Source organism: Hetaerina americana, unplaced genomic scaffold (genome assembly GCF_022747635.1).
Source record: "Hetaerina americana unplaced genomic scaffold, ioHetAmer1.1.p SCAF_3, whole genome shotgun sequence".
NCBI classification, from domain to species: domain Eukaryota; kingdom Metazoa; phylum Arthropoda; class Insecta; order Odonata; family Calopterygidae; genus Hetaerina; species Hetaerina americana.
Genome location: NW_027286874.1, coordinates 60349211 through 60421299, shown reverse-complemented (window position 1 = coordinate 60421299; position 72089 = coordinate 60349211). Strand labels below are relative to the sequence as shown.

Genomic DNA, 72089 nt, shown 5'->3' with positions numbered 1-72089 from the left:
AAGAGTCAATGAAGTCCACAAATATAAAACCAACTTAATTGGGTACATATTTTATTATTATGAAAATTATTTAGAATAAATGGAGTTAATCAAAGTTATACTTACTCTATTGCAGGGAAATGAAATACAAAAGAATGTCTTTGTAGCATTCTTTCAAGGGGACCAGTTGAAGTCAAGAGTAAAGAAAGTTTGCTCTGGATTCAGGGCATCTATTTATCAGTGCCCAAACACAACTGAGGAGCGCCTTGAAATGGTTAAAGGTGTACGGACAAGACTTGCTGACCTAAGTATGGTATGCTTTCAGTGATTACTCCAATGAATTGAATTTTAATAGATTTCTACTGCTTGTCTCTATTTGCATATTTCTAATTACATTTTGTGCATATTTCATTTTTCGTAGGTGTTAAATCAAACCAAAGATCTGAAGCATAGATTGCTCACTGAAATTGCAAGTAAACATCAGGGCTGGATTGTGCAAGTTAGGAAGATGAAAGCTATTTATCATACTTTAAATATGTTTAACCTGGATGTAACTAATAAATGCTTCATTGGTGAATGCTGGGTACCTAAGAGAGATCTTCAGCAAGTGAAGGACACATTGGCAAATAAAAGTGTGAGTGAAATTTTAAAATATTCATTAAATTCTAATTGATGCAACTCTCTTGGGACCATGGAGGGAGTTTGTATTTTTTAAATTTTGTATCAGTGAATATTCTACAAAATTTAGTAATGCCAAGTTTGTGTTAGTTCTTTGTTTATTATCAACATTCATATATGATACAACCATTTTTGTTTTGCTTTTTCTTTGCAATATGCTACTTTGCTAGTGAAATTAATTTATTTTTTCAAATTTTTTACCTATATTTACTTTCTGGATGCAGAAACCATTTAGTTGGCTCATCATATTAAAATTTTCCAATTATTAGTTGAAAATATTTTTCTGTTGATACATTCCTTAGATATTCAATCTAAATTTCCTGAGTGTTCATTAAAAATATTTGATACTACCACATAATGTTCCAGTGCCCTAAGTGTTGTTATGCATTCTGTATGAGTGAGAGGCCTCATACGGAACAGAAACATGGATTGAAGCAGGATGATAAGGGTAGATTGAAGGCTTTTGAAATGTGATTGTGGAGAAGGTGAAGTAGACAGTAAGGAAAAACAAATGAGGAGCTGTTAGGGATGGTGGGGAAAAGAGTGAATTGTTGGGAGAAATCATGAGGAGGCAGGAAAAATGGATGAAAAGTATATTGATCAGCAGTGGGATGTTGAAGACTGTAATAAAGAGGAGAATGTTGGAAAAATGAGGATGGGGTGGAGGTAGAATAGGGATGTTTGATGGAAATAAGAAAGGAAGGAAGTTTATGGAGATCAAGAAGGACTCTGTTGTACAGTAGGATGTTGTGTGCTGTTTTTGTTGGGAGAGAAAAGAGAAATATTTGGTAGTTCTGTTAATTCAAAACCTATCTTAACCAGTAGATTACGTAAAAAATACACAACATGGGTGCGGCCAAACAAAATTCAATTTGAAAACCCCATTGTTTTATACCATAGGTAGAGGTCATAATTGGTGCACAAATAAGCTTGACATATGTACTGAGCAGCCATAACTTCAAAATGGTTGTAATGCTGTGAACAAGTGCAAAGTATAACCGAAGAGCCAGGATTATTGAAATTGTGCGCACTGGTCACCTGACAACAGAAACTATTCGGGTCCCCGAGATCAATGGAATATCATATCGTCGCCAAGTATAATACGTCGGAAAAGTCCGACAATGGTTTTTCAACTCTGGCGAAGAAAACTAACTCAAAGGAGCGTAATTTCAGGATTCCTGACGTCATCATTGGGAGGTCATCATTGGACTCGGGAGGTCATTTTGAGGATCCAGAGCAGTCAATCCGAAGAATGTCGGCAGTTGTCGGTATGAGTGAAAAGAATATGCGTAGAATTGTCAAGGAGGCCTCCGCTACGAGTCTTATACCATTGAAATAAGATATACTTTTGTATGCTGCCAGGACAAAGCAAGTTGAACATTTCAACCTACTTTTGTGTTTCTCAGAAGAACAATGCTGCTGGACGAATTAAATATTTTTCTGATGGAAAATGTTTAACTGTGGATGCTAAAACCAATCTTAGAAATGACCACTGGCTTGCTCATGACCCTGAAGGCATCCACGTTGTTTCCAGAATGAATTTTCCGGCGAATGTTCATGTGCTTATAATTGTGCCCAGTGAGGGTAAATGTCATGTCACCGCATTTCTTTAACAAAAGAGAAAATATCAACAGAGGAGCTTTCTGAAGAAACTCTCTGAACTGTGTCTTTTTACATGTACTATTGTGCCGTCTAAATGTTATATTGCTCTCGTGAGTGTTTCTACATAATCGATATGTATGTATGCATGCATATATATGTGTGTATTTACATATATATATATATATATATATATATATATATATATACATTCAAACACGAAATCCCGCCAAACGGCGAATAAATACTCATATATACAGAAACAGATATAAGGAAACGGGATAGGAACACATATAAAGGACGAACACAATAGAGGTGGGGAAGGCGGAATCGAACGGATCACAAGAGTAAAAATATTTCCTCAACCAGGACTCGAACACCGGATCTTTCCACTTGCCGGGCGGATGCTCTTAACCACTTGAGCTATCGAGGATAGTCAATTTACCCTGAGATCCGTGGGTCTAATATGTCGCCAAGCGCCCCGATTCTTTCAGCCAAGAGATGGCGTCAGGGGGCTGTTTCACCCACCAAAGGAGAAATAGACAATACACAAGGAAAGGAAAGGACAGTGGGTTAGAATTCATACAACATCATACAGGAAAGGAACAGTGCGTTTCGTGGCACGCATAGCCAGAAGAAAGAGATGAGCCACATTGGCCAAATACACATTCAAACACGAAATCCCGCCAAACGGCGAATAAATACTCATATATACAGAAACAGATATAAGGAAACGGGATAGGAACACATATAAAGGACGAACACAATAGAGGTGGGGAAGGCGGAATCGAACGGATCACAAGAGTAAAAATATTTCCTCAACCGGGACTCGAACACCGGATCTTTCCACTTGCCGGGCGGATGCTCTTAACCACTTGAGCTATCGAGGATAGTCAATTTACCCTGAGATCCGTGGGTCTAATATGTCGCCAAGCGCCCCGATTCTTTCAGCCAAGAGATGGCGTCAGGGGGCTGTTTCACCCACCAAAGGAGAAATAGACAATACACAAGGAAAGGAAAGGACAGTGGGTTAGAATTCATACAACATCATACAGGAAAGGAACAGTGCGTTTCGTGGCACGCATAGCCAGAAGAAAGAGATGAGCCACATTGGCCAAATACACATTCAAACACGAAATCCCGCCAAACGGCGAATAAATACTCATATATACAGAAACAGATATAAGGAAACGGGATAGGAACACATATAAAGGACGAACACAATAGAGGTGGGGAAGGCGGAATCGAACGGATCACAAGAGTAAAAATATTTCCTCAACCGGGACTCGAACACCGGATCTTTCCACTTGCCGGGCGGATGCTCTTAACCACTTGAGCTATCGAGGATATGTAATTTACCCTGAGATCCGTAGAGACCCCCCTGACGCCATCTCTTGGCTGAAAGAATCGGGGCGCTTGGCGACATATTAGACCCACGGATCTCAGGGTAAATTGACTATCCTCGATAGCTCAAGTGGTTAAGAGCATCCGCCCGGCAAGTGGAAAGATCCGGTGTTCGAGTCCCGGTTGAGGAAATATTTTTACTCTTGTGATCCGTTCGATTCCGCCTTCCCCACCTCTATTGTGTTTGTCCTTTATATGTGTTCCTATCCCGTTTCCTTATATCTGTTTCTGTATATATGAGTATTTATTCGCCGTTTGGCGGGATTTCGTGTTTGAATGTGTATTTGGCCAATGTGGCTCATCTCTTTCTTCTGGCTATGCGTGCCACGAAACGCACTGTTCCTTTCCTGTATGATGTTGTATGAATTCTAACCCACTGTCCTTTCCTTTCCTTGTGTATTGTCTATTTCTCCTTTGGTGGGTGAAACAGCCCCCTGACGCCATCTCTTGGCTGAAAGAATCGGGGCGCTTGGCGACATATTAGACCCACGGATCTCAGGGTAAATTGACTATCCTCGATAGCTCAAGTGGTTAAGAGCATCCGCCCGGCAAGTGGAAAGATCCGGTGTTCGAGTCCTGGTTGAGGAAATATTTTTACTCTTGTGATCCGTTCGATTCCGCCTTCCCCACCTCTATTGTGTTCGTCCTTTATATGTGTTCCTATCCCGTTTCCTTATATCTGTTTCTGTATATATGAGTATATATATATATATATATATATATATATATATATATATATATATATATATATATATATATATATATATATATATATATATATATATATATATATATATATATAATCAAATAGAAACACTCATACAAGCAGTGTAATAACTAGGATGCTAAGAGCAAAACACTGGTCGACAGTTTTGACGAAATGTAGTCCACGCAGTGTCTGTTCCTCAGTGAGGTGGCTGCAATGGCATCTGACCCCAGTGGGGCGGCCAGTAAGTGATGGTGTCACGTTAAAAACACTATTGAGGAAGGCAACGGGAAACCACCTCAATTATCATTCCCAAGATTTAAACAATGGACAACACAGAGATTTTGAGTCCTGGCAACTATGGGGCTCGGCCAAATCGGCCTTGTGTCGTGCCCGTCAGCGGGGGAGGCAAGGCTTCCGCGGTCGTCATCCCACAAAACCCTTGCAAGGGAAAACCGGTAGCAGCAGGATAGAAGACACAGGAGAAGAAGACCAAATTATTTAGAATAGGAACGTGGAATGTTAGGACAATGATGAGGACAGGGAAATTGGAGAATGTTAAGCAAGAGATGGAAAGGGGAAAAATAGACATTTTAGGTCTATGCGAGGTGGGATGGAAAGATAGCGGGGATTACTGGAGTGATAAGTATAGAATAATATACAGCGGCGGGGATGAGAGCCAACGAGGGGATGCCATAGTATTAAATGAAGAGGTAGGTAGAAGCGTAGTCGACATAGAGCAGATAACGGATAGATTATTACTAATAGAGATAAAAGCAGAGCCGACAAACTTGGTTATTATTCAGGTATACATGCCACCGAGTAACCATAAGGAAGAAGAGGTCGATAGGATATACGATCAGTTAGAGGACATAATCGCGTGTGTTCCGGTAGGGAAACATTTGATAGTGATGGGGGATTGGAATGTGACGGTAGGCGAGGGAAGAGATGGTGATGAGGTGGGGGAACAACGAAAAAGGGGATAAAGTAACAAGTAGTTTAGACAAAGCTAACTTATTAAACTCATTCTTCCACAGTGTTTTCAACAAATGCTCCCCGAATACACCAGAGAACCTCCTGAAAGCATTTCTACAACCAATGCATGCAATCGACTTTTCCACCCGCGGAATAGAGTTACTCCTTAAAAATATCGACCCCAACAAATCTCCGGGACCTGATGAGATACCGGCTCGCGTGTATAAAGAACTATCATCTGAAATTGCTCCTTATCTTAATATAATATTTAAGAAATCATTAGCAGAAGAAAGCGTGCCAAGTGGCTGGAAGATAGCTTCTGTGACGCCCATATTTAAAAATGGAGACCGGGAGGACCCCAGTAATTATAGGCCAATATCGCTCACCTCCATCTCCTGTAAGATTTTTGAGCACATCATTGTTAGTTCCATAATGAGGTACCTTGATAGCCAAGATTTATTGATAAATAACCAACACGGGTTCCGTAAAGGTAGATCCTGCGAAACTCAACTCGCACTATTTGTTCATGATATAATGCATTCTGGTGAAAGTAATATTCCAGTTGATGCAATATTTCTAGATTTTAAAAAAGCTTTTGATAAAGTCCCTCATTGCAAGTTACTTGCTAAGTTGGAAAGTTATGGAATACATGGGAGTGTTATATGCTGGATAAGACAATTTTTAAAAAATCGTGTTCAAACAGTCGTTCTTGACGGTGTATCATCCGATACTGTTAAGGTCATGTCGGGTGTACCACAGGGAAGTGTAATAGGCCCCCTCTTGTTTCTTATTTACATAAATGACCTCAGCACCGTGGTTAATAGCAGGCTCCATCTTTTTGCTGACGATGCGGTGATTTATGGGGACATTCGAAGTCGCGATTACAGAGTCACGTTAGCTAACGACCTAAATGCAATCCAGACTTGGTGCGATGCATGGCAATTGGAATTAAATTTGAAGAAATGCGTAGTAATACATTTTTGGGAAAAGAGTAACACCCCACCATTTAGTTACAAAGTGAAGCAAACAGAAATAGCAAGGGTAGATTCCTTTAAATACCTGGGTGTAACAATTACTCACGATCTGTCCTGGGGAAAGCACATACGGGAAATATGCGGTCGCGCTAATAAAAAATTGGGATTTGTAAAAAGAGTGCTGGGTAAATGTGACGAAAAAGTGAAGGAACGATGTTTTATTGCCCTAGTCAGGCCCCATCTAGAGTATGCTACCAGTATATGGGATCCGCAAGAGATAAATTTAATTTCGGAATTGGAACGAGTTCAGCGGAGGGGGGCTAGATTTGTCAAAAATTGCTATGACCAACGCAGTAGCGTAACTACTTTGCTAGAGAATTTAGGCTGGGATTCCCTTACACAGCGGCGTTTACAATATAGATTAAACTTATTAAAAACATTTAAAGATGGGTCCTTTTCCCATGACATCAAGAACATAATACGAACCCCAACGTATTACGGGTAGAGGGATCACGAATGTAAGATTAGAGAGATTGACTGCAGGACAGACAGATTTAAATGGTCATTTTTTCCGAGAACAATAAGAGACCAGAATTCTTTTAATCGAAATCGCCCAGGATCCGGCTCGACATAAGTATTATATAATAAGTATTAACCTACAAGGTAGCGACTGCGCAGGGTTATACGCTTATATTTATATTTTTTTATATATATATATTTTTTGCAGGTTCCCCTTACCTTTCCCCATCCATTTGAAAAACCCTAATCCCCTCATCCCTTACCCTTTCCTCCTGGTGCTGCACCCCCTGCCACGCACCTTTTTGGTGGCTTGCAGGGTATTGATGTAGATGTAGATGTACAGTATAGGTACAAGGAATGACCGTGGGGAGAAAGCAGTTGAGTTCTGCAGGAGACAGGGGTTAGTTATCACCAACACCAGACACCACAAAAGACGCAGGTATACATGGAAAATGCCAGGTGACTAAGGAAGATATCAGCTAGATTATATCCTGGTTAGGCACAGGTTTAGGAACAGTGTGATAAATTTGCACAGCTTCCCGGGAGCGGATGCTGACTCTGACCACAATTTAGTTGTTATGAAATGCAGCGTACGTTTCAAAAAGATAAGGCAGGGGCGGCGAGTTGGAAAATGGAATGTAGAAGTATTAAATGGTTTGAAAAGGAAGGAATACAAACAAGTGGTAGAGAAAATCATAGAGGATGGTAAAGATCTAAATACTATCGAAGAAAAATGGGAAAGTATCAAGAAAGGGTTGTCTAAAGCCACAAAAGACACTATTGGAACCGTTATCACTAAAAGGACTAGGAAACCATGGATCACGGATGAGATGATTACAAAGATGGACGAGTGGCAAAAATGGAAGAATATAAATACAGAATTAGGCAAAATGAAGTACAAAGAATTGAACAATAAATTGAGGTGGGCAACAAATAAAGCAAAAGAAGCATGGTGGAAGACGCAGTGCAAGGATATGGAAAGTCTGCAGAGGAAGGGTGAAATCAGTGTCCTCTACAGCAAAGTTAAATCTTTATCGGGAAGTAAGAAAGGAAGAGCTACGCTAACAGTTAGAGATAAGGCGGGTAAGGTAATAGTTGATGCAGGAAAGATCCAAGAGAGATGGAAGGAGTATATAGAAGAACTGTATAGTAAAAAACTCAGACCAACAAAGTTAGACATTGAAAAAGAATATGATGTAAAGCAGGACAGCTTAGGTCCAGGCATACTAGACAATGAGATAGAAAGGGCATTAAGGGAGATGAAACTAAATAAGGCCGTGGGGGTGGATAACATTCCCGTGGAACTATTGAAATGTTTAGGGAAATGTGGGAGGAAGAGGCTATATGGGCTGATTCGTAGTATTTATGAGGAAGGTATCGGGCCGGAAGACTTTGTGAGATCAGTTTTAGTTCCTATTCCGAAAAAGGTAAAGGCCACGTCATGTGAGGACTATAGGACAATTAGTTTGATATCCCACGCAGCTAAAGTTGTTCTCAGGATCATAAACAAAAGGATAGAGAGTAGGGCAAATGATTACTTAGGGGATGATCAGTTTGGGTTTAGGAAGGGGAGAGGTACGCATGATGCCATTGCAGTAATGAGATTATTAATCAAGAGGAATATAGAACACAACCAGGAGGTATTTGCCTGTTTCGTAGATTTCGAAAAAGCATTTGACAGAGTAAATTGGGAAAAGCTAATGAGTATATTGAAGAAAATAGGAATAGATTGAAGGGAAAGGAGGCTAATACGCAACCTGTACATGTCTCAGACTGCTTAGGTGCGGGTGGGAAACGGGGAGTCCGGATGGGCAGTGTTAGGAAGGGGTGTAAGGCAAGGTTGCCCATTATCACCGTTGCTGTTCAACCTGTATGCAGAGGAAATGATCAAAGAGGCATGGGAAGAACTAGAGGTAGGAATGAAAGTGGGCGGGGAATTCGTAAAATCAGTTAGGTTTGCTGATGACCAAGCTTTAGTTTGTCAGTCAGCCAAGGGGCTGCAAGCATTGCTGAGTGAATTGGAAATTCAGTGCGACAGGTATGGGATGAGAATCAACATTAATAAAACAAAGGTTATGCGATTTTCTAGAAAGAAAAAGGGCAAGCTTAACATTAAAATAGGAGGGCAAAAACTAGAGCAGGTAGAACAGTTTACGTATCTCGGTAGTATTTTGGACCAACACGGTCAAAGTAGTAGGGACGTAAGGAGAAGAATTGCGCTAGGCAAAGAGGCTTTCACGAGGAGGAGGGAGTTGATGACGGGGACTTTGAGTAAGGATGTTAAGAAAAGACTCGTAAAAACTTTGATGTGGAGCATAGCTATGTACGGCGCGGAAACGTGGTCATTGAAGCAGGAGGATAGACATAGATTGGAGGCTTTTGAAATGTGGGTCTGGAGAAGAATGGAGAAGGTGAAATGGACAGAGAAGAAAACAAATGAGGAAGTACTTGGTATGGTGGGCGAAGAGAGGGGTTTGTTGGGAGCAATCCTAAGGAGGTAGGAAAAGTGGATGAAGGGGGTGTTGGCCGGCAGTGGTATGTTGAAGACTGTGATAGAGGGGAGAATGTTGGGCAAAAGAGGAAAGGGAAGGAACAGGATAGGGATGTTCGACGGGATGAAGGGAGGAAGAAAGTACTCAGAGATGAAGAGGGACCTGATATAGAGTAGGATGATGGATTTTGTGTAGATTACCTAAAAAAAAATAAATATATAAATAAATAAATAAATAAATAAATAAATATATATATATATATATATATATATATATATATATATATATATATATATATATATATATATATATATATATATATATATGTTGCAGTGCCAATAAAATGACTATGCATAGTATCAATTGTCTACACCAATCAACCAGAAAATATTTTTGATATAATAGGAGTTCACCTTGAGAAAAGCCTTAAGTTAAGTGAATACACATTTTTATGGAAGGTTGGTCAGCTCCTGGCCCTTTTGTATGAATCAATTCCCTGTAACCAGAAAATTAAACTGCTTGGATTTTAAGATGAGTCCTTATCCATTTCCTATGATATGAACCTGGGATTCATGTTCATCAGTCATATGATTTTTATTAGGGATCAATGTCCCGCTCTGTGTTACATTGTGAAAATAAATAATTGTGATTAACTTCCATGCATTACCAATATATGTATCTGTGAAATCTGTTAATAATATCTTGATTTATTACAGAAACAATGCTCATAAATGGACCATTAACTAAAGTAATTGAAAGGTATTAGAATGCATAGGAATTTGAATTGCTGCTGTAGCTAGTGTTGTTTAGAATTGCATGGTATAAGTTTTTTTGGGAATGGTAGTGGCAGAATTATCAGAGGACATCTGTTCAGTACCTAATTGTTTTTTTAAGATCATTTTGAAGTCCCTGCACATACTCAATATACTGATTTTTAATCCTTATGTAACTGTTTCCTGACCTGGGATAGCTGTCATTACTGTTGACATTATTGTTTTGAAGAAAGGTGATCTTTAATTATCCTTTGATTTAGTTGAACACTTCTCTAGTATTTGCTCTCCCAATTAGTTTGAATACTTCTATTTCCTTTTTTTTGTTTGTGACTGGTTATATTTTCCTCTATTAGGCTTCAGGCTATATTATCATTTTAGAATTCATGAAATAATATTCCGGGTAATCTGCACTTTAAAATGGAATCAGAATGCATTACTCAAGGCTTTCTGTATGAATAATTGCCAATTGTATATTTTGCTTTCCAATTTGTGATAATGTTACTTTTCACCACACAGGAAACCAGCGGCAGTTCTATTCCGTCATTCTTAAATGTGGTGGATACTTCTGAAGTACCCCCAACATTTCATCGGACAAATAAATTCACAAATGCTTTCCAAGTGGTGATTGATGCATATGGAATGGCATCATATCGTGAGTTGAATCCTGGTAAGTTATGGAACAGCTTTAAGAGGTACTTACCATATTTCCTGGCTCATAATATGTGTTGTCTCATATGATGTACTGTGGTTTTTCCAATTAGAATTCTAGAAAGTTGCTTGGATCAAACAGGTTAGGGTCAAAGTATTTTAATATCAACTTAATACTATGAAAATGGAATTGTTACATTAATAAATTAGCAGCTATATTAACATTTATTCAACATAGCATTCCAGAAATTCATCATCACTGCTAATAAATCATTTCAGCAGTTATTTTTGCTATGGTTTTCACTTTTCTCATGCTCAAAATCTTCTTCACTTTCACATAGTGCAGTGGTCTGAAAATTTGTTGGTCAACAGAGCCAAATATCAACACTACAATGATTGAAATTTCTTTTGAGAGCCTTTTAAACTTTTACTGTTTAGGTGGGTACATTGTTATTAACTTATTTAGGGTACTCCTAAATGACTTTTGCTAAAAATGTCCTCAATTTGATTGAGGTGCATTCACTGAGGTCAAACTCATCCTAGTCTCGCATCCACACTCATCTTGTATGCTTGTTTTGACTTTCTCCTTTCATTCTTCCTCTCTGTGTGTCCAAACCATAGTAACATACCTTTCTCTATCCCCGACACTACATCTTCTTTCACTCCAAAATTCTCCCTAAAATTAACTTAATAAATTCCAAGAAATTGCAGGAGATGCCGCAGCAGTAACTTTTGACGGAGTCATCTGCTGATATACATTACTTAGCTGCAGAATGCATTACTTATTGCCGGGATCTCAGTCAAGGCAATTGATTTTTACACTCTGAAATTGTTGCATTGTGACATAATAAACTTAACTCAAAGTTTTAAAGGAGATACTTCAGGCGTCACTTTGTGGAAACGATACATATTGCAAAAGAAACACTTGGTTTTTCCACATAAAATATTTATTCACAACCTAGGTTTCGACGCTCAGCGTCATCTTCAGGTACCTGAAGATGACGCTGAGCGTCGAAACCTAGGTCGTGAAAAAATATTTTATTTAAATATAAATTCTTCAGGTACCTGAAGATGACGCTGAGCGTCGAAACCTAGGTCGTGAATAAATATTTTATGTGGAAAAACCAAGTGTTTCTTTTGCAATCAAAGTTTTAACTCTTAATTTAACCATAGGTACATTGAATAAAATTTGATATCATACGTAATTGTGATTTTATTTATTGATGAAATAAATTGTAAGGGATGCATAAAATTAAATCTTGATGAACACTAATGTGAACAATGGTCTTGCATCTCCTTGGAAAACTTGGTTAAGTCTATTTTGTATATTTTTGTTACCTTATGGGCTGGGAAATACTGTATTTTCAGAACTATTTTGATATAAACACTTGTGAAAGTATCTTTAATTATGAAACACAGTTTATATTTTTGTTTTTTTCAGCTTTGTATTCCACAGTAACATTTCCATTTTTATTTGGAGTGATGTTTGGAGACTGTGGTCATGGTCTGATTGTTACTTTATTTGCTGCATGGATGGTTATTTATGAAAAAAAACTTTCTCAATCCAGAGGGGGAGAGGTAAGTCTCAGGAATATGTCCACATGCATTATAGTAGTTTATGGCCTTAGTTATCTAAGTAAATTTGTTTGAAATGGGTATAACCAGTACATTTCAAGTTCAGATGAACAAGCAAAATTTTTCTGTTTGTCATGTATTCTAAAACTTCATCTAAGCCTCTAATAATAAGGTAATTATGGCTCATAGTCTCAAACTAGGTCAATTATTGGTTAAATATTATAATAGAAAGATAAATCTATACACTGTTGGTATTGCTTATCTATTGACATATAATTTATGGGTACATGTTTAAGTGGTTATATTAAGTGTTTGCCATTTCTAAATTGGATTTGTACAGTTTTGGTTTCTGATAACTGCGCTAATTAATGAGTTGTAAAATATTTCTCAGCTACCAGTTGTCTACTGATCTCCTTGATATCACAGCAACTAAAAGAGTTTTCTGTTCCATTGTTTAAATATTTAAAACATCTATTTTTTAAAAGAGTTAATTTTCAATTTCATTTCAGATATGGAACATATTTTTTGGTGGAAGATACCTCATTCTCCTTATGGGAATCTTTTCCATATACACAGGCCTGATATACAATGATGTGTTCTCTAAATCTTTTAATATATTTGGTTCGAGTTGGAAAAATCCTTATAATGAGTCTACTCTCTTGAGTAATGGAGAATTATCATTGGACCCAGCATTTGAAGAAAGTTATACTCAGTATCCTTATCCTTTTGGATTTGATCCTGTTTGGCAGGTATGTTTCTGTGATTCATTCATTTGAAAAGTTTGTTTTGAGTTTATATGCATATGTAAATAAGTCTACTTTCTGGAAATATCTTCAACTTTATTGTAGATGTATTTAATTATGTAATCTTAATATGTTTTTCTTAGTTAGCCCCAGATAATAAAATCATATTTCAAAATTCATTCAAAATGAAACTCTCCATTATAATTGGAGTGGTCCACATGCTTTTTGGAGTTTGCCTCAGTGTTGGAAACCACGTGTAAGTTGATAAAATGGCAGTTATTACTCTTAGCATGAGATTTCTCATTTAGTATTTTATGCTTCATATATATGATGATTGTAAAAAAAGTTAAGCATTACTATAACTTTAAATTTTGCATTGCCTTGTGAGTAATCATATTTTACTTTCCTCTAGTTATTACAAGAAAAAGATCAACATCATCCTTCAGTTCATCCCCCAAATACTTTTCTTGGCTCTTCTTTTCTTGTACATGGTAGTGCTAATGGTCCTGAAATGGGTCCTTTTCAGTGCATCCAACTGTGCGTATTTTTTCAGAATTTTTTGCGATAATTGCTCGTAATGCATACTATATGTAATTTAAATAATCATTTGTTATACAATGGTGTTTTCTAGGTATTAACTAAATACTAAAGTTAAATTCTTTTTGACAGCCCTGAAGTGGGGTACCAGATGTGCACCTTCAGTACTTATCACATTTATAAACATGATGATGTTCAAACCTATGGAGTATGATGAGAAGAATTGCTATCCGACCATTTATCCATATCAGGTATAATCAACTATTCTGCATTTCATACTGTCTTTTTAAAATTTTGGTAAAGAATAAAATGAATGGACTCTTACATAAGTACAATTATAAGGTAATACCCATATTCAAAACTATTTCAAGTTTATTTTCAGGTTTTATATTTCTCCCATAAAGTGATCAAACTTGCTGAGATGTGTAAAAAGTTTCATTGCATATTTTCTTTTAGCCTGAAAGAAATTAAGAAATATCAGTATTCTCTGAAATTTTATTTCTGATTCTAAACTGTACTCATTATAGACGTAAAGTGAGGGATTTTGAAGTTTGCAGGGGTTGGATATATTTTCTCTGTGCCGGACTAGTTAAGTGCAGTTAGTACAAACATTAAGCTAGTGGATTGGCATGAGTTGGTGCCATTCAAAGAATTCTCTGGGTTTGTCACCTCCCTCCCATCCCATTCTCAGCTTTTCAACGCCCATACAATATTCATTTTTACCCTGTTTATGGAAAAAATTTAATTGAAGATTGAAGGATGAAATTTCATGCTAGTGTAGTTAAATTTGAATGCATAAGAAAGACAATGTGGCATATATTTTTAATCATCACTTACTTTGCTGAAGTAGTACCTCTGATGTATTAAATTCCCTATTTTTGCCAACAGGAAGAAGTTCAACTTGGCCTGGTGGTTGTGGCTCTGCTGTGCATTCCATTTCTTCTCCTAGGAAAGCCCTTGTATATCCTCTTCAAGCGTTCATCATCAAAAAAACATGTAAGCAAAAATGTACAGCATCTTATAATAGTCTATAATATTATCCAAATAGTTGATAAGAACATGTAACTAAGTTGTGGTTTTCCATTATACTGCAGATTAATTTTTTGTTCCAAAAGTGTCTTAATGAAACTTTGGAATTCATACTTAAGAAGTCTCTAGAGAAAAAACAGATTCAGTGCCGAGTATAAATATTTCTACAATGCATCATATTGCACATTTTCCATGCTCTCTCACCTAATTGAAATTTATGCATTTTGCTGCATATGGGAGACTGATTAAAAAATGGATTTGAAAGAATTTGAATTCAAAATATTACATCTCCCTTCTCTGTGGAGCTGCCCATACTTAAACATAATAGGTTCTCAAATTGTTTCTTAAACTCTGGTCCAATGCCTAGAAATAACCCGCTGCCTGTAGCACCGTGTAAACTTCATGAAATTCCATATGTACTTGAAAATTAAACTTTCAAGCAAAATTCTTTGGTTTTTTTTCATTTGTAAATTTATATTTTGTTTTTTTATAAAAATTTTTATGCCTATGGAAGTTTGCTTTATGGTAATATTATAATAAATTTACTTTGTAAGAATGATAATTTTAACTAAAAACACTTACAAATAGTGTGTTTACAACTTCTCATTCTCATTCAAATACAATTTACCTTCCAAAATTTTTTAAAATGGTTTTCAGGGTTTGGTGGCATTCTTTCGCCATGAAAAAAATACCTTCATAAGGTTAACTAAGTTGGACATCTTTTGTCTTATCTTCTGATCAATTTTCCTGCGACTAATATCTTACTGAAAAGTTTGAAGAAGTGGGAAAGCTTTACATCAATAAAATGCTGTAACATGTAGTAGCCATTGTAATTCTACAGTTGCTTCCACTTGTAGCATACAGCCCTGACCAGGATGGTTGGAGGCATCACTTTGTGGAAGCGATTCATACCAGAAAAGAAAATACTTGGTTCTTCCACGTACGTTTTTATTAAGCACAACCTAGGTGTTGACTTACCAAGTCATCCTGATGTCTTTGGTGCCATCACCAGTCCTTGATGATGACTTTGTAAGTCAAAACCTAGGTCATGCTTAATAGAAATGTTTTTGGGGAAACCAAGTATTTTCTTTTCCAGCATACAGCACTGCTTTGTGCAAAATCTTTCTCGCCTGATCTGGCCCTTTAAAGTTAAGGCTGTTTCTTCTTCTCATCTTCTTCTCATTTGTGACTAAAATGATCCTAGCATCAAGTTTGATTGCTGCCACAACTTCTTTAGTGATACCATTGGAAAAGAAGCAAAAGCACTTTTGGGAAAAAAAATCATTGTGTAGGGGAGGGTGAAGGGATTCAAATCTTTTTTCATTTACTCCTTGAAAACTATCAAGATATATTGAGAACTTGATCAGGATAGGCAATAATTAATTCTAATAACTGCAAAATGAAGGCTTGTTGCTGGCTGCTTAACATGATACAAACTATTGGGATGTTTTGGAATACTTCTGATTATTGTGTAATGTACTTCTAATTATTGTGTCATGTGCAAAGTAAAGGCCAGCACCAGGAGGTAACAGGAGTTTTTGCAGTATGAGGCCTTGTGATGGCCTCCTAGAGGCAACCAAAATCAGTAACAAGTCACACGGTATCTTGTCAAACCCCCTTTACCTGTCACTATGGCTGCAAAGTCAAAGTGGCCCATTTTAGATAATGGTTTAAATGAGCTTCTAGGTCCTCTTAGATGCCATTTTAAAGTTTGGATTATCTGTATCTCTAAGAAATTTAATGTGAGCATCAAATGATGATCAGATATTAATGTCACCATAGAAGGCAAAGAAAACTCACCAAAATTAAATGAAGAGTACAATGTATTTTTCCACTGTCTTTTGTTCACGTTGAATTAAAGACAGTGGAAAGATACATTGTACTCTTCATTTAATTAAAATGAATTTCCACAAAGTTGAGCCAGGAACAATTGAATTTTTAAAACTCACCAAAGCCCAAATTATATTTTTCCTCAGAAGTTAAGCATGATGAGATAACTCATGATGATTTCATTTAGGTGGGTAAAACCATCTGACTTTAAAATTCTTCCTAATGAATTTTATTCCTACATTTATATAAACTTTAACTTAATTTTTCTTTCACAAGCTCCTCACAAATGGCGAAATTCAGCAGGACAACGGAGTGGAGTTGAATGATATTGAAAATAATGCTGGGAGAAGGCAAAGCCGCACTGAAGAACCTGCTGATCCCCATGAAGAAGGAGCTTTCTCGGATATATTCATCCTCCAAGCAATTCATACCATTGAATATATTCTGAGCACCATCTCACACACTGCCTCATATCTTCGGCTCTGGGCATTGTCTCTTGCTCATGGACGTAAGTTTGCCATAGCTGAGTCCCAAATATTTAGATTACTCTCTGAAGTTATCAGTATGAATACTGATGTAAATAGCTGATGTGGTTAGTTTAATTAGTCATGGATCTTGAATTAAGTATTACTATTAATTTTACATTTGTATCCCCATCTTCATTGTCATTGAAATAAAATTATTAGCAAGTTTAGTTGTCCTCTATCTGAGTGTAGGAAAGGTCAGAAAGAAAAGTTGACTTTCTTCTCATCATAGCCTTTTGATGAAAAAGATTATTTTGCTTACAAAAAATCTCCAAGAAAGCAGTGAATGTTGTTGACATACACATCTATATTTTTAGAGTGTATCCTTGTGGATACCTACCTTAACCGGTAGATTACCTGATAATAATAATATCCTTGTGGATGCAATGACATTATGGTATGACATTTGGGAGTATTCATTGGCATTTCCTTGCTTTTCTTTTCCTGAGATCTAAAATTCAAGTTATGGTAATGGTAACTATATGACCAAAATAGTGCTTGCTTAGGAAACAAGTTTCCCTCTTAGCATGAACAGGCTGTGCATATCTGCCATCATTTTGTGCATCTGGTTAAAAATGAAATAAACTCACTTGATATTTCAAAAAAGAATTTTCATTAGAATTACCTGGGTTTCATTGCTATTCATCATATTCAGATGAGGATCTGAAAATTTATGAGGAACTCACAGTTGCAGAGGTGATTGATATTCTTCTGTCATTGTAGTCTATTCCAAGCAAGTCTGGTATTTTGCACATATGGTTCCATTTGATGTTTTTAAGTGTCCATATGTGCCACATATTATGACTTGTTTCCATTGACCATATTTTTGGCTAGTATTTGCAAGCTGATTATTGCCTCTCTTGTACCTTGGTTTTTCCTGAATTCAAATTTATTTTCTGCAGTTTCACCATAAGAGTTGAGTGCAAAATTTATGGAATCTGCCACTTCTTAATTAACAACTTTAGTGATCCAATGCTTAAACATGAAAGAAAGCAGTAAAATATTTCTACTTCTGGCAAATCAGCACTTGATTTAATTGCCATCCAAGCCACAAAATGTTCATTGAAGAGAGTTAACTCAGTTAGAAAGCAAACACTGATTGCCCCATATTTTCCAGAAACTTTGATTTGGAAAATCCATGGTAGATTAAAATTCATCAATTGTTATCATACATAGTTAGAAATATAAGTAGTGTTAAAACAACTATTTTCAAAAGATATCAAAAACTTATTTGTATTATGTGAAATTCACAATCAGGGTAGGGTGGTCAGTTCCTTTCCCTGTGCTGGTTATTGTTTCCCAAGAAGAGCTGGTACCCACAAAATCACATTGCTTGGGTGCAGCTAAGGGTTCCCAGAGAGGTTTTCCCTGAAATCAAAACCAGGCCCTCCGGTTACTAATACAATGCTCTACTAGTGGACTGCTGATGCCCACAAAAAATATATATGTTTATATACATATGAGATATAATATATTGTAATGTTAGGTAATGTTTCATTATGTTACATTGTTATATTATATTTACAAGTTCTTTGGCCAAAATGTCCACTGAACCAAGGACTGCCAGAGTGCCTATGTTACAAATTCTGATTCTCAAAGTCTTTTGAAATATCTTGAGTCTAATTCTGTTAGTTCCAATCCTCTTCCAGGGCATAGTAATGGTAAATTACTACTTTTCCTTTTTAATGGATTGTGTGGTCAGCACAGTGCCCGATCCCCAATAAGGAAAATCAGCCAATATCCTTTCAGAGTTTTCTTCCCTAAACCTTAGAAAAATCTGCAAAGTCACAGCGCTACTTAGGTATGGGTTTCCCTGGATATTTTATTTCCCTTGTTCATATTATTTCCAATGCAAATTCCTACGACAAGGGATGGTGCCCATTAGGACATTAACCCACTGTATTGGGTATTTAAATCAATAAGGAAAAATTGTAGTTATGATAACTTTGTTTAATAAGTGAGCATTCATTTAAGAGTTCATAGCTATGTAAGTTTACAGGAAAAAAAAGAGAAATTTGCAATTCAGGGGATGACCATACAATAATACAAAATAATGTATGTTGCATAAAGGTATTGGTAAAAATTAAGTGGCAATATATGAGATATATGGTTACGAGAACTAAGTTTTGGTCATTGGAATTAAGTTTCTTAGGAAGCTGCATATATTCTTAAATCACAATTTTTACTCTTTGTTTTCTCAGAGTTATCAGAGGTGCTATGGAATATGGTGCTGAGAAGAGGCTTTATACTATTCCCTGGCTTCATTGGATGCATTGCCATTTATGTCATTTTTGCAATCTGGGCAGTTTTTACGCTTGCCATTTTGGTTTTGATGGAAGGATTATCAGCATTTCTTCATACCTTAAGGCTCCATTGGTGAGTAAAACATTCATATTTATGAGCTAATATTTTTTCTTGGAATTTTTTTCATTTAATGATCAGAGTAATAGAGGGGGATATGTGCTAACAGGAGGAGGAGATGCAGTGGCAATATTTTCATGGCTTTTTTGAAGAAAGAGTAATTTGTCATTCTTAGGAGTTAGGACTTCACTATTGTATTGATCAATGCTCGTCAACCATATTACAATTGATATAAAGGATAGAATGATGGATATGCTTATTAATCAGCAAGTATCTCTTAGAGCTTTTGAGAATCCCTACGTATTGTATTATTCCCAAATCAAAAATATATAGGACTTCTAGATAATCCACATGTAGATTTTCAACCATTATTTTCTGCATCCACTTATACTTCAATATTAACTACCACAAAAGATGTCTGCAGTCATTTTGGAAAATATCCTTTCCTGAAGAAAACTTAGATCATATTCTCTCTCTCATAATTCCTTTGCTAAGTGGATGTTTTTAGAATGGTTTTACTATATCTCGGTCCACCCATTTTCCTTTCTGCATTTTATAAACAATTGTTTTCCATTCTATTTAATTTATTTTGTGCTTCCTTAGTTATAATAGCTTAAGTAATTTCACATATATTAAAATGGGTGATTTGAGTTTCTTGATCTTTAAAATTTTACTACACCATATGGACTTAGTTAAGCTGTCGAAACACTTCTGAGGTAGTAAAGATTTGCATGTTTCCTCCTTATTTGCTTTTCTAATTGAAGCCAGCTCTCAAAGAACAGAAACTTCACCAATTGGCATTTCTTCAACTTCCCAGAAGCTCACAGGAATTGTTTGAATTTTATCAAATGCAGAAGATAAATCTATTTCTTTAATCCCTAGTTTCAAACATAAACCTGCAGTGAAAAATACTATAGCCCTAAAATATTATGCTTGCAGACATTATTTATGCTTTTGGTTATCATAAATTGATATTTTTATATTATTTCTCTGTCAATTTTTTTTCATTTTAAAAATACATATCCGCTCTCGACTTTATCCTAAAACATGAATTAATTTTATTTATAGGGTGGAGTTCATGAGCAAATTTTATATTGGTGAAGGATATGCGTACCAGCCTTTCTCATTCAAAGCCATACTGGATGATGAAGATAAGAAAGATGATGATTAGAAATATTTACAGCCATTAATTTATGTAGATTTCCAGTCCATGTGTTGGTATCATATTGAAAAGTTAATCAATGTTTTTCATCCCACTTTCAATAACTTGTAGCATTTAAAAACCAAAGTTATTAATCATTTGTTTCAGAATAAAACTTAAAAATCTAATGCAAGGTATTCATTGACACATTTAAATAAACTGTTGTGTTAAGTTTCTTGTATCATAAATTTGAAAGTAAGAGAATATATTTTTTCTTTATTATGCCATTTCAGTAAATTAATATATTGGTACCTCTCCGTTCCCAAATTGCAGACCAACTCTAATTGCCCAGTTACATGTGCTTTCAAAAATTCTATAAATCACTTCAGCATAGCCCTTAAAAATAGAATAAATCCTTAGCTCTGATTAGTTGTTAAATTTGTGTGTTTATTTATTGGTCAGGTAGTTTTCAATTCAAAAGTAGTTTGTTAGAGATAACATTAAATGATATCTATAGAATATTAAAGTTTCAGAGAAAGTAATCTTTAAATATTTTAGCTCCAAACAAAATGATATCCATAATCATCAAGTTTATACTATGGTAAAAGAAATATTTTGTGAAAAGTCGATTGAACAATTTATAATTTCCTAAGTGTTAAGTCTTAGATGAACTTCATGATGTACGGATGTAGGAAACCTTAACTTAATTTTTAAATTAAATTGTAATACAAATTTGAAAATTTAACTAAAAATGAGAGGTATTAAAAGTAAATATCCCACAGTAAGGAGTAATTTCTGGTTCATCCAAAATGTAACCAAAAAGTCTACTTTCATGAAAATGTACCATTGAATATTTTTTCTTACCCTAGTGAATAGTTTTTGAGCTGCTAAATTCACAAATTCCTCAATCATATCGTATGCACAATGAAAAAAAATTCCCGGAAAGACTATGTATTACATCTCCTATTTTTATGTTGTCCACATTTTGGAAAAACGTCAAGAGCTCAGTCAGAGATGTGCTCTAATATGCATTTCCATTTAAATGGAGACTTCTTTTTTAAAGTAACTAAGGATACTTTCTTGAATATTATAATTATTGGTATACTACTACCATTTAACGTAGGGTTTTGATAGACACCAACCATAAAACAGAACAGGGATGCATTTATTTACCACTCTAGCATTAAAATGGATATTAAATAAGAATCTGCTTTCCCTATATTTGGGTAGCAATCATCACCCAAGTAGATGTAATGACACGTTGCGATGCAATGTTTAGGAGAAGAGTGGTGAAGTCTCAAAACATGGCTATACACTAACCAATTTTTGTGACTGGGGCAGCTCCTCTGATGGTGGTAAAATTCTTTTGCGGTTATTCTATGGTTATGTATCTACCAACTAGAATAGGACCCTGGATTAGAGTAGTAGTAGTAGTATTTAGGGGAGTAGCACAGAATGAGAGAGTCTTTATTTAACCCTTTTTAAACAATGGGGTTCAGGCACCAGGGAGTAGGGACAAGTGAGTGGAGCAAGGCTGAGCATCTCTGGTGTGGTAATAGACTCAATTGACAGACTCAGAGGTGGCCCAGGATGTCGGGAGAGGTGCAGGGCAAGGCTAGGCAACTCTGGTGTGGTCGTAGGCTCGACCAACAGACTCAGAGGCAGGGCATCGGGGTAGGAATGGGGAATGGAATGGACACTGCTCCAGGATTGTCTCGCTTTATAAAGCATCAGGGTAGTGCGGCCATCGCTCCTTTGGGAGGAGGGATGACTTCATAGTAGCTACATTGTAGCAAAAAGGGGGGAATTCAGTCGCGGACATTGTCTTGTTTGCTGGGGTGTACTCTTCCTTGGGAGAGATAATCATCAGTCGGGGTTTCCGAGAAACCCACACTACATCACCATACAATGCCTTGTTTGCTGGGGGGTACTCTTCCTTGGGAGAGAAGAGCATTAGTGGGCATTTCCGAGAAACCCACACTACATTGGTATAAGCCTATTCTTTATGAAAGGCTCCAAGAGGTTCCATCTGACGGATGGTATACTCACTCAAAGTGCCCTACACAAAGCACCTTATTTAGGGATCGAGATACCACTGAAAAATATTCAACACTGCCAGGATTTGAACTCGGGTGGGAAAACCCTCTGGATGGGAAGCAAGTATGATAGCCACCACACCATCTTGATTAGAACTCCGTTGTTAAATTATGCTTGAAATAATCTGTTTGGAGGATAAAATGAACATTTCAGAGTAATGTTATCGTAGCTGAAACCCACTATCATATACCATTAAAAATTATACGTCATATGAGTTTTTAGCTGATAAAGAAGGCAACCAACTTTGGATTTGTAAATTAGAACTTGGATGAGATAGTTGGCTATGGGCTTCATGGAATTTTCTGAACATTTGTTGTAGTAACTGATGTGTAAATCACATCCATGAGTGTTTTCTTATATAGAGATTTTGGAGGCCTCATTCCTCTTATATACTTGTAGTTAGACAAAGTTTTAAATTTTTAATTTGGAGTGAATTGTTTGTGTAAATAAATAAACATCATGAGATTATCCTTCAAGTTAAGCAAATGTTGAATAAATAATTATGCATGAACATGGGTTTAATGTATCAAAAATGTAAAGTTCTATGTTCCGTAATAATTAGATGAGTACAAGTTGAAAGCTATTGAGATTTTGAAATTAGTAAATTATGGGCAAATTGATATGAAAAGAAAGATGTAAAATCAAACAATCATTAAATGGCTTCTGTGATATAAACAATGACTTTGCTAGGGATGTTGGAGGAAGGATAAAGTGGATGAAGCTAGGTATTGAGAGGGTATTGGAAGAAATTTTAGCAGAAAACTGTTTTATTGTTGGTACAGAAGGTGAAAGAGATTGCAATTTGGATGTCTTAAAGGAGACAGAGTTTGTAAGGATACTGTGCTGCAATGGTTGTATTTTTAATAAGGTAAGAAACACAAAAGCAACAAACATTGCTAGTTAGTTTCCAGATAGCACAAAAAACTTGCCTCCATGCAGAAAATTAAATATTGTAAAAATGGCATCTAATTCAGCAAGAAGAAAATAAAAAGGGTGGAATGGTTGACATATCTTGATTTATAAATTCCATGGGAAGTTAATTATCCCGTAGAACTTATAAGCCAGATTTCATCATCATTTCATCATACTTATGGGTAACAACGTAAAAGGAAAATGACTTTTACATTGTGAAATTGTTGCATTTTAATGTACATGTAGCATATGACTCCATGATGATTCTTGGATCAGTCATTTGATGGACAATTTAAAACCAAAAAGGTGGAATTTATTAGCAGAGAAAAATAGGTTTTGCAAGTCAATGGGTAATTGGAATATCTTAAATAATTTTAGAAAAATTTATAATTTTATTGTTTTTACTATCAATAAAATTTAATAGTATAGTTTTTAATTGCATATTGATTGGTAGTGGGATGTTGAAGATTGTGATGGAGGGGACAATGTCGGGCAAACGAGGAAGGGGCAGGAATAGAATAAGGATGTCGGACGAAATGAAGGGAGGAAGGAATTTTATACAGATTAAGAGTGACTTTGTGATAGAGTAAGATTTTGGTTGTGTTTTGTTAGGAGAGGCTAGATATTTATTTGGTAGTTGTGTCCATCCAAAACCTCTCTTAGCGGGTAGATTGCCCAAAAAAAATTAAAATGGTAATACCCAGGTCTCTCCCATGGACTTAAACCTTGACATGGTAGAAGGGATTTTCCACTCTGATGACCCCTAGAGCTGTGCTGGTGGTAGCAATCGTATTCGGTCCTGGCCATCTATGCCAGATAAGTCGAAGAGAAGAGCCAGATGACAGGCAGTCTGTGCAATATCTGATTCTCAGTGAGGTGCCTACAGATGCATCTAGCCCCTATGGGGGGAAGGGGCATTTGGGTGATAGTGTTACATGAAAAACACTATTGAGGAAGGCAATGGGAACTGAGGCTAGGAAAGTAAAATATTTTTGCTAAATTAAAAGAAGATCAATACGAGGTCGATCCAGAAGGTAACTTACGTTTTGAAATAAAATAGGAACCTTGTTAAAAGACAAAGTTTTATTATATATATCTGAAAGGCACATTTTCCACTATTTTTCGACATAATTACCATTCAAATTGAGGCTTTTGTCATATCGATAGTCAATCTTTACAATTCCGTCTCTGAAGGAATCTGCCGCCTTATATTTTAACTACATGTTGAACTAGCATGCAATTCTGCGTCAATGTCAGAGGGCTGTGTTGCAAGCCACGTCTAGTGAGAGATTTGTAATTTTAAATCGGCGATTTTCACAATTTTTTTGTTGATTTTCACGGTGTTCATCTGTCACAAGGCCAGGCCGACCACTGTGGTCCTCGTTGTGAACATTGGCGCGGCCATTTTTGAACTGAATGCACCACTGCCTCACTCCGTCTTCACTCATTATTCCGTCTCCGTACACTTAGCAAAATTGCAAATATATTTCAATTGGCTTGTGGTTTTTTGCCAGTTAAAACCTAATGAAGATCTAAGTTTACAACTCGCGGGATTTGCTGTTGCAGCGCACACTGTAACAGTTCCCAGAGAGCAAACTAGAAGAACCACAGTCAGGAAACTAACAGAGCAGGATGCGTAATGAGGGTTGGGGCGTTTAGAAACCATGATGGTTGCTCCAGCCATGCCCACCGGCATGCCTGCAGCCATGCACACAGTAGGCCAAAACGTAAGTCACTTTCTGGACAGCCCTCGTAGCAAAGGAATTCAAATTAAAAGGTATTATGTTGATCCCATCATCTACAGAAATTCAAACATCATAATAAATTCCAGAAAAATAGTTTTTATCCCATTTATATGATTTCCAGGCCTTGATAATGCATAAAATTACCTGAGTATTATGATTGTTTTGTATTCTGCTGTTTAAGGTCGGTTTTGAATAGACACAGCCTTACGATGGTAAACCAATACATTCCCTTGCCTCTCCTCTTCAATTCCACATACTTATATCTTCACTTAATTCCGTCCAACATCCCTCTTCAACATCCCTAACATTCGCCCTCTATTACTGCCTTCAACATCCCACTGCTTATCAATATGTTTTTCATCCATTTTTCCTTTCTCATTATGATTTCTCCTGACAATCCTCTCTTCTCACCCACCATACCCAACACCACCTCATTTGTTTTCCTTTCTGTCCACTTCACCTTCTCCTTCCTTCTCAACACCCACATTTCAAAAGCTTCCAATCTACGTCTAGAAGTGTATACGATCTAGGTGTTGACATCCTTACCCAACATCTCTGTCATCAATTCCTTCCTCCTTGTGAAAGCCTCTTTTCCTAGTGTAATTCTTCTTACGTCCCCACTACTTCGACCATTTTGGTGCAAAGCACTTGCGAGATACGCAAACTCTTCCATTGAGTGTAATGTAATAAGTTTACTGTAAAAATTATACAAAGTCTGTTAATTCATGTTAGAATATATCCAATATCAATTTCTAAATAAATGCGCAAACCGCACGAGAGTTAAGAAATTTACCACATTAAATTGTTCTGTACACTTTTATACACGCGTTGCGAAATAATTACGATATCAGTTGATTTCAAGGTGACGTTCACAATAAGAAATCGAGGCCTTTGTAGTTGAAAATTACAAAAAAATTGATAGTAGTACAATAGAGATTTCATTGTGAATCTGGTTCATCTTATCTCACCGTATACGATTGATTTCACGTGGGAAGATTGATGGTGATAAGTAATTAGAGGAGAAAAGGTTACCCCGTTGAAAAAATGTTTATCTTTATTCACAAAGCTTGTAAGAAGAAATCGCTCGTTCATTTCAATGACGGACCTTTCGGGAGTGAACTCTGGAAAACCCAAAAGATATGTGCAAATGACCACGCGGAACATTCGATTCAGCGAAATGTGCTTTTTGTCGTTTCTCCAAAGGCCACAAAGTTTACATAGCGATAATTGGGTGTGTTATAGTTGCTTTAACGTAGAAATTTTTTTAAAATCACATAACTGATGATATAAATTGCATTTAACTTGTTTGCCTTTAATTGTTCAATAGGGCTTGTGGAAGTAAGGCTTTTTCACAAAAAATTTTAATTCAGAGTACTTGGAGTTTTCTTCGATTGAATTCTTCAGATAAAAAGTTAAAGTGTACAAAAGCTGAGTTTAAGAAAAATACGGACATTTTTTGAAGCTGTGGACTCTTGGCTGCACGGCATGAAGTCTGTAAAATGCCATTTCGCGTAAATTGTTTCGTGAGAATGTTTTATTGCTACAGTAATGGGGTATGACTAAACGAGTGAAACAATCCCGGACAATCAAAGATGCTGGTTGCATCGGCGAGTCGGACAACGACGCCAAAAATCGGAGAGCTGGATTACCATACTCGGGTGTCCGTATTTAACCCCATGTGATCCGCAACCACCACAACAGATGATGGAAGCAATACCAACTCAAAGTCACATCTCCCGACGGAGATTCCATCCAATATATTTACATGGTCGATATCCTGAGACTCCCTGTCTAACGCCTTTGAGAGTATTGGCATGAAGTTGTAGAACTTGTCAAGAGTAGTGTGCATATGCATCAGGGATTCAGTCAGTGCAGCCATAATCTAGGCCGATCGGAGGGCAATTCCAGTCGATAAGGCCGCATAAGTGACGGGCGCCGCCTTAAACCTTCTTTTATTACGAAACAAGGCTTGAAACCATTGGTTTTTCGTCAGATATTTTAGTACCCTGAAATCCACCGCTAGGGTGTGTGGCAGGGGTGTATAAATCAGGCTAATTTTTACCCGGAAATAACCCTACCGCGGTCGGACAATGTTTATCTGATCTCCTATCGTTCGTGGGAAAAATGACATCTTAAATTTTTCTGTTCTACACTTAATTTCTCTAATTTTATGAAAATGATCTCCCCTACCGTAGTTAGATGGGGGTAATAATGCATTTTCAGCATCACTGCTTAAGAGACATCCTTCCAATATATGCAAGAGATTTAATCTGTGATTTAACCTTCGCTCCGTGAGTGATTCCCAGCCTAGCTCCTCTAATATTTTTGATACACTTATAAATGTATCATAACAGGTTCCTTTGTAACGAGAGCTCTTTTCTCTATTTTATATTTGTGACTTCAGTGCGACTAGTTGAATACGATGAGTCATATTTGCAGGATTAGGCATTTTACACTTAATTTATTTGTTCGTGAGCCAAAATTTTGTAAAGTTTACCAGTCCCAAGTACACTAGACGGGGGATGCTCTAAACATGCAAGGTGGGGGGGGGGGGAGGCGCAAGTTTGTTGTGACTACTATGACACACACTAGTCGTCGCTTGTCCGCAGCTTCACATTTTTATGTGGACTGAGAAAGTGAACTGCTGCGCTGTGCCCACAGAACAAGTGCTGTTGGAACATGACAGTTTCAGGTTTAGCTTAGTGGACTTCCTTCATGATGAGGGTAAAAAAAAGGAAATTTGCACTTCCACATGAAGATTTAATATTTCACGACCATGGTTTCGATGCTGCGCATCATCATCATCAGGTGATGATGATCTGCGCACCACCCGATGATGATGTGCAGCATCGAAACCATGGTCGTGAAATATTAAATCTTCATGTGGAAGTGCAAAGTTTCTTTTTTTTATCCGTAAGTGCTGGCGGGTTGAAACCCATCTGAGACTGGGAGAGACAAATGTGGCTTTCTCGGTATTCATTACCTTCACCCCCCCCCCACTTCCTCTGTAGGAATGTTATTTCCTGCCACTGCATATTCTTGGCAGGTTTTAATGCCTAGAGCAACAACATAAATTTTGATTCACGCGTACCTGTACCAACAACCTAAAGGGGAACAGTGCTCCTACTCACCCCTCCCTTTTGAAGGCGTCGGTGATCAACCTTTTCCGAAGATGATGGATTTAAATTCCAAAGAAACTGCGGGAGATGCCGCAACAGTAACTTTTAACGGAGTCATCCGTTAATGTGCATTTCAATGCAACAATTTCAATTGCAGTGCATTTCAATGCAACAATTTAGCGGATGACTCCGTTAAAAGTTACTGTTGCGGCATCTCCAGCAGTTTCTTTGGAATTTGTCAAAGTGAAAACACCATAAGTGTTTAAAGTTGGCTTTAACCTCGTGGACTGTGGCGCCTTGCGCACGACTACGAATGCCTGTGACATTGTATGTACGGTATTTCGTCACAACATCTTGTTCCTTTAAAAGCCCCAAAATTTCAGAGTTTAAGAGGACGCCGCGGTAGCTTAAGTGGCTAAAGCACTCGACCGGATATTGAGGAATCTGGGTTCGAATCCCAGTCAAGGCGAATGATTTTTACATTCTGAAATTGTTGCATGATGGATTTAGTTTACCTCTATACTCCACTCAATCATATGCATCTCTTATTTTTCAGCGTGCCCTTCACTGCACAACACCCGAGGTTGTTATTTTTAAAAAATTATTTCTCTCTAATCATCCCATCCCAGTAAAGCAACACTAATTTAAAGGGACTTCCCATTATCATGGTTGTTACCTCATTCGTATCCTCCCCCGCCTGCTTGGCCCATATTATTTTCACTCGCCGTTTTTCTGCTCTCCGGGTGGCCTCATTCAGGTCTCTGAATGCTGACTGACGCGATGGATCCCGTAATATTTGGTGCCACCATCCTTCTGGCATCAATTTTCTATTCCCCCTCACCTTTCTCTTCTTATTTTAACCGCCTATCTTCACCGAGAGAGTACGCGATTTCACTTTTGCAATGCGAAATTAATCGCCACCTCTTTGTTTCAATGCTGAAAAGCGCACAAATCTTGAATCGAATCGGGAGGATGGTTCTCTCTAACATTTGCATTCGACCACTGAAGGAAAATGCCACTGTTTTTCATCCAATCTTATCGCTAGTGGTAGTGGTTAAAAATAGAATGGCAGATTTAATACAAATCAATTTGCAAACTTACGGCATCATTCAAAGGAACTTCGGGAGATGCCATGACAGTAATAACGGGATCCCGGTCAAGGCGAATGATTTAAACACTTTAAAATTGTTACGTTGTAATTTAGCATTATGTAAGGCAGTTTGGACAATCAAGAAAACGATCGAGCATTAAAACCCGTTTCCAAAGCTGGCGGGATGAGAGCCTGTAACCTTCGGATAAACAGGCGACACCTTTACCCCGTCGCCAGGGTGGTCAGAAATCTTATGATGAATGCTCATTGTCATCTACATCAGCTTGTGATATTTGCAATTTTCGTATACATTATTCGACGATTTTTACTTCCCATGTCACAATTTAAAATCCATTATTGCATATTTTTAGAAAGGAAAATTTATTGCTTCAAATTCTCTCAAAAGGTACATTGCATACCTAGATGCAATATTAGGATACTTATAAAACCTACGTACATGATCTAGATAAGACATTCTAGAAAGGTTACTTATTATGAATAATGTCTTTTGCTGTTGAAATTTTGCGATTTCTTTAACGAAATCCTCTCCTTCCCGACGTTTTCACTGTCCACTATCTAAGTGCTCACGAGTGAGATACTACCCCCACATCCAACCTCACTGCTCCACTTCTGATTAATTTCCCCACCTCCCACATTCCAAGAAGTTCTACCTCCCCCATTCTCTAGCGTATTTATTATGAAATATCTCTTAGGGAATTCGCGTGACGAAAATAATGTTGCACCTTGAAACTCGGATAGTAAGGAGACGAAATTTGTGGAATTCTCACGTGTTTCTGATTCAATTAATTTCGAATTGATTAGAAAACCCACGCCCATGGCGAAGATTACTGGTGCTTGATTATGACGAAAATTTTAAATGAATCTTAGCAAAGCTTGATTAAAGAATATTAAATCAATTAGGGCGAAACGCGCCTTTGCATGTAGCGTAGGAATAAGCGATCCCTTCCCTGCATTGATTTAGAGGATTCATGAAGCTATTTCTGAATTATGACTGGTTGATCAACTAATATGCAAGGAAAAATTCCTTTAAATAACATTCATTATCATTTTCAATGCTCTTTTGCGATTTTATAAGTGATTATAGATATGCGAGATATAGAGCTGTGACGTGGAAACCAAGTATTTCATTTTAATCCACACGGCAATATGAAAACAGATAAAGTGATGCAGAGGGGCAGGAATGTCATTTCTTGCATAGAATTCAAAGAGTTGTATACACTTCATGGTTTACGGATCTGTTTGCCTGTACCTCATTCAACACTGGATGGGTATTCACCCTAAGTAATGGGTGCATGCTCGTCATTTATTTAATGTGTGGGCTACCCAAATTATTTCATTGTGTGTAATTCATTTGGATATTGGCGTACGTGATGTAACTCAAGAGTGTAAGTTATTTTAACTTTTCCTTTGGGTTGTGAGTACATTTATTTTTTTAACACGAATGCTATATCGATAACATTTCTGTGAGTTTGACCCTGCGTAGTGCATCGATGTTGAACGTGAAACGCATTACACTTTATGCTCATGGTGAACGATTAGAGGAAGTGTAAGAACGTGAGAGAAGGTTCCCGGGGAATCATGTATAATAACTTTTGTATGGATGTTAAAACTAAAACGATCGATTTTAACGATGGAGTAGGGAGCCCGGTGTTTCTGAAGACAGTTGGGATTACGAGCGGCGGTCGAGGTTCCATCGGAGTTCAATGAATGGGTTAGGCGGATTTATAGTAGATTGTTGAAACATAATGCCATTCCCGGTGAACATTTCGTGAAGATATCTGACATCTCATAGGACGAAATATTTTTAGAATAAATGATTTGTACCCTTTGAAATTGTGGCGTTTAGAAGAAATATTAAAATGCGTGTATTTCAATCAATAGGTATCTATTGAGAATTTTAAATTGAAATTTAGAAACAGCGCGTGTTTAAATCCCTAGTATTGCTTAGAGCAAGATTTCTTTTCTGGAGCCAGTAGCTCTTACATTCTGATTTGTTTTACACGTGGACACGGATTTGGTCTGAAATGTAGCAGTGATTACTTAGAATGGTTCTGTGGGAATTGTTTCTGTTCCACTAATCGCAGGGACAATGCCATGTTATTCTAGTTCAATATGGCCAAGAGTCACAATACCGTCGACTGCTGAGGTTGACTTACCGTTCAGTGTCGGATCTTGAATATCCATGAATGGATGTCCCTCAATGGCCTTAGGGTGGGGAACCTCCGCTGAACGCTTGATCCACGGTTGTTTTAATTGATGTCTTCATCGTTGATGACCGGGATTGAATCCTCGTTGGAGTATAAATGCGGCGAGGGGGAAACTTGGGCGAAATCTGCTCCGTCATGGCGCGATCGGGTGCTCTGCAATGCGGGTTCCGAATCAAATTCAACTATGGAGGAAAAGATATTATTCGATTGTGGAGATCCGTGGTCAGAAGGAGAGAGCATGAGGTTTCATCCGCGATGCTGGAATTTGGGAGGAAGGGTCTCTTAGCAAAACGAGCTGACAAGGCACTAATCTTTATCCACCTATGATCATGGCCTAGGGAGAAGAGGGAAAGACGTTGACCCCTGTCCAGAAAAATCAGTGGTCGTCGAAAAAGAATTTTTGTTTAGTTGGTCAATCCCAGGAGAGGAGTTACCCAGGAAAAAGCAAATACGACGGTGAGACGACCCGAAAATTCGGATGGATCGTGATTGAAAAAAGAAGGAAAACACAACACAATGTGACACATTCGCCCTACCTCCGACACACAACAACGCCCCTCGCGGACCTTCAACGGTCGCAAAAACCTGATTGAGATGAACTTCCGAGCTTCATCGCGACAGTTTATTGTTCACTACTCGATTACTTTGATCGTTCAACCTAGATCAAGAAAAATTAGAGCTTTCCGAATCCAACAGCTCTCTAGAACAAGTTTTCCGACCCAACGGCTGAGCTAAAATCATACAGTGATTGCCTAAATGTGTCCACGCTATGCGTTCACTATTTTTGTGCTTTGATGCCAACACAGCTACGTGATGGTGATGTTTCCCATCTTTTGAGACAGCGTACACAACGGTCATTCATAGGACAGAATTAGTAGTGTTGAATTTTGACGCGCGTTAGTTTTAAGGTGATCATCTTGAACCATCGTGAACGTCCTCGTTAAACTTGTGATTTCTCTAAAGATTGGTAGACTTAATCGACCCTGGTCTCATTGGACACAATATTGATACCGATTGATAAAGAGTCACGGGAGGAAATGACACGGCTGTTCCGTTTCCTGGGGGCATCAATCTAATATCGAAAACGGATCAAAACGATAAGGATGGCCGTTCTGGCGTGAATATATTCTGCAATATTCCTTGCGTCAGAGAATTGATTCTCAGCTATCCGAAAGGCTCGTCCACTCCCTAGACCTCCTCATAACAAAGATTCCATCAATGATTTTCCACTGTTTTCTTATCGTTTTCCAGGCATCGCCTTTGCCCAATGGCTTAGTATCTCTTCATTTATCGTCTCCGGACCAGCTACTGCTATAAAATAACTCTTTCTGCAAAACTATTTTTTCTTTCTCCCAGCGAGTGGACCAGTACATCACAGACGTTCTGCTTGATTGTTCTGAGCTCACATCTGGAAACCTTTACGACGCCAGCGTAAACTAACGGTGAGTACACGTTTCATTCCTCGCAACAGTTTATATCCATCGAATTACTAAATTTGCTAAGATCAACTCTTGTGAATTTGTAATTATTTTCCCATTTAGAGTAATTTATTTATCTTTTTTCAATTAAATATTTTCCTAGTTTATGCACTAACATTAGAACCTTCATTGCAACGAATTTATTTTCGGAAAGTTTTGCAAATTACATTCCAATGTCGTAACAGGATAAAAGTGACTTACAAATATTTTGTTCAAGGCAAAATTGAAATGCAATTTCTCGGCATTTATTCGTAAGGAAATGAGCTTGAAAAATATTCTTGCATTCTTTTATTTTATGCGTGGTTAATCATGTAATCGGTAGCCCAGTGGATGGGGTGTTCGGTTACCAGCCTCAGGGTCCTAGCTTAAAATCTGAGTGATTCTTCTGCGCAGCCAATCTGAAATTCAAATGGTGTGTTTTTTTGACTACTGAAACAAGTAGCTCAGGCTTCGTCACTGTGATACTTGAACTTCACACACCATTGACCATAGAACAAGGTGGGGGCGAGCTACCCTCTTCTATCACACAAACCTTCGTGTCGATTCCTAAGGTTTGCGGTACAAGGATGGGAACTGGTATCTCTGCCGTTATCATGTGCGGCCTCTGCCGTTAACATGTGTGGTCTCTGCCTAAAGGCTATTAAAGGGACGCATAGTAAGATTGGTAAGAAAAGATTGGTGGAAGCTTTGGTGTGGAGTGCATAGTTGAACGCCATTTAAACTTCGTCGCCGAAGCAAGAAGGAGGCGTAGTCAGGAGGCTTTTTAGATTTGGGTTTCGGGGAGGATGGACAAAGTAAAATGGACGGAGAGGAAAACAAACAAAGTACTTACCCTGGTGGTGGTAGAGTGGGGATCATTGGAAAAATCCGAAGAGGTAAGGGGAGGATAAGATCTGGAGTTAAACGGAAGGAGGTAGAAAGAATGCGAAATTGAAGAAGGGTTTGTTGTTTTGTAGGGTCTAAGGTGGTGCCTTAATAGGCTAGAATCAAAATTCTAGCGGCAATTTATTTACGTGTCAATCCAAAACCTCAAACAGTGGTATACTATATGAGAAGCGCTATTATGGGTTTGAGCCAGCAAAAATTGTAGTATTTCTCTTTATAAGTCTGTATTGGGAAATTCCATCACGTCTTGTTACCAATCCCATCTAATTGACGAGGAAATTCCACAAAATTAATCAATTTAGGACATTAAAATAGTGTTTACGAAGGTAGAATTCATAAAAAACCCATCGTTTTAATGAAATAAAAATGTACTTCAATAGTACTTCTTCTTTCCACAGGGCAGAGCATCAGAGTGGTGTGTGTGCTGCGACTCGCGGGTTACCCGCTCGCCCCTTGGGGCCACTGCATTGTGTGAAGAGCCCGACACCATTCCGCCATGGGGTCCTTCCTGCGGAGTGAGGAGATGGTCCTCTGCGAGGTCTTCGTCCAGCCTGAAGCGGCGTATTCCACGGTCGCGGAACTCGGCGAATCAGGAATTTTGCAGTTCCGTGACGTAAGCCATAATTTTCACGAAAATCTATTGGCAGACACGATGAAAGTAATTGTTTTTGAAGCTAGTTATCTAAGAGACGGAAAGTGTTTATTTTGCGTGGCAAAATGATTATTTTTCAAATGAAAGATATGGTCGCGAAACTACGCGAGCGAGCATATGAACCATAGTATATAGTTAGTCACTCTAAAATTAAAAGGGAATAAATTAATTTCTTGCTAAGGATCATTTCATCATCAATGATACATAAGGAAACAATTGGTCCCTTTTTTTAAACATAACGCAACATTCTAATTTTATTAGGCTTGTGGTGATTTTTCAAGGAGTTTAATTTATAAATAACGTTCTTAAGAGTATTAACTTTTCAGTTGAATACAATAAAAAATTAGGATTGGGAAATCAGTAATAACATTCGGTTATATTTTCGGTTGTGACAGAAAAAATGCAATGGTCTTTAATTTTTATATAAGATAATATTTCTGGACATTTTCTATGTTAATGGGACTAACTGATGTTGGCATGAGTATGTGATAGGAGGGACTCAATTGCAATCAAGATGGAACAGTGTGATTACATTTCAGAGTACTACTCTTGCGCTTTTGATCAATATTTAATTGAATGCTTGGGACAAATATTTAAAATTAGATATGAATAAGTGATCAATTATCATTCAGATTTTATAGGTTTCAAGCCTCAAAGATATAAAATATTAGTCTTAAATAGTTATGATCTTTGTAATAGAATGCAATATTCCTTAATGAACACCTGTGAATACTCAAAAGCAATCAATGATGGATAGTATTTTATTATCCAACAAAAGAAAATATTTGCTTGTGAATGTGTATTAATCAAAGATATCTGAATGACTGATGTTCTGTTTATCCGATATGTTGGTGTTCAAAACCTTAAACAATGGTTTTCTCAATAGATGCTCTTAAGAACTTGGTGAATGAAGTCAAAATAATTGTGCATGTATTTTTTCAGAGATCATCTAAAATGATTTTGGTTGAAAGATGTAACGTAAATGAATCTCTGTTCCCTTCCAATATTTTTTCATTTCAATATCTCTTGTATTTGATTTAATAATGTTTGAACCCATTAAATTTTAATACCATTACTATTGAAACAGTATATTTAATCAAGGATTCGAACTTAATTTATATTTTGTTTACTAGATGTGTAGCATAGACATTTTTTGATATGAAAAAACTCAATTTTTAATGGGTTGCATGAAATGCCTTTTAAATCACTTTATATATATATATATATATATATATATATATATATATATATATATATACACACACACATATATATATATATATATATACATATATATATATATACATACATTCAAACACGAAATACTGCCAAACGGCGAATAAATACACATAGTATATAAAGAAACAGATATAAGGAAAAGGGATAGGAACACATATAAAGGACGAACACAATAGAGGTGGGGAAGGCGGAATCGAACGGATCACAAGAGTAAAAATATCTCCTTGACCGGGACTCGAACCTCGGATCTTTCCACTTGCCGGGCGGATGCTCTTAACCACTTGAGCTATCGAGGAAACGTAATTTACCGTGAGATCCTTATATCTGTTTCTGTATATATGAGTATTTATTCGCCGTTTGGCAGTATTTCGTGTTTGAATGTGTATTTGGCCAATGTGGCTCATCTCTTTCTTCTGGGTATGCGTGCCACGAAACGCACTGTTCCTTTCCTGTATGATGTTGTATGAATTCTAAACCACTGACTTTTCCTCTTGTGTGTGGTGTTTTTCTCCTTTGGTGGGTGAAACAGCCCCCTGACGCCATCTCTTGGCTAAAGAATCGGGGCGCTTGGCGAGATATTAGACCCACGGATCTCAGGGTAAATTACGTTTCCTCGATAGCTGCCTTGACAGCAGGACGTGCCTGTGTTCACCGAGTGTCTAAAATCGCCGGCGTCCGAGGCTTCGGCCGCCGGGGTTTGGAGAGCGGCACTGCCGGACTCTCTCGGAAATCGAGGTTCCGATCGTGTTTTGTTTCGAGCGGCGGTTGACCGCCTAGTTCATCAAGAAGCGTGCAGTTTGACTCTCGACTTCTTCCGCCGGGAAGGCCGTACTTTTGTTTTGTTTAGTGGATCAAGACTGACCTTGACTCCTGGTGTAGAGCTTAGGCTCCTTTTGTTTGCTACCGCCGGGTGCGTGTGGCGTGGAGGGAGCGTTCGTGAGTGTTTTATTTCCCTTTAAAGTGCTCGTTTTTTTTGTTGCGCTTTCCTTCTTCATGCTAGTGTGCTGAATTTGATTTCTTCAAATGGCTGTGCGCCGCTTAAACACGCTCGCCTTGCAAGTTGACGAGAAGGCGAAGCCCCCTACCCCGTTGGAGGTACACCTCTTCACGTTAGAGTCGCTGGGCCTCACACCCGAAGAGATAGTGGCGATCCAATTTGGATACAATCGCCATTTGATATTCCTGAAGTTGGCAACCGAAGGTACAATGACAAGGATTTTAGACAATACTCCGCGGAAACTACCGTTTCCGTCTTTAAGTGACCAGAGGACGACAATAACAATTGACGAGACTTCCGGCAGCCCGTGTAATGTCAGGGTTCTTTGTCTCCCCGTGGAGACCCCATTGGAAGACATAACAGGCGAGCTCCAACGCTTTGGTAAAATCCATCGCTCGTGGGAGAACAGGTGGGAGGGAGACAAGATGGCGCGGGTGCTTACTGGCACCAGGGTTGTGCGGATGACGGTCGAGAGAAATATCCCCTCGTACCTCCACATCGGCGGCAACCGGGCCATCATCATCTATGAGGGTCAGCGCCGCACTTGCGCCCGCTGTAACCAAGAAGGCCACGAGCGCAAGACCTGCCCTCGGAACCAGGGAGGTAAGAGCTATGTGGAGGCAATGACGATGCCCTCCAACCCTAACGCCGCCGTGGAGATGGACGAGCCCGAAGTGGCTGTGGAGGAGAGAGCGCGGTCGCTTCTACTCATCGAGGGTGCGGCCCCGGCTGCTCCCGTCGGTCCCTCGCATCTCCCTTCAATTGGAGGGAAATGTCAGCGGGAGCGAAAATCGTCAACGGAGGAAAGGGAACCGAAAAAGAAGAGGACAGACAAACCCAAGCTCCTGGTCTCGAATACCGATCTACAAATGGCTCACGTACCTACCACCTCGCCTAATATCACACGACCTCCAGCCCCCGTCTCCGTGAGCTCGTCAAATGAAGAGGGATGGTCTTTCGCCTCCCCTCCCCCCGCTCACGCCATCGACGCCCTCGCTACGCAATCCTTGCATCACGGGTTTCAAACACCCCGAGAACCTCTGGTGACAGGTGAGGAGGATGCATCTGATTGCAATGTTTTCCCGTCCCCAACAGCTCATCCCTCGATCCCTTTATCATTGACTGTAAAGGAAGCGTCACCGACCCCGAAAGTCGACCCGCATACAAGTTTCCCAAAGTCAAAAATCCCACATACCCCATCTTCTTTCCCCATTAAGGACAGCCAAGGTGTCGACGATCTTCCCAGCGCTTCTCAAGATACGGACCACAAGCAACTATCGCCCCTGATTTTTCCCGACCACAATCCTTCCGCAGATGAGCCCCAGCCCGCCACTCCGACCCTCCCCGAGGGTACCTCCTGCCCCTTGGCCGCCCCCAGCGGTGCTCCTTCGAAGAAGGCCCCCTGTGGAACGCTGCCGAGTTACCCGGTCTTCGTGGAGACCACGGCTGGCTCTTCCTCTTCGGACGAGGCCGGGGGGGAGGGATGTGGCGAAATGCCGCGTCCTCGCTCGTCGACCCGTTGGACGAGGCGTCCCGGGAAACGGCGAAGCACTCGTCGCCCGGGGTCGAGTCGCGACCGGAGCGACGCTAGCCACGATCAGAACTCTGGGAAGTGATGTCCGGTAGCCACCCGGTGCCGGACACACTTCGTCCATCGTTGAAGAGTTTTTTTTTTTTTTGGCTGAATGACTGATTGAATCGATAATTTCAACCCTGCCATTGATAATTTCTTACAATACATAATTTTCCTTTGCTAGCTAAAATCTCCCTCCTAATATCTGTGGACCTTGTCTTCCTTTCTTTTTTCATTCTAAATGTAAATGGTCAAATGTACGAGTATGCGTCTGTATGCATATGCTTATGTATGTGCGTGTGGATGTGCATGTGTGCGTATGTATGTACAAGTGGATATGTATGTGGGGTATATGTATCATGTATGTATCCATGTATACACTTATACTGAAGAAAAACATGATATACCCATAATCTGTGACCTGATATTATGCATAATGCTAACAAACTCTGTAATATTCTGAGCCGAATAAAATAATTTATATCATAGCTCAAGTGGTTAAGAGCCTCCGCCCGGCAAGTGGAAAGATCCGAGGTTCGAGTCCCGGTCAAGGAAATATTTTTACTCTTGTGATCCGTTCGATTCCGCCTTCCCCACCTCTATTGTGTTCGTCCTTTATATGTTTTCTTATCCCTTTTCCTTATATATATATATATATATATATATATATATAAATATATATATATATATATAGTAAATATATATATATATATATATATATATATATATATATATATATATATATATATATATATATATATATATATATATATATATATATCTCTGTGCCGGTTATGGTTTCCAAGGGAGATGTGGTACTGGAAAAATCACACAGCTAGGGTGGAGCTGCAAGTGCCCAGAGAGGCTTGCCCAAGAATCGAACCGAGGCCCTTTGGTCAGTAGTCCAACGCTCTACCCCCTGAACTACCGCAACCCTCCCCACACACTCATATTTATAAACATTTGTTTATACATGAATATATTTGAAAAATGTCAAGTGTAAGCAAAAGATCAAAGCTAAGATGTGATATCATAATACCATTTTTTGAAATTTAGGGAACCTCCCTCTTACCAGTAAACACTTGTCAATAGTGGAAAACTTTTATTTCTCCAAGATCACCTGCAATGTGAATGTTTTACTGAATCTAAGTTTAGATTTAGTGAAAATTTACGTTAAGGAGTATGTTTGAATTTGAATGTAAAAGTAAAGCCTGGTTAAAGCTGATTTTCTTTGCATTTCATATGCAAGTATACTTTTTCTAATAAGGCAAAACTTTTCTTTTGCTCTTCCAGATGAATGATGAATTGAATGCCTTCCAAAGAAGATTCATCGCTGAAGTAAAGACTGCAAATGAGATTGAAAGGAAGCTTTGTTTTATGGAGAGTGAGATAGCAAAGGAGGGCATACTTTCACAAAACCTAGAAGAGCTGCCTAAGGCACCAAATTCAAAGGAAATATCAAAACTTGAGGTATTAGCTAATCCCCTTTATGTTTAGTGATTTGGGTTTGTTGCCACTAAATTTTGATCCCATTATTCTTGCAATCATTTTTAAGAAGTATTATTTGTGATCAGACATCTGATAAATATAAACCTCTCACTCATATCTGTCAAGTCAATTGACGTTTTACCGATCATCCAGCTGAAATCATAGTAGTGCCTTGATGGTATTTATCAGTGAATATCAGGAGAGATTGCATATGCTTCAACAGCTTTCAATAATAATTTATAAATTTCATCTGTCATCATTGATGGATGTATTACGTTAATTTAATCTTCATGTCATATTTGGAGCTAAAAATTCAGGCCATGAACATTGTATCAAGTACATTATGAGAGACTAATGGATTTTGTGATAATCTACTTATGAAAAAATTACCTATCATTTTAAAAACTATGATCTTGGCATGCAAGAAATAGTGACCATGAAAACCTTTTGAAGATGTGTGAGCCTTGATTTCTCAGGCATTAAAACTTGTACGACCGAATTACCTGAATTTAAGATATTTGATTCTATCCCATGAATTGAAGTTTCAATGCTCAGGCTTTAGGAAGAGTTTGCAGATAGTGAACCTCCCGGGGATATCTAGTTAATGGGATCTGATGGTTTACAAAATATTAGAGTGCACAGATTGTGTATGCTGTCTATTATACTCTGAAGGTAAGCATTCATTGAAGACAGAAAGTCTATGAGATATCCAGATCAGAAATTGGCTTTTTTCTGCATGCTTATTTTGTTCTACATTGAGTGAGATGAGATAGGGAGAGGGTATGTTTTTTAAATCTCTTGTGACACTTCCTATATGCTTCGACAGTGAATTGTATGATGGAATTTCAAAACCTTGAATCCATTTTTCTTGTTAGTATTTATCTCTAAGTTTGTCACAGCTTTCAAAAGAACACTGTAGTGTGAAGACTGAAAAGACAGCTGTAGTTGGGGAGAAGAAAAAGACACATTTGTCTCACAGATTTGACTTTACAGGCGAGGGCATATCTCAGCTCCCTATATACAGAATTTGAAACTGCCTTTCATTTCCCAGATAATATGGCAGTTGGAAATATTAAGCCTAGGTACATTTGAAAGAAAATAGAGGCATTAGAGACCAAAGAGCTTAAATGCCATCAGATTAATCTTCTGCCAGCTGCTATAAAATCTACCCATTCGGCCATCTAATTCAATTTATTGGACCCATGTACAAGATAAATAAATCTGGATAGGCAAGGTTTCGATCCAGAAGATATGTGTCTAACCTAATAGAGCATGTAATCAAAAAGTGTAATTTGTGAGACCATATGATTCATGTGTTTTTATTGTCAAGAGCTTGACTCTTGACCACCAAGTGGTAATATGATCTTATTGTTTTATTTCATTATTTCCTTCAATGTTGCAATGGCAAATAAATAGTGAAGACATCTGGTAATAGGCATAGGAGATATTGGGTTAAGACATAAATGCCAGACATGTATGAATAGAATGGAATTAAGTTGCATTTTCCAGATTGAATAAAAACTTGATGAAAACATGTGAATGTTTTGCTGTGGAGGGCTCTACCAGATTTATCCCAAAGGATTAGATGAATTATAGATGAAATCTATTGTACTGAAATAAATATTTTTATTGAAATCTGCCAAGTTGTTATTCCACCACAAAAATGGAATTTTACGGAGTAGAACCTGAAACCATTATTTTGATGTCTTTTACAATGTAAGACACCAGAATATAATAATGATAATATAATGAAATGGTTTATTCCAGGCTCATCTTGAAAAAACTGAGGGAGATCTTAAAGAAGCTTGTCGAAGCTTGACAGTCTTAACGTCCAACTTCGTTGAATTGTCTGAGTTGAAACATGTTTTAGAAAAGACTCAAGAACTGTTTGCTGAGGTAAGTTAAGATGGTAGTTTTAAATGAGTAAATTCCTAAAATACAGACTCAATGGTGCCACCGAATAAGTTATGATAGTAATGTTAATAATGGTGAAAATTTAATCTCAGAAGCACTTAAAAGAAACAGTGACTTATTTTTCACATTTGCTCTATACCTTGCTTCACTTCAATTAGATAAAGATTTCAATTTCAAAGCACTCTATTTGCCATGATGCATTATGGCAATGAGTTTATTTTACATAATTAGAAATGCATAGTTCATTCCTCTTCATGTAATAATTTTTAATTGAAATCTTCATCAGCAAGAGAATTCACCTAACTTCAACGAGGCTAGAGCTCTGAATGAAGAGGATCAAGGAGCAGCAAACACATCTAGGAGTCAGTTGAAGTAAGCAGCTTAATTATAGTGGTTAAATGATGATGATAAGATAAAATACATCACTATTGATAACATCCAATATTTCTGCAATAATTGCATAAATTTCAATTCATGAGAAGGATATTTTTTAAAGGAGAAGAGAGTAAAGTGAGTGGTAATTCCATTCTATTATCCACCAAAATTTCTTTTGTGAAAGTTGTTGATAATTTTAAAGGATATAATACAATTTAATATTAACTGATAAAATAAGTTTTTCAAGGTTTACTGTAGAATAGAGGCATTAACTCTCCATCATAATTTCTTCAAAATCTTTTGATAATGCTTACATTTATTCTTCGATCAGTCAAGATACAGAACATCTAGTATCTAACCTAGTGGGGCCTTCACATTAATAGAAAAAACAGAACATTTACACAAGCAATGAGTGACAAAAATACTAAATTGAGAGGTACGAACAATAATAAAGTATCCATTGTTGAATTGGAAACTTATCCATTGCTTGAATTAAGGATTTATCACTGTAACAATTTATAAAGCCTTATTTTGAATAGAGCAGAAGAATGAATGGTCAAATTGGATTTTGCCTGTCTATTATGAATATCTTGGCGGTGGGTGATGGTCCTGTTCTGAATAATGAAGAAGGATTCTGCTTTTATAAACACTGATTTTTAGTAGATTCAAATATGATTAAGAGAGATGAAAGCATTTAAAATACTCAAATGTTAGCCCATTGTGAGAACTAATACATCTTCTAAAATGGATGTTCCTGACTATTCAGGGATAGCCCTTGAATTCTCCTCAGATAATATACCCCATTTGTGAGATAGAAGAAAATATTGGTAGAATAAACCAATTTCAATAATTAATAAATCAGTTTCAATCATTGAGATAATTTGGGACAGGCATTCAAAATCTTCACTTAAGTAAAAGCCATAGATTTTAACAGTTGAGGACTCTTGAATTAAAAATTATTAAGTTTAGGTCTCAATGGGAGAGAAGATATTTAGCAAGGAAATTGTCTGAAATAAATTTTCTTATTGTACGAGTGTGGTCACAGAAGTATCCGACCCAACAACAAAAACACAAATATTTTGGAAAAAATGTATTTATTTTTCAACATAACCTCCTTTCAGCTCTATACACTTTTCCCGGCGATGTTCAATAAGTTTGATACCCTTTTTATAAAAATAACTATCTTGCTCCTCAAAATAGCCATTAACTGCCGACATCACTTCTTCATGGTTGGAAAATCTTTGACCACCAGGCTATTTTTTCAAGTTTGCGAACAGAAAATAATCGGAGGGGGCTCAATCTGGCAATTAGGGTGCATGAGGTAGCAATTCAAACTTTAATTCATGAATCTGGGCCATTGCAATAATGGATTTGTGAGCTGGTGCATTGTGTTGATGAAACAACACTTTCTTCTCAGCCAAATGCGGCCGCTTTTGCTTGATTTCTTCACTCAAACGTTGCAATAAGTTTGCATAGTAGTACTCGCATTGATAGTTTTTCCTTTTTCTAGATAGACAGTGAAAATTGTCCCACATGCATCCTAAAAAACTGGCACCATGACCTTGGCTGCAGATGAAATGGTCTTTTCCTTCTTTGGAGTTGGTTCTCCCTTTTGAATCCATGAATCCATTCATCAGCATAGAATACAGTAGCTCATTAATAAATAGAATACCTATCAGGAGTGAATGATTCCTCCCAGAGGACCTCTGTAGCTAAGTTCAAATTAAAACCATTCAGCTGCCCATTTGACAATGAACATGGGGGCTTCATTGTCTCATCCAAACTGCTTTTGGTGTTTCAGTAGGAACTCAAGGGGAAAGACAAATTAGAGAAGCTTGTGAAAAAGAAAAAAAATTGAGAAGTTTGTTTTAGGGAAATGTGAGATCAGGTAAATTATTATTAGTATTCATATGATGGGAATTTTGTTGGGGCAGTTTGCCCATGGATTTAAGATTAGATTTAGGAGTTTATGAGAACCTATTACTCTATTAAAGCAGCAACTGCAATGGGAAAAACAAAATAAAATATGTGATACCCATTGCAACACTTTAAATTGCAACTTTTGGATTTATTATGAGCTGACTTGTGAGGAATGGGATTTGCATTTAAATGCTGTTAAATTTGTTTCCCATGCATGTTACTCATTTTTTAGATGAGAAAAATTAAAAATGTGATCCTGTTTGGAATAAAGAAATATATGGATATATTTTTGGATACTTCCATTTTTAATTGGTTAGGCTATATATTATAAATGGTTCTACAATATACATGAGTGCAAATATCTTTACTTGCAACTCCTAGTTTAAAATTAGCATTATGTCAGAAGTAACTAGCACATTCGGCATTTCCACTTTGGATTTTCACTGTGGAGACTATTTTTTTTACCTGAAATTTGTTTGAATTTCATAAAGAATAATTCATCCTAACCCTGAAATCTGTTTCCCACCCTTTACAAGTTTACGTTCTAATAGACCTCCAGGGGTTAAATATGTTTAAATCATACAGTCAATTTTTTCCAAAAGTTTTATAGCTGGTGTGATTCCTCGGGAAAGAATCCCAGGCTTTGAAAAGATGTTATGGAGAATATCCAAAGGCAATATATTCCTTCGCCAAACAGATATAGAAGAAGCCATAGTAGATCCTAAGACTGTAAGTATTTGTTTCCATTTCCTTAAAATGAAGTTTGTATTGTCAGTTAATTAACTTGTTGTACTCATTTATCATATTTATGCCCAAAGTATTGTATATATATATATATATATATATATATATATAGTACAATACACAGTAACACACAATATAGAAACACAAAAAAAGAAGAACACTCACACGTTATTTCTTGATATTTCGACGGAAACAATCCGTCTTCCTCTGAAGATATAGAAGTAATTCAGAGGAATACGGATTGTTTCCGTCGAAATATCAAGAAATAACGTGTGAGTGTTCTTCTTTTTTTGTGTTTCTATATTGTGTGTTACTGTGTATTGTACTATTCGGCACTTCCGTGTTACGTCTACGAAAGCATATATATATATATATATATATATATATATATATATATATATATATATATATATATATATATATATATGTAATTAATGGTCACATCCATCAAAATGTTATCATTAACCATTTAAGTTGAAAACATTTGTTACAGGTCATAAGTGCAAGCTTGAATGAATTACTGAGCCCTTGTAACTCACATTATTTTTTACTTGCATAAAAGTATTATTTTCAAAGGCACAACTAATTTGAAATAAATCCTAAAATTTTGCTGATGGATTAAGAGAATTTGGGAGTGTTAACCCTCTCTAAATTAGTAGCACATTGTTTCCTTCTCTATGAAATTTCATGCCAAAATTTCAAATGCAACCTTAGCAGTTACTTACAGTTAAAGGAGTAAGATTCTGAATTATATTTCTTGAAATTCCTGGAAATTTTTTCTTTATGCTTTCTAAGATAAAACATGCGAATGATTTTAAACGAATTTTACATGAGAGCAAAACACAACTAGAAAATGAATGGATGATGTGATGATATCGTGAATTGAGTCCTGATGTGTACTGATGTGATTTATTTTGGGATCCAGAATAAATTATAGAGGACATGAGTGGAGTAAGAAATGAATTACAACAAAACCTCTGTATTCACAGGATATGTGTTCAAAAACCTTCCTATGTCAATCAAAATCATGGATAGTAGTGAGCACTATTTGATAGCCAATTGTTCATTTATATAGATGTAATCAGATTATCTTGCAAGGATAATACTTTATAATTATTCTTATAAAAGACCTTTAGAGGTTTTATCAATATTTTTTGCTGTTTTTTTTTGAGTCATAACAATGATTATCATTAAAATGTAATGAATCAGCAACCCAGTTGTAAATACCCTTGCTTGTTATTTCCCGATATGACACGATAGATGCAAGAGTCTTTGCTTTCTCTTTCCCTAATTCCATCCTTTCATTAAAGAAAGCAGGAGAAGACAGAGATAGGACTACCTGGGAAAGTTTGATCAATCTTTATTTTTCTCAAGAGAGTGTTGAATGGAAAGAATAAGTGCCACATCTGTTAGTTATGTCTCAAAATCATCTAATTTAGAATTCATATTGAAGTTTAGTTGTATCCATCATCAGGATTTGAGGTCTGGGGTTTGCTCACCCATTCCAAGCTCACGGCCCACTTACTCAAGGCAGCACCTCATTCACACAAATTATTCAAATATGATTTTCCTTCAAAATTGATGCAAACAGCAACTTCTTGATAGCAGTCGGTTGAAAATGCAATTCTTTAGAATCTCATTTTAAATTACTCACCCTTCAGCATTCTGATCTATTATGTCATTGTTATTTCATTTTTAAATTCAAATTTGATGAAATATTTGTTGTGTTGCAGTAAATAACTTTTTAAATAGGTGTCAGTTGCATTATTCCATGCCAATTCCAGTCTTCATTATATGTTGTAGCCAAAACCCTCTCAATCGTTTACTGACAGAATGAAATTTGTAAAGTTTCATTAAATTTTTTTACCATTAATCCTTTGTTATAATAATTGTTGTTAACCCTTCTGGCTAACTTATTCATATCTAAGCAGTTCTTTTCTCTAACATTCTCCTTTGAATGCTCCATGAATCATTCAGAAATTTTCTCTGTAGATTATGTAATGCTGTAATCTTTATTAATCCTGTAATCTTTATCAGGCCATCGTGCATTAAGATTATCCATTCTTCTTTACAGCATTTTAAATTTTCCTTCTCCCATAAATATTAGACCTTCATTTTTATTCAATCCATCCATCTGAGCTTCATGATTCTTCTGTAACACTGAATTCACTTGCTACAGGTATTGAAATACGCACTCTTAATTTAATAACATTGGAATATGGAAGGTAGCACAAACTATTGGGGTGAGTACCTTATTAGCACCCTAGTGAGCACCTTACATATAGTATATTAAAATTCAAAACTCACTACCACTGTCCTCCTAGTTTGCTAATGCAATACTCATTTTTCAAAGAGTAGTAAACAGTTACACTGTTACTTGTGAAACTGATACATATATACTTGAGAATCATTTGCATATGCAATCAGTCCAAAATGATAAAATATACTTCAGAGTAAAGTGCTTTGTTGCAACCTGACAATTATTGAACCCATATCATCCGTTGAACTGTTACAATAACCCAGGATCTGCCTTTGAAGAATCTTTTACATCCACTGTATTTACAAATATCCACCCCAGGTGATTTAGCCAATTTCAACTGATTGATCAACGAGATGATTAAAGGCATCTTTTAGATAGATCCAAGAGGTCAAGCAGGAGGTGTAGGAGTGCCTTCTCAGTTGAATGAATATTTTTCTGAAGGTATAAACTTCCTAAGTATGGAAATATGTTCTAATATTTAACACTTTGGAGACCTGGTGGAAAAATTATAGATGTGTGTAGATACTAAAAGGAACCTACTCACTAGGTACCTTTGTATTCAATAAATTACAAGATAAAATGCAATTAAGGTTTTCATTTGATACTCACTCATGATCATTATTGAGGGGAATATCTCTTTAACATAATTAAGTTCATTTTTGGAATATTATACTGCTGTCAAACAAATAAACAAATATTCTAAACCTTTTCAAACCATTAATTTGATGAGTATCCACCTTCCTCAATGTAAATGTTGGGATTTGGCAACAAAATGCATGTTATCAATTTGTATTGGCTAGTAATGATTTGTTGGTTTTATTGTAGGGAAATGAAATGAAAAAGAATGTCTTTGTAGCATTCTTTCAAGGAGACCAACTTAAGTTAAGAATAAAGAAAGTGTGCTCTGGATTTAGGGCATCCATTTATCAGTGCCCAAGAAAAACTGAGGAGCGTATTGAGGTGGTTAAAGGAGTGCAGACAAGAATTGCTGATCTGACCCTGGTATGATTTACTTGATCAGTTTAATCAATACCCATTTTGTACATTTTACTGCTTAGCTGTACATGATCATCCTTTAACTCAATGCTTATTTAATTTTTCTTAGGTATTAAGTCAAACCAAAGATCTGAAGCATAGACTGCTTATGGAAATAGCAAGTAAACATCAGGGTTGGATGGTGCAAGCTAAGAAGTTGAAAGCTATTTACCATACTTTGAATATGTTCAATGTAGATGTGACTAATAAATGCTTCATTGGTCAATGCTGGGTACCTAAAATCTTTCTTCAACAAGTGAAGGACATATTAGCCACTAAAAGTGTGAGTAAAAGGGCACACAGATAGTGTGAATGCCATCTTCATATTAAGATAAAATAATGTATTGCCACATGTGGATATCAACTTATAAATTATATTTATCCATTACTATTATCAGACTTGGGAAAGTTTGTTTTAAAAATCAACTCAATAAATTTAAGTTAATTCGAAATAGGCTTTAATTATGTAAATTTAAAAGTTGACATAGCATGGAACCAACTAGAATGAGTTACTCTTGTCAATAGTAACTTTAAGTTTACGTAATTGGTGGTTTCAGAAATAATCATATCATTTTACCAATGCTTCTATTTACTATTCTTGGAGGCACATGAGCTCATAAATTACTCCTGAACAGTTGTGCATTTGTCTTATTTGGCTCACACCTGCAGTTACTAATGGAAGTAGCCTTAACACATGTATTCACAAATGTAAAACTTAAATACAGTGTCATCAGTTATCAAATTCTCCATTGTTGGCCAAAACCTTTCTTTATAATGTTTTGAACTAAAACTTTCAATTTGGAATTCTTTTCGTGAATTATGCTTAAAAACTTTGAAACATTCTCTTAAAAATATATCTCTTCTAAGATCTAACCTACTTATTTCAAATGAAACCAATTTAACTTGCAGAGATTGACATTAATTGTTTAAAAAATAATGCATTAGAGTTAAAGTTGACCTAAAACTTTACCAGAACAGAAAACTTTTCAATTTAACTTCAACTTTTTATTATTATTTATATCCGTAGTCTGCTAATAATAAATTGCTAGTTTTTGTTTAGGTCAAGCACAGTATGTTAAATCATCATTGACTCAATGTGAATATTTATATCTACCCTTGTCATCACTTCCAAATTTCTATCAACAGCTTATAAACTCTTTTCTCAGTCATTCTTAACTTGGCCTACCTATTTGTCCCTTAGGTTTCCCCTCACTCCCCCCTCCATATTTACTTCTACTGCATAACATTTGAATGATTGTCTCATATTTTGATGAATCCATATTGCTCTTCCCAATTTCATTGTATCAAAATGCTTTCTTATCGATGAATTTTTTTGACAGTTTCTTAATTAATTGACTTGTGATCTATGCTGCCTGTAATTATTAATAGCTTCCAATAGAAGTTCCTTTTTTTGCTGTTAATCTTTTCTTATAAACTTCTTTATAATTGGAAATTCTTTTTTCTTTTTACCATGGGATTTCAAAAATTCTTCTTCAGCTTATTTACCCAACTTTGCCTATTATAATTATGTTTTCCAGTATTGACTTCTGGGTGCTATAATTCATGTAACATAACTAAAATATTTTTTGATAATTTACCCTTGAGAGGAATTATGTATTCATCTATCCTTTTCAAATATTCCTAACAGCTTAATTTTTACATGCTATGTTCAAATATGAATCATATCAATATTGTATTATTAATAATATCATTGTGGGTCATGGTAGTCTATGGGTAGTGTAGGACTACTGACTGTAGGGCCCAGGTTTGATTCCCGGGCAAGCCTCTCTGGGCACCTGCAGCTCCACCCAAGCAATATAATTTTTTGGGTACCAGATCTCCCTGGAAAAAAATAACCGATACAGGATAAGGAACTGGCCCCCCTACCCTGATGTGTGAATTACACACACTAATAGGGCTCAGTACTGGGTGAACTCTACCATCACCTACCAAACCAACCTTCAGGTTGATTACTGCTTGGTTTAATAGTATTATTATTAATATAGCGGTATGTTTAAGGGTTCATAACACACAGGAATTTATTCTTTCTTTTAATGCTCTAACAATAACCACTAAATTTTCCTCTTCAGAAGGACAGTGGCAGTTCTGTTCCATCATTCCTAAGTGTAATAACTACATCAGAAGTACCTCCAACATATCACCGAACAAATAAATTTACAAAAGCTTTCCAAATTGTCATAAATGCATATGGAATGGCATCATATCGTGAGTTGAACCCTGGTAAGTTTATGTAATGTCTGAAGAGGTTTCTATTCTGGGAGACTCAAAATGTTCACTGTGTCTATAGTACCTATACATAAAAAAATTATTTGGCATTTTTGTCACTTTCAGCTTTATATTCAACGATTACATTCCCATTTTTGTTTGGAGTGATGTTTGGAGACTGTGGGCATGGCCTCATTTTGACTTTATTTGCTGCATGGATGGTTATATATGAAAAAAAACTTGCCAAATCTGGAGGTGGGGAGGTAAGTCCAAGAAATATGTTCTCTATACACTATTATTCCAAATTGAAATTGGTTGTAGAAGGTAATATCTAGATGACATTGTTTGAAAATATTTTCTACTACCTTCACATAACTAACATAATTATCAGTTTGTTGGATGAAAAACTTGGACCTGAACCAACAAAAAATTATTTTTCAAGTTTCTAGAATGGTCTTGTACAATATAAATTAATGGATAGATACATGCACAAGGTTTACATATTAATTTTGTTACTTATAAATCATTGGGAACATAGCAGTCTAGAGAGTAGAGGGCTGGGCTATGACTGGAGGGTTGGTTTCAATTTACAAGACAGCCTCTGGGTTCCCTCAACTTCACCTAAGCTCTATGATTTTTTTGATTAGCAGATCTTTGTGGGAAACCATAGGTGGCACAGGAGTAGTAACTGGTCCCCCAACCCTGATGTGTGAATTTCATAAGCTGTTATTGCCATAGTGCTAGTGAGCTCTACTCTCACCTCTTAAACCGATGTTTGGATTTATGCAATACGTTTTTACATTGCACCTTAAAATTACATTCAGTCACAATAGTTAATGTGATTTTTGGACAGTGTTTCTTACTATATCATCAGTAAACACTAACAATTGGTACTAAATACATCAGAAAGTAGTTGCACTTCTAATTAAAATGCAAAATCTAAGACCTCCCCAAACTATGGTGTAGTAGGTAGTTCTTTTGACTATATGTGGACAGTATTTTTGCCATGTTATTATATTGTGAAAATCGAATGATTGATGATTATTAAATCAGATCCAATTGCTTTATTTTTTTTAAATGTTCAACATAATTTTTTGATTCTCCAGTTGATGCAACTTTGCTGGAGAATATTGATCTTTTTCTTTTAGTATATGTCAAAGCAGGCAGCTATTAAATAGAAAATTTTCTTTTGTGTTAATTTAAAAATGTTCCTCTGCATAATGTGTATTCGTCCATTAGTTTCATAGCTTTTCAGCTTATTTCTATCATGGTCAAGTTCACCTGACACTTTAGTTATGTGGTTATTATTTGTGTGCTGATATTTTAATTAGCCTTATAGTAAAAGAATTAGAAAAAAATTATTATGATAAGCACTCATATTAGACACTTTGAGGAACTATCATATGTAGCATATTTTTTTACAGTGAGGAAACATCATTAAAGCATGACGATAGGAGTGAAATGGAGGTTTTGCTAGAAATATGGAAAATTTAGTGCTGAAGAAAATTTATAATTTTAATTAAAATTCTTCAGTGGAATATTTATCTCGTTTCTAATCCTTAGGTAGGAAATTTGAATGCCGATATAGGTGCTTATCTCCAGTTTTCTAAAATAATATATTTGAAAAAATTTGGGAAATAGTTCACTTTTCAAGTATTAGCTGTTAAATTACTCTCCTTCCTCATATATGAGATGTTTTTATTCATTATAATTGTTTTCTAATGTAAATGACATGCATTATACATTTTTTTAAAAATGCAAACAGTTATCAAGACAAAGGTCAGTTTTGTCGGTGATGGTGGAGCTCACCCAACACTAAGCCTGACTGTATGTGAAATTGACACATCAGGGTAGGGGGGCCAGTTCCTTTCCCTGTGCCGGTTATGGTTTCCCAGGATGATCTGGTACCCAAAAAAATCACTTAACTTGGGTGGAGATGAGGGTGCCCATACAGGCTTGCCCGGGAATCAATCCCGGACCCTCCGTTCAGTAATCCAATGCTCTAACCCTGGAATGCCATCACCTATTATTATACATTTATGCATTGAAAAGCTGAAAAAAATTATATTACATTGGATAATGAATGTGAAACAGGTAACATACTTGTATAGAACTTTCATTTTCTAATAACTAATCACAAGGGTGGTCAAAGAAAGCATTTGCTGAGTTGGACTCCTGGAAGTAGTTCAGCCGGGATAGATTAAAAGTAATTAAACCAAGGAAACTCAAAGCACCAGATTGATAAAGTGGCAGCTTTTAAATCAATGACGAAATACAGAAATGCTGTTGGAATTCATAAATAAAATGAGTAACTTGTTAGAATCATTTTATTTTCACAATGACAATTTTGAATGAAAAAAGGAATATTTTTATTGTTTGTAACTGTTTGCTAAGACAAATTCATGTCATATAAATATTTAACCATTATAATATTTTATTTAATTAAACTGTTGGACAGTTAAAATGATGTTTTTCACCAAATCAAGATTTAAATTTGTTTGAAATAGGCTTCTTCTGAATTACATGTTTTAATCACATGTATGGTAATGGTGTAATTAAGAATGTTTATTTATCTTTTAAATTAGTCAAAAATGTCCAATCTGTATCAGGAAAATAAAAGTTCAAACTTGAGCATAATCATTTCCAAAATAAGTATGCATATAATTTAACATATTTTTAAGTTATGATTTCCAGGTAAAGATGTAGTTTTCCAATTTAACTGTTCAAAACTCTTATAAGGGAATGTTTCCTTTCTCATTTCTTTCATCTGAAGTGTATAAATGATATTTTTACTCGCTTATTTGCTCATTGAATTTGTAAATGGCCAAAGGAGTATGATGCCTGATTAGTCATTAGTCATACCCATAAGGTTTAATTAGGATATCTATTGTCATAAAATTTATATTCAATTTTTGTTTCAGATATGGAATATATTTTTTGGTGGAAGATACCTTATTCTCCTCATGGGAATCTTTTCCATCTACACCGGCCTGATATACAATGATGCATTCTCTAAGTCCTTTAACATTTTTGGTTCAAGTTGGAAGAGTCCTTATAATTCAACAACTCTTCTGAAAAATCCACAGTTAACATTGGATCCAGCATTTGAAGAAAGCTATGCTCAATATCCATACCCGTTTGGATTTGATCCAGTCTGGCAGGTACGTGGTTTTTTTCAATGAAGAAATATATAGTATTTAAATATTATAAATTATGCTTAAGTGGGCATAAGCTTGTTTCCTGGAACTATTTTAAAGTTTGAAAATTATTTCGTATGAAATCTTTTACTATTAATTTTTATATCCCTCCTTAGTTAGCCCCGGCCAACAAAATCATTTTTCAAAATTCATTCAAAATGAAACTATCCATTATAATTGGAGTACTTCACATGATTTTTGGAGTTTGCCTCAGTGTTGGAAACCACATGTAAGCTATTAGTTTGGCAGTTAATTTCTGTATCTGGCATGTTCATATTCAGTATTTTTTCACTTCATGCATCTTGTATTTTATATACAGAAAAATTCAGTGAATTTGACTTGAGTTTCAGTTATTTTGTACATGAAATATCTTTTATTTTTTCTAGTTATTATGAAAAAAAGATTAATATAATTCTTCAGTTCATCCCACAAGTACTTTTCCTGACTCTTCTTTTCTTGTATATGGTTGTGCTGATGGTACTGAAGTGGGTCCTCTATAATGCAGCAAGCCGTTTGTATTTTATTTTAAACATATTTTCCTGAAAATATTTGTTAAAGAAAGTAATGATAATTTTTGTACCAATATCATTATATTAGTAAATAATATTTTCTAGAAAATAAAAAAAGTATTTTTTTACAGCAATTATTTCTAGTACTAGATGTGCTCCATCAGTTTTAATCACCTTTATAAATATGATGATGTTCAAAGCAATGGAGTATGATAAAGAGAACTGCTCACCGACAATGTATCCATACCAGGTATTTCGATCATTCTGCATTTGAAATTACTATGCTGTCTTTTTAAATTTTGAGGAAGCAATTTATGAATAGAATCTTATACATGCACTCTGTGGTGAAGTCCTCATCTTCAGAGGCTATCTTAAGTTTTTCTATCATTTTGATGGTCTTCATTTTTCAGCATCCGTTTTAGTCAACATATAACAATATGAAACATTTACCATATGGCTTACTATATACATGTGTAAGGATATCTATAAGGCAAGTTACTCTTGCCAAAAAAGCACTGTTTCAAATTTCCTATGCATTCAGTTAATAAGAGTCATTGTTTGATTATGAAATCCAGAAGCATAATTATTTTTAGTGGAAAGAAATAAAGAGACTTCAGCATTGCTAACATCATAGTTCAAGTTGTTAATAATACCATTATAAAGAGAACGGATATTTTAATTCAGTCAGTATAAAATATTACGTACACTTGCTGTGCTGGGATGATTTAAAGCATATATTAAAAATACTGCATATTGACTTAATATGAAAGTCATAAATCCTCTCATTTTTACTTATTACATGCATGATCTATATGACATGTGTGAAACTACAATGTACTATGTCATATTATATTCAACAGGAAGAAATACAAATGGTATTGGTGCTTGTTGCTTTACTGTGCATTCCGTTTCTTCTCCTTGGGAAGCCTTTGTATATCCTCTGCACTCGTTCATCAATGAAGAAACATGTAAGACAATATACCTTTAACCTACAAAACTATACAGTCTCAGTTTATTGAAATAATAAATTTGTTTTTTTTTTCAAAAATACAGTTGCTCTCATTGATGAGACAAGATGGTTGATACATAGGTCAGTTAGATAATTTTGAAAGTCTCCTTTTAAAAATAGGCATATATTTCCAATAAATAATATTACATTTTTAATGTCCTTCTTAATTGATTGAAAATTACAGAACTCGTGTTCTATGGCTTTGTTAACCCCACTCAATTTAAACAATAAAATTTGAATATAATAGGAGCTGAAACCAAGTTACAGACGATACAATCATTAAATAAAATAAATATTTGATTATCTATGTCCCTAAATTTTTTTAATTTTATATTACTCTAAGTCCCACTCTCAGTGTGCAGCATCCCAGAAGTTTGGTAAATCTCTATGTGAAATTTACTATTTCAATTTCCGATTTATGCTTACATTTAAAAAACTGCCACCCATTATTGCAAAATTTTATTCTGCCTTCTTCTCGCCGTGAATTAGATGCAGAAATGCTAGAGCAACCAACACTATTTCGTGCATATCAATCTAACGAAAAGTTAGGATGTATCGGGACAGGGTAACTAGGGCGTACTTATACTTAATTATCGCAGAGTATGCTTCGGTTTTCCCTAACTTTTTATCACTGGTCCCTTAGTTTTAGATAAAACGGCAATGATGCGCGGTCAACAATTTTCAGCAACATTCGAAACCGACTCCCGGCGCTCGAGAACTTTACCCGAAACAACCCTGTCGACTCGCGTGAAACTGCTGAGGCAGAAGAATCATTAGCCCGCCTTGTTGAACACCAAAGGGGTTGGCGCCACTTTTTCCTTCCATCACCATCCTCCCGGTCTCAAGCGCCATTAGCCTTTGAAGTGTATTCCAAAGCAAACACGGATACCTTGACAAATTACTCAATTGTAAAATTCTACCTTCCGCTACCGGATATGTCCCTTCCTTGGGCCAAAATACATGACCCGAATAGCCTCAACTTTATCACTAACTATTTGCCTAGCATTCACAAAATCCGACAGATCCTAAAAGTGATGCTAAAAATATGCACAGGGCTAAAAAAATTAAGGAATCCACGCCTGATTTACATGACATAATAAAATCCTCAAAACCACTAAGTTACTTCTCCTATGCCTGCTCTTTCCTAACCCTACAACTGGCTAAGATGTTATTGCTAACCCCGTTTTCGTCCCAGAAATTATTTTACCAAACAAACTTCAAAGGCCTTATTCGCTTCGAGAAATATATTCTACCGCATCTCCTTTAACTTACCTTTATCACTACCAACACTTCCATTTGTCTCAATAATCACATTAATTCACAAAATCTTCCGAATTCCTCGACCATCCCATCCGAAAAGACGACGTTTTCCTCAGTCAATTCTTAGATAATTCCGCCGTTACAATGAAAGATGAGATCCCATAATAAGCGAATAGTACGAGGAGAGAACCCGGGAGTTGGCGCATACGCGGGGGCTAAGGACCTTCGAATAGTTCGGCCTAAACCTTATTTACCACCAATAGTCACTATTCTTTCCAAACCACAATTGGGGCATGACCGCCCATCCCACCCTTTTCTTCTTAAACCGAAATACTTTCTTCTCTTTCGCCCCGAGAATGCCACTCTTCTTCGCCCGATGGAGGCGATATGACCGCCGAATTACTAAAGAAAATACTGCTTTTTGCTATTCTGTTTTGGACGGCACAATAGAACCCAAAATTACAAATAGAAAACACGTAAAAGGACACTTACATTTCTGAAAGTTTAAGTTTTCGGCCTTCTCTGAGGCCTTCCTCAGGTCAGACTGGAAGGAAGGGGAAGCGCAGGGTGTGCTGGGAAGGGGGATGGAAAGGGGAAAGGACCTAGTGGTGATGGTTGAGCCCGGGAATTTCAAAAGATCGGTATGCTTACATGTACGAGAATTCGCGAGTTCTCACCTCAATACTGGTGGCTGAATCGGATAGGGATTTGGGAATGATTTGGGAGAAACACAAGTCGAAGGTTGTGGGAATTTGTGTGTGAAGGGATGGAAAGAGAAAAGAGTGAATCAGAATTAGAGGGGTAACGGTGATTGTTCATGCGGATAGAGAAGGGGTAAATGCATTGGCCCATGTAAAATGAAAAGTATTGATTGCATGCCATAAGATAGATAATATTATTGAAGATGCAAACGACGTGGGAATGAGGTGGGAAGGCGATGAGGGGATGTGGAGAGAGGGGAGCAGAACTGATAAGCGGACTTGTTTCACATCGGGGGCGGTTGCAATTAGGGGAAAGATGAGGAAATTTGTCAGGGGGGCGCCAAAGAGTAGGTGGATCTCAGAATGTACCTGAGATTGGTGGGTCGTCTGTATGCGAGAGATAGGCATTGGGGCAGTAGAGATGAGGTAGCGTCATTATCGTGTAAAATAGGAAAAAGTTCTTGAATAAGGTTTTTAGTCGGAAGAATCCTGGGAAATGGGTGGTGCAAAGGTAGAGTCCTGCGCCAGATATGGGTTTTTTTTCTGTGGTGTGTAAGGTCGGGTAGAGCGGCGGATTTTATTTTATAGGAGCTTTCCTGGGTAACTGCGTTTTTGAAGGGGATTATGTAGACTGTGAAGGTATTTGTTGAGGAAGGCTCTATTGCAAATCCAGTGGTATTGCAATAGTGTCCGCAGTATTTGTGGTCTTGCAAAACCAGTGCCCGCAGATATAGTGAGAGAATTGGGAATCGAGCGTTCAGTGTGAGCAGGGTGACAGCTGGTGAAATGTAAGTATTCCTAATGGCTGTTGGGTTTGATATGTACTGCGGTAGTGATTTTGTTGTTGTGAAGTGAGATGTCCGTGTCAAGAAGGTGATGGTTGACTCTTAAATGGAAGAATTAAATTTATTAGTGAAAAAAGAATTTAAGGCCGATAAGAGATTGTTGAGGGACTCACAGCCGTGTGTCCTGAGGGTAAAAATGTCGTCTATGTAGCGGATCCAGAAAAGAGGTTGGAGGGGTTGTTAAGAAAGGAAAATCTCTTCAAGATGGCCCATGAAGAGATTGGCAAAAGATGGCGCCATCCTCTTTCCCATCGCTGTACCTTTGGTTTGTAAGTAAAAACAATTTTGGAACGGATTTTCACTTTATGTGATGACGAAAGTGACCAGATTGAGGAAAAATTCAGTCGAAGGACGATGGGGTTAGGGGTTCAGAGAGAGATAATGTTGGAGGAAGGATAAGCCTTCTGCATGGGAAATGGAGGAGTAGAGAGAAGTGACGTCGATGGTGGCCATAACTAGGTTAGAGGTGGGGAAAATGGAGACAGAATTTAAACGGTGGGGGAAGCGGTATGTGTCGTGTATGAAAGAGGGCAAGAAGAGTACAAGAGGTTGTAGGTGGTGGTCAAGAAATGCGGAGACTCTTTCGGTTGGAGAGTGGAAACAGGAAACTATAGTTAGGAAACTATAACTTTCGGAAATGTGAGTGCCCTTTTAGGTGTTTTCTATTTATATTTTTGGGTTCTATTTTGCCGTGCAAATGTTAAATAAATTTATATATGTACCCATATGTATCTATCCAGGCAATGTTGTCATCTTTCCTAATCGTTCATCTCATACCCACGAACTTTATTTACTCCCCGTTTCGAATAATTTTAACCTCATAAGAGTTGCAAAGCGCAAATCACCTCAATGATATCGAATTAGAGGAATAAGTGAAACTCGGAGATGAAGCAAAATACTTTTTTATGCCACAAATCCCTGACTATTCTTTATATTTTGTGTATCAGGCCACCGATTCTCTCACGAAAGAGAGCGTCCATTTGCGTTTGGCTCTTTCAATGATTTATTTTACTTGGTGTGCATGAAAAATTGACTTATTTTTTCTTGCACTAGGCATTACCCGACGTCGAAATTCAGATGGAAAATGAGGTGAGCGATGTCGAAAATCCTTCTGTCGAGCCCAGGGGAAGCCAAAGCAAAGAACCTGCCGACCCCCACGAAGAAGAAGCCTTCTCAGACATGTTCATCCTCCAAGCAATTCATACCATTGAATATATTCTGAGCACCATCTCGCACACTGCCTCATACCTCCGGCTCTGGGCATTGTCTCTTGCTCATGGACGTAAGTATGCCACGACCGCATCCCAAATATTTAGTAGCTTAAGCTATCAATGTAAATAGTTTATCCAGAAAGAGTGACTCGATTAAGTACCGGCAATGAAAATACTATAAAAACACTATTTTATTTTTGTATCACCACCCTTGTATATTTAAAGGAAAGTTTTATTCGATTATCAATTTATATTTTATCATGCACCACCGTATATATCCATTATTAATGGGGTGGCGAAAGTTTTCAATTGGCTCTCCTCAAACTGAATTTAGACTTCAAATATAGGCTCTCCTGAAAAATCCGCCATGAATGATATCGAATGAGTTTATTCCAATGAAAATGTTGGCTCAAAATGTCATTTTCGAGCCATGTATGTAAAAAATACTTTATACCTGGTTTTCTAAATTTAAGGAGTATTTTTTGTGGTTGGAAATAATAAAAAAAATGATTTGCAGTAGAGTTTCCATCTAAATTTCAATCTGTCATTCGTGCTTACCTGCATAGTTCGGTAAATGACTGAAATATATGGATTGGAGACAATTAAAACGTTAAACCCTTCAGATAAATCAGAGAAATTTACGGTCACCAAACATATATGCAATAGGACTCATTGAAGTTTATGAGTCTTGTCTTTCTTGAAATAATTATTTTATAATGAAATGTCAATAGGCATATTTTAATTCCTATTGCTGTGGTACCGCATGCTTAGGTAAATGCTTTTGTGAAGAATTCAATCTTCACAAGAATAATCCCCAATGGTGCGTCAACCTTTGCCTCAACGTCCTGCTGGGAATAATTACTCGGTCCATGTGCATGCGCTAAGGTGGGTGGACAATTGCGATGCTTAAGGTCCTAATTGGCACTGGATGACAATTCCTAGACTATTTTCGAGTATACTTATGGCAAAAACTTTCTCTTCTAAATTTTCCAAAACATTTCTCCAGCGCTCGTCAGACTTGTTAGTTCCTTTCATTCCTTTCATGCCTTCATCAGACTTGAATTCATTCCTTTTTGCATCCCGCTTAGCATGTGGAGGATAAGTCATTCCAGGTTAATTTATGAAATGGCCATTGTCTCACCATCTTTAGTTCTGATGAACTTTGCTGCGTGAATATCACCCACCTTTCTTGGACTAAAATAGTTTTCTTTTTATCAGGGGAAATATTTACTCCCCGAAAATATAGGAAGTTAAAATAAAATCGGTCCCCAGGATAGTGATATACTTGAAAACTTGAGCCCAACTCAAGTAAGTCCAGTCCAACGTCTACCTCCATAAAAATCCCCTCTTCACTTCAACTACACCATTTATTCCATATCGTCGAATAAAATGTCTTCAGTAAATAATGCTGGCGTATCAATGTGTGGTAAATTAAATTTCTCAACCATATCCAGGCAGTTAAAAACTAAGTCATGTCTCTCATTGGTCTCCTATAATGCATCAAGAACATCATAAATCTCCGTGCACTCTAATCATAATTTTCAAAGGTTGTTCGTTATGATTTCGTATTGCTTCCCATATGATGCCGACTCCCATCGATGTCCAACTCAATCTGATCTCAAAAGCCTTTGCAGTGTAGTTAATTTTTTTGGTCAAATTATTTTAATACAGATTACCCCATTTTACTTTCCCAATGCCCTCTGATGCCACTCTGTCTTCACTCTCCATTTGTTAATTTCCCAATCACATTGGCTTGTGGCAGATTTTTAGTTCATTTATTTCATGATCAATTCCGTCATTGATAGCCCTGAACTACTATCTCTAATTAATTTCATAGTAGTATTTCGACCTACTAGTAGCCACTCTGCTCGATACGCGTAGTTCTAGATTATCACTCATTAAACGCTCGCTTTTCTTCCGCCTCTCTTCTCTCCGAAATTCACTTACTGATATAATTCTTCCAATTTCTCTATTCTCAAACACGTTTCTAACCCAAGCTCTATCTAATCTCTCCGTGAGGTAATCAGAACCCAGAATTTCACCATCTTTTGATATTTTTCACCACTATACCTGATAATTTTTTAAATGAATACATACCTTATTCTATTTTGTGTAGTGCTATTAATAGTCTACCGATTAATTTTAGTTTTGGATTGGCATAAGCTTAAAGTTCTATTCATCGCTTAACAAGACTCCACCTAAAACTCAACACTGAATTAAACTCTTCGATATCTCATAAAATCTTACTCCTTTCATTCCGCTCAACATGTATATTTTTTTCAACCACCAATCACACTTGCCTAACTTCCTCTCCTTTATCACAGTCTTTAACATTCCATTCTAAATTAAAAGGGGTTACGTCTACCTTTCCTGCATCCTTTGGATTTCTCCCCGCAATCCTCGTTCCCCTCCCACTATGCCTAGGACTTCTTCATTTGTTTTTCTTTCCGACTCTCTTAAATTATCCATCTTTTTTTACTTCCACATTTCAAAAGCCTTCTATCTTCGCCTACAATCTTGTTTCAATAACCTAGTTTCCGGGGTATTCAAAACCCCGCCCCATGTCATGGTTTTGCCTCTGACTAAGCTAATGCTCTCAATTCACCACATGAATTTAATTTCCATTGCTCTACCCGAAACTTGACCTCGCATCTGGAGTTTTTAAACGTATAACGCGATAAACAGTGGTCTATTTAATAGCTGCTGCTGCTACGTGTATGTCAATATCAGGGTCATATTAGCAAGTAAAAGTCTACTTTGTTGAGTAATGATAATAATTACGTGTACGTATATGAGTTAACTATACTTGCTTCAATGTTTCTCCACCTACCATTTTCCGTACAAAAATTCTTGAAAGGTGTTATTGGAGGACTTGCAACATAAAATGGCCTTTTCAGTTTCATAAGAAAATTTAATATGAAATTGTAATATGATATTCTAATCCATTTTTTCATTAACCTAAGATCTTCTGTATGTACTCTTTTTGATACATTCTGCCCATTATGCCAGTAGAAATTTGAAAAAAAGAAGAAATTACGCATTATTTCATGCAAGGCAGTTAAATGAATACTATGATTCAGGGAAAATGGGACATGGGTAACCAACAAAATAAAAGGAGAATAATGGATAGATGAATAAAAAAGAGTACTGAACGGCAATAGGGTTCTCTAGATATGGACCATAAACACAGTTATTAACTCGTTATGATTGGTGATGGTAGAATTCACCCAATACTAAGCCCAGTGGCGTGAGAAATGTACACACTCAGGGTAAGGGGTCCAGATTCTTTCCCTGTGCTGCCCATGGTTTCCCAGGAAGTTCTGGCACCCTGAAAATCACACCATTCAGGTGAAGATGAGGGTGCCCAGATGCATATGCGGGAATCGAACGTGGGCCCTCCGGTCAGTAGTCCAACGCTCTACCCCTAATAGTTCTCTATATTATATATTAAAAAAATAAATAATGAGTGAGAAAGCACAGGAGTAACTAAAACATTTTATTTAAAATTTTAAATCGTTAAACATTGCATTCCTCCTTGAACGAAAAACAACTGTGACATATTAAGTGGACTGCACATAAAAAGCAACTTTAAAGTTTTCAGCGCGTTGAAATATTTTTATTAGCATAACAGTTTTAGAACAAACGAGACACAGATGAGAGTTCTTGAAAAATCAATTAGTTATGAATTGTTACATTCATTTTTTCAGCCTCCAGTAATCAAGACATGAACGTTTGGCGGTCTTTTGGTTGACTTGGTAGAGTATCTCACTTATGAGTGAGAAAGGCATAGCGCTCTTTTATTTTATGCTTTCCAATGGTAAAGATTCTTATACAACCATTAATATTTGCTTTCGTATTGGTGCTTTCGAGATTTGTAATTCACTGGTATTTTATAATATTATGCATAGGCATGAACCGTATGAATGGGTATTGGTAACACCTTGTTTGGTATTCGAATCAAAAACTTTTGTGTAAAGACTATAATTGAATGTTTATGTTTTTATCTGTCCAGAGTTGTCGGAGGTCCTGTGGAACATGGTGCTGAGGAATGGTCTTGTACTATTTCCGAACTACCTCGGGTGTATTACAATTTACATCATTTTCGCTGTATGGGCAGTCTTCACTCTTGCCATTTTGGTCTTAATGGAAGGATTATCAGCATTTCTACACACTTTGAGGCTCCATTGGTGAGTTTAAAAAATCTATTTAAGAGTTGACCTTTTCGCTAGGAAAATATTTTGGTAAATAATCGGGATAGAATAAGGACAGGTTAGGATAGGGAAAGGATAGAAGAGATATATGAATATTTTCATGCTGGGTGAGAACAAAAAGTGATATATTTTTTCTCTTAGTCGCTCTAAATGATGTGAATAGGAAAGGGTATCTTAATGTTACAAATTTTTCAAGTCTATCAAATCATCGTATCTGCCCGTTACCTCATTAAATGGCATTAATTCGCTTCCCAAAGGTTTGATGTACGATATGCGTAAGGGCATAAGATATCTTTATTTCACGTTTTTTAAATGACGCTTTGAAAACATACGTCCTGTAGTAGTACTAATTCCCTGAAGGAAGTTGCGTCTAGAACTAATTAATGCCACCCTTGCCCATCAATTTACGTACACGTACTTCTAGATTAAGTATTTCATTAAATTTCATCTACATTTTTTCTGTATTGGTAGTTGAGTAAAACATGAAATAATCTTATTTTGTAGGGTGGAGTTCATGAGCAAATTTTACATTGGTGAAGGATATGCATACCGGCCTTTCGCATTCAAGTCCATTCTGAAGCATGAAGAGAAGAGTGAAGAGGGTTAGAGATATTAGCAGTGATTTATTTATGTAGAGTGTATGCTCAACTGTTGCAATTTTAGTGGAAATTTAGCTAAATATTTTCATCAAAGTCAAGGCTAATAACCATTTTCTACAGAATGAACTTAAAGAATCCAATGCGAAGTATACTCTGAACCATTAAACGAATCATTAATTCCATTGAATTTCATGTATCCATTTGTAAACAAGAGGTAATATATTTTCCTTAAAATGTTGTTCAAAAAACTTAATCTAGAGCTGAATGACTTACCTGCGCCCAATCGGCAATCCAAGAGCAATAGATGTGAATTCAGATGGTGAGATTACTGATTAAGTTAGATTTTCTAATGATGAAACTAAGACTTAATTTAAGTATCAAATTAATGAATTTTAGTACCAGTATTTGTAATGTATCATCATTATGTATTCATTACTTCTTGCACTAATTTAATAAGGCAAATTAATAATGAACCGCTGATACATTTTTGTATACGCCTCAACTTGTGTCCTTAACGACCTTCAGTAAACAAATAAACAGTTGGAGTGAACAATTATTCAGCTTCAAATTCTTTCTGTCTCCATTAACTTCCAAACTTCCTCATTTTTTCATCCACTACATAGTCCACCAAACAATTTTTCTATTTCACAGTCTTCGACATTCTATTGCCTCTCAGTATTTCATTTCTCCGTCCTCTTCGAATTCCTCCCAGGAATCTTTTCTCCTCACCTACTATGCCTTTGTCTTTGTTTCCCTGTCTGTATATATATATATATATATATATATATATATATATATATATATATATATATATATATATATATTAATATCCATTTCTTGACATCCGATCGCAAAATCTTCCATTACACACTTGCTCTCTTTGCTTTAATGACTAAGTCGCGGGACCATACAAATGTAAGTCCTGCATAAAAGTTTTGCTTAATCCTTTTTTTGTATTTGATTACGTTCTTAATCATCATCAACAACCTTCTCAGTTTCTGTATTTTTACATTGCCTTCGGCATTTGTTTTATGTGAAATCAATATTTAATTTATGAAAAAAATCGTTTTTCAAGAGTTGGTGAAGTAGAATTTGAATTACTGGATTATATATTCTTTTTGTATTACATATTTCAATATTTACGATTGATTTTGAATTTCATGTGTTTTGTAAGGGTTCGACGAAACTCATTACTACTTTCAGTGGGAACATTGTTAGTTGGCGCTCCTTTTTGATGTGAGCAACTGTTCATGTTATCAAATCCCATGTTTCAAGGTTCTATGTGGCATCAAACCTATTTTAAAGGTTAAATAATCACGCAAGAAAATGTTAGAGGCATGGATACAGGTTTACGGTGAGGCGATCGCGGCTATGAACTTGTTTTACGCCACCCTGGGTAAGGATAGGTATATAAAGTTATGAGAACCATTTTATTGTAATGTGTCGTAATGTTATCTAATAATCTATTTTACCATATACATATTTTTCGCCAAGTAAAGTATTGTTGCTCTGTGATAATCCACCATTAGTGAAGGTTATCAACCCAAATATTGACATTTTCATTTGATCATACGTGTTTTGGCCTTCATGTGACAGCCCCTTGTTCATGTCGTGATTTTTCTTGCCACGCACTTCTTCCCGAAGGATTTAAATGTGAATTTTGAAGAATCTATGCTGTTCGCTGTCAATTAACTCCGTACATATATTTTCATCCAAACGATGGAACATAGAAATGCTTTTTTGTTATCTAGCGTGCATAAATATATTCTATGACTAGCGAAGTCAGGTTAATTGTAATTTTTATAACTGCATGTTCCCTGCTACATGTCAAACATTGGCTGACATTTTAAATCAATCTTAACGATAAATCATACCGAGAGTTTTTAGCTAAACTATTTTACATGTTTTAACCAATGCGTAGCCTATACACACAATTAAATTCTGGACAATACACTGCATAGAGGATGTCTCGATTTTAATATTACGAAGTAACATGGTTTTCTTTGACTTATGTCCTCATTTTTCAAAATTATTATTTCAATTCGCTATTCTGTGATGCATTTCTGCAATTTTCATTTCCTTTCTCCGTTCTTTTCAGATTTATATGGCTCTTTCAGTTTGAATTCTTAACTTGATATTCGCATGCCATTATTTAAGATGGATAAACCAACCCCAGAAGGGTTCAGATATTTACAAGGGATATGCAAGGTTTTTTTGCGTTTGGAACCAACCATATGACAACAAAAAATGTTGATATTTCAATATTCAAAGATTTCAAGTAGCTCATCCATGAATATTTCAACATTTTGAATTGCGACGATATTCTCTTAAATATACCTTTAGGATATATAAAACTTTTCATGAATTTCTTTTCTTTTCGTGAAACAAAGCTATTTAGTTAACCATTTTTCTTCATCAGTTTCATTCTTAATATTAATCCTTGTTTATCATAATATTTGTATTCAAATGTTATTATGAAGATACTCTTTGGTCCAAAATATATTCCCCACCCAAGTCCACACTTCGCAGCTTTTAGCACCGGCGCAACACGAAAAGTATCTTCACCACTGGCAAGGGGATAATATACACGTCTCCCCTCGGCTCCATTCCTAATCTCTTGGGTACCACAGTGGCAAGTTAGTTAGCCAAGTATTACGGCTGGTCGCAGCGAAATGTAAAGTTATGGTCGAGACCATTAAACCAAATTTTTGTTTATCATATCATTATGTGCGTACGTTATCTGCAGGATGCTGCACTCCTGGCATCAAGGGTTTGCCTCGAAAGGGTGGAGTAACATGCGCTCTGGTCCAGGATTCGTGGGGCATTAATTCCAGGAAGAGCCAAGGAAGTCATGTTTCATTAAATCAACATTTAACTCCTCGGCAATTATTTTTCATCTAATTTTTTCCGCGTTCCCTGGATTAAAGGGATGAGGTCATGTATAATTCATTCATAAAGTTGCAAAATTAAAGGTAATATGTTAGTTTACACGTAAGACCTGATTAGCCTAGCTCAGTAATTTTCTAGGCATTCTACACACCTACAAATTACCCTGTAAGCTGTCACAAGGGAGTATGATAGGGGATGTTAGGTCACCAGGAATTAGAGTTGTTCGAATTTTATCGTGTAGTTGCAAGATGTAACATTTCATGTTTTAAATTTTAAATGTTATATATTAAATGTTATAATTTCGGATAGCTATAACTGATATGTTCTACTTTTGTGACCACAAATTGCACGAGAGGAAATGGATTACTTTTATAGGTCTACAGGAGGAAATTTCCGTCAACTTCTCGGCGTAGTCTTGTTAACAATTCTAATGCGGAGTTAGTATTATTATCTTTGCACCAATGCTTCACAAAAATTGTATTTAGTTAGCAGTTTAAGTTGGGAACATGATCTTCGTTCATCATGTGCCTCTCAAACTAGGATTTAGAATAGTACTGAATCTAGGGGGAGCGAAACGTGTTGAACGTACGAAAACTGAAATGTTTGGAGTGATTGGAGCGGAAAAAAGCATGATATGGTGAAAGAAGAAAAATGATTAATGAAATTTTTATGTTTAAATTACGAGAATTATTTTCATAGATTAATTACATGGAGTGCCATGCTACAGTTGACATGGGAGAGATTTTACGGCGCAACGATTGTTTATGTATTTCTGATTACCATTCTTTTCTCCTGCCAGATTCATCTACCAGAAGAAAGGAAATGCCGGTAGCCCCTGAATGCACCTTCAGTAATTGGTTGGAACAAGTCTTTCCGAGTTTAAGAATTTTGTTGGAGAGAGGGATTTTTTTTACAAAGGGGCATCAAATATTACTTTTTCCCAGGTACCACAATTTCTAGGTCAAAATCTAATCTAATATATTACTACAGTTAAATACTTTCTGTGCGTTTATAGAGGTCATAAACGAAACGGGAAGCGTTCTTCTGCAGGCAGCTATTCCCCTTGCATAGAACAAGGTAAGCTTCCCACAGTGAAAAGCCACTTGACAGTGAAACAAAAGGAACTTGCGTGTTCCGCGGCATATTATGTCACCAAGTAGGCAATTCCTTACCCTATATCCTCAAAGCATATTTTAATGGAGTGCGTCGAAGAAACCTAAATTTATCAAAAGATTTCACCAAAATTTCGCTTCAATAATATCTTATTTATATTTTTCAATGGTTTAGTTGTATTCCAATTAAGACAGGTTTTGCTGGAACGCAGTCTGAATACCACTATATATCTAAGCCTAGCTTAAGAATAGCTGAAGTCCCACTCGAACCATTTCGAAATTTATCATGTTCTATATTAGTCAGTTTTTCGATCTATTTCAAAATCTAAAGCATGAGGAACCGTGATATTTTCTTCTATCTAAACTCTTTAGTTTGTAATTAGGAGACGAAAGACAAACAGGAGGGTTGAGGTTAGGGTTGATAGTTCCATACGCTTTTGATTTTTAAATAGTTATAATAACTGACTGTTAGAGCATATTCTATTTTACTTTCGACATACTCTTTCATAACTGTCCGTGCCGTCCTATCTTCCCATGAATACTTCTCCTATTTCATATTTTTAAATCGTTTCATGCATACTCTTCTGTTCCTGAGGTTTCTGATGCTCTTGGTCATGAGTGCCTTGATCAGATTCGAACTGGACTTTCTCAGTGTACTCCTTCCTTTAAAACAATTTCCTCTTCTCTCATATATCTAGTTGCCGATTCGACTGTTATCAACCTATCAACAAAGCCACAAAAAGTTTCATTCATGATTACCTATTATCGGTGTATGCGTTACATATTCTTTCATGAAACACTCATTTTTCACCCTATCTCCCCTGTTTTAACCACAGAAACTCTATTCCATATACACTTCCATACATATTATTTATTAGACACGTATCCAGACATACCTAATATTTCACCCAATATGTGGGAAAGAGTGCTTTGTAACGCAGTGCTATTTTGGCTGCATTAGACAAAAATTCATTTCTCAACACATCCAATATAGATCAAATAGGCTTTCTGGTGCATTTTAATATTTTCATACCAACTCTTTAAGGAATTTTTTTCAAGTTCTAAAAATGATCAACTTCTTCACATCATCTACCGATAAACGTACCATGCATATTAACGTCAAACACAAATACTATAGTTTTGCGCGAATCATCCCAAAATAGTTTATCCACTTTAACTTCATAGAATGTATGAAGGGTCCCATTTACATCTATTTTCAATCTTCTCACTTATCTATCTCAGCCAGCAATACTGAATAGCCAGCGGGAGGGACGCGTGCTTCGAATTTCCAACGATTGTACCTCTGCTGAGTATCGCGCGACATACTGTCTCATCCAAGCATACATTTCTCGCACATTTACAGTTGAAGCAATATGGTGTCATTACATATCCTTTATTCTCGCCATGCTTTATTTCAAACCAGATTCATCATTCAATTCAATCATAAACCATGAAGCATGTAATTTTAGTACTCGTATAAAGGCTGCTCAATCCCAAAGACCCTTATATGTAGCTTGAGATAGTTAATATTTTATCACCAGGTTTTTGAAAAGACCATCAAAGACAAAATATTTTCAATAAACGTAACAAGATGTTTTGCATTACTCATACATAAATACGTACAGACTGCATAGATATACTATTTGGTTTTGAACTGAAAGAATCCTACCAGTAGACGTACGCTATATCACCTTAATACTGTAATGTAATGATAAAAAACTTTTAAAAATACAGTATGTGCAAGGGGATTATAAAAGTTAGTGAATCAGTATTATTGTATATATATCCACTACTAGTGCGCCACCATATCTATTGTATGAGTAAGGCTTTTTTAAAATTTTTGCAAAGGAAGAGAGATATTTATATTCCGTGCAATACACAATAATTCCAGAAAATATGGAAGACCTAATTTACTTGAAGTATACACATTCGAGCGCTCCGTGGTTGAAAATATAAGAGACACTCATGTCATTTCAAATGTTTCGCAATAGTAATCATACAACCGCAAGAATTTTTCGCAAAAAATATTAAGACTTATGAATGTTGATTGGGAATGAATAGCTTTCGTAAGGCTTTGGGAATTTTAAATAAAATTGGTAGGAATAAATTGCGAGATCTCATTCAAGAACTGGCTCATCAAAATTACGAAAAGCCATCATGAAAAGAAATTCCGACTATAAAGCTTTGAATCAGACTCTTCCCCTTTGAAGAATTGAAAGAAATTCAAATGAAAGGCAGAAGCTTTTTAAATAGTGAGACAATGAGTAATCCCTTGACTTATAGCTCATCTTGCTTTTGAATTAAAAAAAGTGTCGGCTGTACTTCAGTTTAGAGGGAAATAATTGCATGAATATGAACTAAAAGGCTACGTTGGGTCACCAACTATAATGGGTAAATGTACAAGTAAATGTATTATAAATCTAGCCATTGAAATTTTCTAAAAATAAAGTTCTCTTCACTACGAAATACTATCTCGGCTCGCCTTGAAAACTGGCCTGAAAAGAATTGACGGAATATTATTGAGAGCGCTTCTCCTCAACAAATTTGTTCCATTTGAGGCATCTACATCTACATGTAGAATGCAGTCCAGGGTGAGCAACTGTCACTCAACTAATATGTTCATGAAACTTGGTTTAGATTGGTGATCCTCCAGAAATAAATTAGTAAATCAAACGATAACAATAAAAATCGCAAGGTTTATTAAATAATGATGCATTTAATATTCAGGAATAATTGGATTTACATAAACACATTTCCTCATTGTACCTGCTGCAAACTAATGAAAACTCCGTCGCTAGACATATTTGCATTGCTATATAATCAGTTGTGGTGAGACTCAATCATGAACAACCATCCCTCAAGGCGCTTTTATGTTAATGCCGCTGGGCAAATTAAATTTTCTGCTTGTACATCATAGTATTATCGACTTTTAGGGTAACTCTTAATTATTTATGAACTCCCTTGCAGTTAGTTATTGAATATATTAAGTCCCAAGAACTGATGTAGCAAAATGAATGTCATATTATTGCCGTTCCGACACATTCTGAGAGTAAATATTACTTGAGCAAGTCAATCTTTTTATGTAGATTTTCAAGATGTGATGTGAAGAGACATAATTCGAGAATTACGATGCTCCTCTTACCAATCTACCAAGCCTTCGACATCTTGCTGTGTTTGCGTCAAAATGGGGCTTTACAATAGCCCTAGCGACCCTGATTCCTTGACCAAAACCTTGATCTGGAGCTCTATGCTGTATTGAGGGCACGGCGCATTGGAAATGGGTTGCAAATTTGCAGGTAGGTGGGTTATGAGATTAATAGTTGGTATATGAATAAATGAGTTTGAAAAAATAAAACAGTAAAACATTTAATGTGAATTCTAAGCGATTACTCCGATGTGAGTATAATAATAAGATTCTCTAAGTCAATTAAGTAATGAGTATCAAAAGAATGATCCCTTGGGCTTCTCGTACCTCAAAATTCTGTTGGGTGTACCAAAGGGAGGACGATTGACGGATGTAGAACCTAATTTTTCCGAGGAATTCTAGAACCTTTCGATCCTCCTGGAGTCCTCTTGGAATGGAATTGCCATTAAATGGGCGGGAGAGGTGAATTCAGGGATTGTGTGCAGCCGATTGAGTGACGGAGGGAGGGAAATGTTCCGTTTCCTCGTAGCGGAGATTTCTGTCTGGGAAATCTATGGGCAGAGGTTCACTACCCATCAAGGGCGAATTACGTGGCCACGCCGCTCGACGTGCGAGTGCCTGGGAGAAGACTTGAAATGGGGGGGGGGGGTTAGAGGGAAGGGAGAGTTCAAAGAAGTGGCGCGGAACCTCGCGCAGGTCGCTCGAAAGGGAGTGATGATTACCATTATAAATATGTTTGCAGCTATGACGAATACTGCGAAAATATTTCAACACTTCCTTTGGAAAACAGTTTCATAGCTAATAAGTTAACGAGGTATATAGTTTAAGTGCTGCATGATGCAAGTTTCAGCAGTGGCACTTTCCAGTTTTTCCTCTATTCTATATCACAGGTCATCTGCCGAGGTTGGTAGGTACATAGATATTCTATATTCTTAGC

The 72089-nt window shown here is 36.6% G+C and overlaps 3 protein-coding genes across 4 annotated transcripts in view; all 3 read left to right on the top strand.

Annotated features, from left to right (window-relative positions):
• The window catches only part of LOC139690077 (V-type proton ATPase 116 kDa subunit a 1-like), a 62345-nt gene extending 41639 nt beyond the window's left edge, over positions 1-20706 (top strand). For both annotated transcript variants that reach the window (XM_071587279.1, XM_071587278.1), the window contains 12 exons: positions 116-292; positions 401-613; positions 10616-10766; positions 12189-12325; positions 12832-13071; positions 13209-13321; positions 13478-13602; positions 13735-13853; positions 14491-14598; positions 16738-16969; positions 19187-19361; positions 20415-20706. In XM_071587279.1, coding sequence (XP_071443380.1) covers positions 116-292; positions 401-613; positions 10616-10766; positions 12189-12325; positions 12832-13071; positions 13209-13321; positions 13478-13602; positions 13735-13853; positions 14491-14598; positions 16738-16969; positions 19187-19361; positions 20415-20517 — 1893 coding nt within the window. In that variant the 3' untranslated portion in view covers positions 20518-20706. The remainder of the gene's footprint in view (positions 1-115; positions 293-400; positions 614-10615; positions 10767-12188; positions 12326-12831; positions 13072-13208; positions 13322-13477; positions 13603-13734; positions 13854-14490; positions 14599-16737; positions 16970-19186; positions 19362-20414) is intronic.
• Positions 20707-34497: 13791 nt separating this feature from the next.
• Positions 34498-57058, top strand: LOC139690071 (V-type proton ATPase 116 kDa subunit a 1-like). The gene is made up of 15 exons (XM_071587269.1): positions 34498-34654; positions 39796-39972; positions 41758-41886; positions 42191-42276; positions 44802-44928; positions 48029-48205; positions 48309-48521; positions 50329-50479; positions 50591-50727; positions 53386-53625; positions 53778-53890; positions 54048-54172; positions 54302-54420; positions 55031-55138; positions 56978-57058. Exons 1-15 carry the CDS (start codon positions 34538-34540, stop codon positions 57056-57058), a joined length of 2100 nt encoding a protein of 699 aa, XP_071443370.1. The 5' UTR covers positions 34498-34537.
• Positions 57059-57636: 578 nt separating this feature from the next.
• On the top strand, positions 57637-64530 carry LOC139690070 (V-type proton ATPase 116 kDa subunit a 4-like). The gene is made up of 4 exons (XM_071587268.1): positions 57637-57651; positions 59039-59267; positions 63209-63383; positions 63912-64530. The coding sequence occupies exons 1-4, from the start codon at positions 57637-57639 to the stop codon at positions 64012-64014; spliced, it is 522 nt and encodes a 173-aa protein (XP_071443369.1). The 3' UTR covers positions 64015-64530.
• The last annotated feature ends 7559 nt before the right edge of the window (positions 64531-72089 follow it).

Bases quoted from the DNA above. Each gene is read 5' to 3' on its own strand.
- LOC139690071 (XM_071587269.1), top strand. From the start codon at position 34,538: ATGGGGTCCTTCCTGCGGAGTGAGGAGATGGTCCTCTGCGAGGTCTTC. The intron at 50,728-53,385 runs GTAAGTCCAAGA...TTTTTGTTTCAG, and splicing joins CCAAATCTGGAGGTGGGGAG to ATATGGAATATATTTTTTGG. The intron at 54,173-54,301 runs GTTTGTATTTTA...ATTTTTTTACAG, and splicing joins CCTCTATAATGCAGCAAGCC to CAATTATTTCTAGTACTAGA.
- LOC139690070 (XM_071587268.1), top strand. The intron at 59,268-63,208 runs GTAAGTATGCCA...TTATCTGTCCAG, and splicing joins ATTGTCTCTTGCTCATGGAC to AGTTGTCGGAGGTCCTGTGG. The intron at 63,384-63,911 runs GTGAGTTTAAAA...CTTATTTTGTAG, and splicing joins CACACTTTGAGGCTCCATTG to GGTGGAGTTCATGAGCAAAT.